Source organism: Rhyacophila brunnea, unplaced genomic scaffold (assembly GCF_057557595.1).
Source record: "Rhyacophila brunnea isolate RB1 unplaced genomic scaffold, BYU_Rbru_1.0 scaffold_21, whole genome shotgun sequence".
NCBI lineage: Eukaryota > Metazoa > Arthropoda > Insecta > Trichoptera > Rhyacophilidae > Rhyacophila > Rhyacophila brunnea.
The window spans coordinates 10,345,423-10,417,511 of NW_028232871.1; the positions used below are offsets into that span (position 1 = coordinate 10,345,423).

A 72,089-nucleotide genomic window follows, 5' to 3' on the forward strand; every position below is an offset into this window, starting at 1 on the left:
TTCCCGACTAGTTAGACATTTGAAACTTTTAGAATATATCAGAACACGGCGGGAATGCATTTTTTTAATACTTTTGGCCATCTTTAAGCAGAATTGAATTCATTTTCAGTTCAATTCCGTTGTGTATGTTTCGGAAAAAAATAGTTGAAAGTAATATTTACTACTCACTATTAATGGTTGCTAAGGGGGTCCTAGCAACTAAATTATTAATATATACGTGCGTTACTATGGAAATCAATATGAAATGTCAACATGACATTTCAGTATTCCATAATATTTATTCAGTATTTCTATCAAGTACAAAAAAAGTATTTATTATTACATAGAATTGTCAAGTTTATATGATTCAACAGAAAATTTAAAAACGTGGTATATAAAAAGTTCTTTTTATCTTGTAATTTATTTTTTATTGAATTAACTAGGTAATAATTATCTCTAATGGCGTTAACTGCAAATTCTTGGTAATTATTTTAATATAATGATTAAAATAAAACACAAAGTGTAGTTGTCTTTCTGCATAATTTCACAATAATCGACGGCTTCTATGGACATTTTTAACCATGGCCCTCACAAGGGGGGGCTGACAGGGCTCTAGCCTGGGAGCCCGGGTTCTGTGGGGGCCCGCATAGCGCGTCTACATTAAAAGTGTATATAACACACATCACAAATTTACTCTAATGGTAGAAAAGTCGCCTGCGGCGCTATTTCATTTTAAGAATATTACCATTTTATAATATGTGATTGTGTGATGCAGATTTTGAATACTGTGTGTCGATATTCAAAAACTTCATAACACAAATGAATTTATTGAAAAATACAAAAAATCGTTAAAGCTGCACTGAATACCCGTAATTTTACCTGGAATACCATTTGGGAAACGTTTCTGTAGAGCCTAGCGATAGGTAGGGGGGGCCGACAATGATCCTGGCCTAGGAGCCCGCTTCTGGATGTGGGGGCCATGTTTTTAACTGAGCTATTTACAATCGACAGCTCTAAATATCGGGGTTAGTATATATTATATTATACGCCTGTTATCTATGGAAGTGTCACCGGGGGGGGGGGGGGGGGTAGTATTCCCAAAAATACGCCAGATAGGGATAAGAAAAAATAAACTAGATGACAGAATACCATGCCAGATTTTTTCAAAATTGAAAAAGTGTCTAGAAACTAGCATTCAAAAAAATATGTAATAATTTAATAAACGTCATTTTTACAAGAATAAAGATCGAAAAAGAATGTAGTATTTTTACAACTAACAGAACAAACAGGTCACATAATTTTAAATTAATGCAGATAAAATATTTGGTAATCATTTTGTAAGTATGTCACATTTAGTATATTATTAATTAAAGATGTATGTATAATATATATTTATCTGTTGTCGGGTGGCACTGCCATCTAATAGTTTCCCTAGTAAGGTAATAGTATAGAGTACGTAAGACCAGAATGTTGATTTTCAATCTGGTGTAAGGTTTATTATGAGAAGTTTTAAGCTGTTTGCGGTGTCGAAAAACGCTATATATAACACTATATAGGTACCAGGTGGAAGTTTTGCAAGTTACTATTATAAAATGCAAGATTTGGCAATAAAAACGCTAAGTGGAAACTCTAATCAGGGGGTATGCGTCAAGGGAGATTTCACAATAAGATCTCGCTATCCGAATGGAAGTAACTATATAATGAGCTTTTGAGAACAGATGCTTTCAGTGGATACTGGATCATAGGAGCTGCATCTAGCAAGGAAATGAAAAGACGGATCATGCAGCATCTCGTCATTGAAAGCGAAGAAACGATTATGGACCTGACTCGACCACGTGCTACAGATGCGTCAGGTGAATTTGAACCTAGCCTGCCAGTGCAGCCTGTTAGCCAACCGGATTCCGACGTCCAAGAAAGCTGCTAAATACTATTCACAGAGTGTATAAGACCTAGGAAGATACAAGACTACTAGCGACCGAGAAGGATTCTTGGAGGTATCGCGTGGTATCAATACATTCCAACAAGCGGACATGGATCGAGAAGAAGAAGAATAAAGCCAATAAACTATTTTTTTTATTCGAGGAATAAATTACAAGATTGAAGAATGTAACCTACTTTATTAAACATACATAATTTGAAAATACCTCAGAGAAATATATAAATATTTTTTTCTCTATCAACTAAGCTATGTACAGTAAAAACAAAACAATGATTCGGTTCGTGGATTATATGCGTATGACTACGTATACCGTTGTCAGCGCTACGGACACACCGACTACCAGGTAATTAGTAGCACTAGAAAGGCTAAACATCCGCACGCACACCATCGATCAACCGAACCATTGTATTGCTTTTACTGTACGTCCTATCTAATTGTGACGAAATTATCTTTAAATTAGTACCTAGTTTTTACAATTCTCTCTGAAGAGCTTTTTAAATTGCGTCATTTTTTGTCGCATTGGTGCGAATTACAGGATTCGAATCGCGCTAGGCGTCGTATTTTTTTCAAAAAGATTTTTACTGATGGTTATTCATTTCTATGGGGTGTTTTCAAGTTAACAATAAAGCCATTCATACAAACTGATTTATTGAAGTTATTTATTGAAGATTTTATGAACAATTATTAAATCAGGCCTCATCTAGATATAAGAAGGTTTTCTCCAATGTGTTTGGTTGTTAATTACCTACAATACAGAACATGACAAAACAGAACAGTGACAAAACAGAACAGCGATAAATATAACTATAACCTTTCAGGAAAAATATAAATTTAATATTGAAATTTTCCTATCTCTATTATGTTGATACGCCATAATACATCAAATTATATACAGTGTTGCCGTACAGTAGGTATATAGGTATAGTGTGCCGGCAAGCTTGGGAATATAATATGTTCAAAATGATTGGGTGACTAGGTAGTTACAACGAAATAATGACCTAACCTAACCTAATGTCATTTCCCTCCATTTTGGAAAGTGAAAACATGCTGTCACTTTTATTTTGTTGTATGGATTTTCGTCTGGATTTAGGACTTGGAGGTGAACAAATAACACACCGGAATTGTATTGGAAACGGCAAGGTATATTTACGTTAATATATTCTAAATGGTTACATTTTTATACAAATTCGTTTCAATTTAATTATGACGGATAGCGAGGTTAACACTGCTTACTACGTTGCTTTCAAAAACGCTTCTCTCGCTAAAACAAACGGTCACTTGCGAGTCGTACAAAATGCGGCGTTGCCATTCGTATTTTTTTTAACGGCATTCAGACAATGTGGCCGGTCATATATTTAACATTATTTAATTATTTTCGCAATCAGCCATTACTATTTGTTGGATTTGATACCGACTCGGGCCTCTCCAGATACACAGAGACATCCCCAAATGGGGACCATTCGGGGGTGTAACACTAACCTAAATAGATTCCACAAAAATTAATGTTTCATTTTTCCCCTGGCTGTTCTGTTTTATCCGGTTACCCAATATACATACCTTACCTAATCATTTTATACTGATGAAAATTTTTGACAGTATTTTAATCGTGATGGCAATTTTTCAGCGACCTTTGAGAAAAAGGCCGCTCAAAATTATTACCGACACACCTTTGGCGACAAGCCTGTAAAATCAAAACATCTTTATTATATTTTTGCATTCCTTCGCGGCGACATTTTAACGTTGTAGGGTTTGCAAGCGACCTGTGACAGTTTTAAAATATTATATAATAAAAGGATATTATTGCTGTAAATAAAACCATTATGAATTATTGACAGTGTATCGGTCCCTGAATCTCATATGTGGCATAATCCTTATTTTTTACAACGTTTTTATTAGCTCGTATTCTTGTTTGTCCGGTGGTTATTTGTCCAGTACAAATCTTGCAATCGATTTTAACTAACTTTCCGACTAGCTAGACATTTGAAACTTTTAGAATATATCAGAATACGATGCCAATGCATTCTTTTAATACTTTTAGCCATCTTTAAGCAAAATTGAATTCATTTTCAATTAATTCTGTTTTGTATGGAAAGTTATTTCAGAAAAATCCGTAAAAAGTAGAAGACTATTATTGGTTGCTAAGGGGATGGTCCTAGCAACTAAATTAATAATATATACGTGCGTTACTATGGAAATCAAAATGAAATGTCAAAATGACATTTCAGTATTCTATATTTTTGTTTGTTTGTTTGTTTTTTATTTACTTCATATCAAGTACAAGTTTGAGCATAATAATTCAACAGAAAATTTAAAAACGTTCTATATAAAAAGTTCTTTTTATCTTGTAATTATTTGATTGTGTGTTTGACGAAGATTATATACTCAATAGATTGCAGGTTTGGCTACCACCTATTTCTCGACAAAACATGTGATTTATATTTTAAACAGAAAATTATATTTCAATTCTGAGCGTCTAGTGCGAGCACTTTGGGCGAGCACTAGCGAAATGGTCTATGGTCTCGAACATTTATAGGCGAATGCGTTCGCTCGCCCACAAACCAAACGCACGGCACGTAGCTTCATTTAGCAATGCAACGGGTGGCGTCTATATGTATCTATAGTCTATGGATTTACTCTTTTTTAAGACGTTAAATTACTATGATCATTCAGAGACAGAATAATATACAGCCCTCCACTAGCATATTATCATGAATAATGATTGTTATACATTCACTTAATCAATGGGGTAGGAAGGAACATGTTCTCGTATCCGGAAACTTGTACGTATGCAGTTCGCCGTATCACACTTCACCGTGAAATGTTGTATCCGAAATATATGGCCGTATATTAAAGACCTTTCAACTTCTTTGGGTCGTATAGTGCTGACATAAAATTCATGTCTAAATAAAGCACGGTTCTTGTCAGTTTAAACTTTGCAGGAAGCCAGCAGTAAACAAATTTTGAAAATAGCCGATATACTGGATTAATTGTTAGGTTAGGTTAGGTTTTCATTCTTGAATTCATGAATTTTGCCAAAATCAACTATGAAAATTGAATTGATGTTCATATTAAATCTAATAAAATTGGAGACCGTATAGTATACGGTCATCTCTTTCCAATAAGAAAGCTCACGGCGAACTGTGCCACAGTGAAACGTTTTACGTACAATTTACATGTAACTACATGTTCTGGGTATTATAATCAATAATGTATAGGTACTTACAGGTTACATTCTCGCAGAAAAATTTTGATACACAACAACGCTTTGATGTTTGACTGAGCTATACACATCTCAAGATTAAGTGGTAATTTTATTGATAATTTTGACTACTTAAAATTTAGCCTTCGTCTTTGACAATCGTAACAACGTGATTTAGGTACCTATAACTTCATTGTCATTTCCGCATTGACATTTAGGATCGTTTACTATACCTAAACGAGCCATGGATGCTGCAAGATTGTAGTGATCACTACAGAGATTAATTGTTACAACTATGTCCGGCACTGGGACAACTGGACGTCATGACAAGTAGGCGCTGCCCTGTCGAATGAAATAAATAGAAGTTCGTTATGATTTGATACAGAAAGTAGATGAGGCATTTTAACAAGTTGCTATCTACCACGTAGAATATTTAATGAATTTCGCTCTTAACGTGATATTAATGTTTTTTATTGCGGATTGAAAATTGTTTATGCCTGACGCTTTATATAAAAAATAAAAGTCTTCTGTATTAAATATATTTTTAAGTACCTGTAATTCACGAACGTCTGTTTATTTATTTTATCCGATTGCGTAGCGCCCAGTTGTCCCGGCGCCGAATAGTCCTAGACCTATTTCCCTATCAAACTCGCTTAGGGATGCTGCAAAATCATCATTTCAGATTATATTCATATTGAAAGAAGTGAACATAATCGATGTTATGTGGTTCAATTCATATGAATCTGGGAAAATCCCGTGTCGAAAGCCCTTACCAATTGGGAAATTTTTGCCCTATAGTACGGTAAATTCAGGGGCCTGATGACAAAATTCGTCGAAATCAAAAGGATTGGTTATCTCTAAAAATAAGCGGAAAGTATTGATAAAATTAATATTTGTGCTTGTTTCCCTACCAACCCTTTGCGCTTGCCCTAACATGGTATGTATTTGATATGCTAAAATAAATATTACCGCCAGAAAGTGAGGTTCCAATCAATTAATTTGCACCTTCAGGCGTGTCAAATTTATCACAGCGTCAGAACTTAATGAAGCTGCACAGGTAACTACTCTATGTACCTGTCCCCTGGCCAACGATTGGTTAGGTCACTGGTGTCCAACAGTTCGATCTTGAAGCAATTTTTATTCATTTACGAAGTAAATAGATACGATTTGATTATATGTGCTACGCCGAATGAGAGAAATTGACTATTACATGAAATGGGAAAAATTTAGACTAATTCATGTAATAGTCAAGCTCGTTGCCTTATTCATGAATTAGGTAAATTATCTGCCGAGTGCGTGAATTCGCCAGGGTATGGAATTCTTAAACTGTCAACATGACAGTAGAAAAGGTAAATTTAATACGGATGGTTTTATTAGTTATAATAAAATTGGATGTAATACAATATTTATTAGGTTAGGTTTTGTAATTCTGAATTCAAACGAATGTCCATTTTGAGGTTAGCTAACAAGTGTCAACAAACTATCACAAACAAACAATCGACCATTGCACGATTGATATCCAAGCACGAATCAAATCGTGAAAATACCTTTTAATAAAATTCTTCCGTTATCGTATTATAGTTCTAGATTTTTTTGGGCATAGTAAATAGATATGAACGTCATTGTAGTTATTGATTGGTATATTTTCAATCAATGACATTTGACACATTTGGTTAGTTTGATTAGTTGCAAAAAACACCACCGTAGCGCTACTATCTACTTTGCCCAATGCATGAACTAGGCAGAAAAATTACTGCCAAATTCACGCACTTGGCAGTTATTTTGCCTAATTCATGAATAAGGCAACGGGCTTGCATTTTTCATAATTTAGGCAAAATTTTTCCCATTTCATGTAATAGTCAATTTCGCACATTCAGCGTAACAATCAGTTTTGAACAACGACATACAGCGAGCGTTTTTACTCACCTAGGGGTCATTTGATTCGCTCCCCAGTATGCGTAACTATCGCTAATGCATTGACATACTTTGTAGAACGAGATTTGTACCGCAGTACCGCGGCGAAGGGATTCGACTGAGTGACCCCGGTCATCAAAAAATAGACGTTATAGGTTTCTTAATTTGTAGATAGGTGTCACCGTGAAATAGGGCGTATTTAATTTAATAAATTATTTAATACCGTGCAATCATCATTATGTCATTACATAATTTACAATCTATATGTCAGTACTATACGATCCAAATAGGTTGGACGGTCTTTAATATACGACCATTATATTTCCGACACAACATTTTTCACGGTGAAGTATGATACGGTGAACTGCATACGTACAAATTCCCCGACACGCACTTGCATAGCATTATAAAATTTCTATCTACAATCTACATACATAAAAGAAGGTTTCTCTTCAACGCATTAATTGATATCTAACTACCGACTGAACCGAAATTTGTGTTTCAATTGAATTCTTTTGAATTCGTTTCTTTTATTTCGGATTCGTAAATATTATGATTAAAAAGAAGCCCCACGTTTCTGTGAGGTATTATTTTAACTTCGCTTGTTAACTTCTGAAGAGATTACAGTGACGAAGTGTAATTTTATTGAACACGGGTTCCTATTAAAAATACTCTTACCCCATTATTATTTCAAGGGATGTTCAGGTATGATGGTTATTTTATTTAAATAATGTTAAGGCTTATACTTTAGCTGAGGCATGGTCTAGAACAGGGTTTCCCAATTCAACAATGGAACACGTCGCAAACCCGGAAATTTTAACTTAGCTTATTTTTTAGGTTGGGTAATTCCTACTAGTAACTACATTTTTTTTTTGTTAAAACAACATTTATTTAGTACTTATTTTTAAACATACAACTCTAATATAATATAAACAAAAAATATGAATAAATAAAGCAGTTAATGACTGATGATTTTGAGTCCTTGAATTGCATTTATCTTCTTGATATCAGGCACACTAATGGTAAGTTGCATTCTAATACATATTATCTGACGTCTTTCTAGCCTGTTCCTGCACTTTGACTGCAGCTTAAAAGCAGTATAGTTGCAGCATAAAAAGAAAATCCCGCTTCGCATAAATAGGTTGTAGAAAACGGAAGTAAAATAATAATAGCTTGTTTTGAAAAATTGGGGTACTCTTCTGACAAACTCGCCCAGAAATTATTTAAAGGCTGATCTTTGTATTTTTGTTTCAAAGCAGTCACAAATTAAATCAATTAGATTTTCACGGAAAGTGGATTCCGAACCCAGGAATCGTCCTTACTAGTTTCTTTACTTATTTTAGTTTTACTTATTTTACTTCTACTTAGTAGAAGATCTTTAAATGTGTTGCAGTGTATAAAAATAAGAAATAAGAAGGCGCACACAAATTGCAAAAAGTGCGATGACACGCCTTACCACTATATGGAAGGATCGGGGAATTTCGATTGCCACAAAAATGATGCTTGTGCAAACATTAGTGTTCTCGATATTCCTATACGGAGTCGAGTCGTGGACCCTGAAGGCAAGAGAACGGAAGGCAATTGATGCCTTTGAGATGTGGTGTTGGCGCCGAATGCTTCGCATTTCTTAGACGGAGCACAGGATGAACCAGTCAATCATCCAGGGACTAAAGATAAAGGAACGGCTCTCGACGATATGTCTGAGAAGAATTCTGCAGTTTTTTGGACATATTTTCAGGCGCGGACTGGACAACCTGGAGAGACTGGTAGTCTTGGGTAGCCTCCAGGGAAAGCGAATCAGAGGAAGAGCGTCTGCGCGATGGAGCGACCAAGTGAAAGAGCTGACTGGGGGCACCATCCATTCTGCCCTGAGAAAAGCGAAAGATCGAGAAGGATGGAAAGTCTTGGTCGCTCAAAGGATGGCGAAATTTAAATGTGGTCACGATCCTCAGCCATGAGTGCACGACCAAGAAGAGAGTATAAAACTTGTATAAAACCTTTCCAAATTGTCGCGGAACACCTATTCAGGTTCGGCGGAACACTGGTGTTCCGCGTACAATGAAAGTCGATTCATTTTTTAGCTGTGTTTATCGGGAAATTTGACAAATTCCGTTCACAATCAAAGCCGTGAGCTTTTTTTTAGCTGTTTCGGCAAATATAACCGAAATATCAAATTTTACTGAGCAGCTTAGTCTAGTGACAATTTTTCGATTTCTCGAGAAATGAAGATTCTTAAAATTACAGAAAATCAATTTCTTGAGATTCGAGATTGGCTTTTTATGATATTTTTTCTAAAATTCTCCAGACGAGATTTCTCGATCACAACCTGTCCGCGCAGTAACACTTCACGGACATCAGCTGTGTCAGGGATGGGATATTAAATTAATGTTTTCTTCGTGGAATGATGTATGTGGAACAGCACTCGAAATGGAAATTTTTGCGAATCGAAGCGCTAGATAATTTTACGATATTATATTTACAATAATATATTATAAATACGTAGATATCTTTATTTTATAAAAAATAAGTATGTTCGATTCTTAGGTAGGTATATGGTTTATCTACCTCAGACGGTCAAGTTAATTTTTCCACAAGGCAGAGCGATAATTTTGGGAATTTTATGAACCGGAACGGCACTCCGGTCCATTTCGAGCCCTTATGTGGAATAATGAACGTGTAAACAGTGTCAATATTCTGAGCGGAAATAGGTACAAAATTCACCCTCTTCGCCATACGAGTCCATATGAGTCGTATAGTATCAAAAGTAGAACTGTCGCAAATATATCGAAATTTAACTAAGACTGCCAAATTATTCTTCTGATCAATAATGTACGACTAGCAATATAATATTCGAATCAAAATCATATTATCTGTGTGGCATAAAATTGTGATGGAAAATAGCGCTTGGTATCAGAATTAGAACTGTTGAATTTGAATTGAATTTCTAATTTTTAATTGTAGAAACATATTTCATGCTATCATAACACTAAAAACCCAACAAAACATTTTTCGCCATTGTCTCGAAATGATGAATAACGCACAGATATACTTTTGATACTATACGACTCATATAGAATTGTTGTATCATGCTATTGACTTTACATGAAGTTATAAGATTGGTATCTTAAAAAATGTTTTTTTAGTCAAACACGGCCATACTATGTATCCGTTTATTTATTGGTACCCGTGAAATATTATTTTTGTTGAGTTGGTAATCAACGTGGAAATTCTTTGGGTCGATTTTGACCGTCCCAAATTTTTATCGCGATGATTTTGATTGGAACCGAAAAATGCGGTTTGCGAGCGCGAAGTGGCGAGTCGACAATAATTTGGCAGGGCTTTCGATTCAAAGATATCACATAATAACTAATAACAACATGGCTTCCAGAAGTTTCATACCTTTAATAATATTATTATCTTCCAGCTTGCTAAACAGAAGGTAGGCATGAACGCGTCCCGCCCATACCTTCAAATCTCACAACCAATCAATTTGCAAAAAAACGGTGTTGCATTTTTGCAGTTGCAACGTGATTATTATTTTCTAAGTAGGTACTAGGTTCGCAGAGTAAAGCTAGGCTGGAGTGCTTTCGGCCGCCTGAATAATATCTTCAAAAGTGACCTTCCACTGTGCCTAAAGCGCAAAGTGTTCAACCCGTGTGTGCTTCCCTTGACCACATATGCGTGTGAAACATAGACCCTAAGTAAAAGAGAGATCCAGAAACTTAGAGTAGCACAACGTGGTATGGAGAAGTGCATGCTGGGCATAACGCGAAAGGACAAAAAGAGGATTGAGTGGATAAGGAAGCAGACAAGGGTTTACGATGTAATAGAGTTTATTAAAAGCCTTAAATGGAGATGGGCTGTGACACGAACAGAAACGCCGACCTTCAGTTAGTGTTTATGGCGGAGTATGGTTTAACGACATAACTATACAAATCTAGCCTTGTAGTCAATTCTACTTCTCAATAGCCGTGCGACAACCTCACGACAAGGTACAAACAGGATATATAAGTCCAATGGTTCTAAACTATGGAAGGAGTAAGAATGAAATGGTCGAAAAAGACCATGAACAGGTAACCAGTAGCGTAATCGTTTAGTAATAGGAAGTAAAATGTATGTTGTTGACCTTTTCTTTTGTAAATGTAATAAAAATTTTACGTAAAAATTTCGCCTCGGAAAATCGAGACTGCTCAAGTGTAATTGGAACACTGTGACCACAGGCCTCGAAATGTCACGTCGTGAAATTTCAACGCGATCTATTTTGAATATAAATTTCCGGGTAATCTCCATAAAACTTAGAAAATAAGTTATGGGGGAGATTGTTTGCGTAAAATTTGAAAGGTACATGCTTGAATAATTTTTATATAAGTAATAGAAATGTATGAAAATTGGAAAAGAAAATTCAACATTTATAAATTATTTATGCATTGTATAATTATGAGCAGCAATTTTTAACACTAATTTTATTGAAGCAAGATAGAGGCGAACTATCATTATAAAAATACTGTAAACGCGTACCTATATTTATAGACGCGTAATTATAATTATAGATTTTGTTAGTACTATAACTCGCTAACTATAATAAATATTATAAAAGTAACAATTGGAAAAACTTGAGATTCTGGTATAGATGGGTTTCTACCCATAAACAATAATAAATCTTAGTCGCATCTTAGGTAAATAAAGGAATTAAGTATCGCAACTAAAAACGCAAATTAACACGCAACCTTGAACTTTAAAGAAAATCTATTTCAATCAAATACGCGGCCCAGCTGTGTTGACTTGCGAGATAAAAATAGATTAAAGGTTGCATTCAAATTACTATGTAAAAGTTACCATGCAAGATTAAATAGGTTAGTAACTGCTCATAATTAACATCTTGTTAAGATCAAACATATATATACTTAAGTGGAAATGTTAAGTATAATATTATAGTATTTTTTCGTAATAATGTTCGTCCGAAAGGTAAATATCGAATGAGAAAGTTTCTGCGGGACCAAATAGTTTTATTAAAACTTAGTAAAATTCTATTGGCCTAAAAAGGCCAAGAGTGGTGGAAAGGACCAGGACGTGGGTGTCAACCTTCCGTTCTGACGTTTTAAATTTAAAGACTGCCATCCCCTTATCTAGTACACGAATACCTATTCCGATACCTCATTGGAAAGCTAAAAACTTTCCCCTTCGTTTGAACACGAAAAATCATATAAAATCAACTATTTTGCTTACGTCATCGTAACTGCGCATTTAAGAAACTTGTTCTAGAGGGTGTTTAAAACACCCCTATTAGGTCTTAATTTTGCAGAAATAAAGTAGAGTAAATTTAACCCGACTAAAGTGGAAGATGTCTCTATTAGAAAGTTGTCAAGAACGGGAGATATACGTAAATTTATCTCATGAGAGAAAGGGATATATCTTCTTTCCCTTACGGACTGTTTCCTGTTAAACCTCTATCCAGAGGGTATAAAAGGTGACATCTTTTTCCGTAAATTCATTAGTTTCTACACTCTTCACCAGCGATCTTCAGCAAGCAGCAGTCCTCCCTGCAAATTTGCGAGACATGGTTCTCAGTACATTCGCGATACATACGTACAAGTAAGTCCCCTTCGGCGGGCGAAACGTAACGCGAATACCACGTATCTGTCGGTAGTGACGTATGCCGCTAAAACTTAGCGCGAATACCACGTATCTGCCGGTAGTGACGCACGTCGCGGAGTAATTTTATTTTTTATTACGCATCATACGAGGTGACGTAATCGGAATAAATTTCGTGATCGGATTTGTTTTATAAAAACAAATTAATAAACTCAGTTTGTAATAATAAATTTTACAAATCATTTCGGAATTATAAAATAAATTTTTGAAACTTTATTAAGTAAACATAATTATAAAAACAAATTTTAGTAAATAAATTTGTAAACATTAACAAACCTTTTGTAAACAAGTTTGTAAGCACAAATAAATATTTGTAAACATGCTGTGAACACAAATAAATTTTATAAACAACAATAAAATAAATTATATTCTTTTTATAAACCCAATACTATGTGACTGAAGAATAATTTATATTTTTTTTTACGGGAAAATATTTCGTGAAATAAAAATATTCAAAGAATATCTGCGTATACATTCTCCGAGTTAGGTGTGACTTTTTTTTGGAAACTTGTGAAAGATTTCACAGAGATCCTATAGTGAACAAATAAATAGTTTACTGATACTTTAATGAGATTTAATTACGGGAACAATGACAGTTAACTTTATTGTGAAACCGTGAACTCTAGAACCTGAATAAATTCGGTACCACACCAGCTGAGAGTTTTATTTGGGAATTCAAAAGTTGTGATACTACAAAGGAGATCCACCCTCCTAGTTCATCACTAGTCTCCTCAGTGACGGCCCGGTAGCATTATTGAGCTAGCCGTGAGCCGGGTCATGTCAGCTGGACACATATCTCGAAGAAGAGACAATCGTTGGACAAATCTAGTCATCCAGTGGTATCCAAGAAGTACAAAACGTCCGCAAGGTAGACCTAGAGGCCGCTGGATCGATGAAATGGTAAAGTTCTGCGGAAGTACGTGGCAACGCAATGCACAGGACCGAGAGAAGTGGAAGCAGCTTGAAGAGGTCTTCATCCAGCAGTGGATAGATTCAGGCTAATGATGATGATGATGAAGTAGGTACTTATTAATGAATATTATTTTATTGGTCCTGAAAACAAGAGAGTGCAAATTATTTAATATGTGTACCCAGGCGGTTACATAAGGGGGGATTTTTGGTCTGAACCTCATTCGGGGTGACGTCCCGTGAGGGTAGGCAGATTGTGCGTCGCTTGGGGGCTAAGGGTTAATAATTAACAATAGCCACGTAATATGATGCAGTACCTGCAGAATCTTCTAACACAAGTGTGGGGCATCAGACGGTCATTGGACTATGGAGCTACGCCGGATATCGTGAACACAAGACGTCGATAAACTAATTAAAATAATATCACCAAAAATGTATAAAAAAGGACACGCACCTCGCGCCCTTCGTCTATTATTTTCAAATCTTTGTAACGCGTATATCTTTTCCGCTGTATATGTACTTGCATTTCCGTTGAATAAACTTTGCTGTTTTAACTTTCGTGAAAGCTTATTGTTTCATCTTCTCGCCATCTAGTCTAAATACATCCTTGAAGGTAAATCACCTGACAATTACCTTCTTTACCTAACTTTAAACGTAACAGCTATGAACACTACTCAGGTGTTGCACAGGAGTCCAGACTTTGGTTTTGGTAAGGAGACGAAGGAAGGATAACACCATCAAACCACATCAGGTTCCTGCAGTGTTTCCATCTTTTCAAAGTAGAATTATAGTACAGAGCCTCCAAAATTATAGTATTTGGAGAAAAATATAGTACGCGTTGTCATCTGTTGAAAATGTATAGGTTTTTTTGTTTCTCAGAAAAAAAAATAACGGAGAATTTGAGAAACTCAAAGATCCTTTTTTATTTACGTACCTAATTCTTCCGACCAAAAGTGCTTACGGAATAATTCAAGAGATTTCATTTTAAGCCAAAGTTTTTCGTTTTTCGATCAATTTTTTTTCCAAGTTCTCCCAAATCTTATATTTCGAAATTATAGTACTTTGCACCAATTTATCGAATGGAAATATCGAAATTTTAGTACTTTTTACATATTTTTTTCCGATATTCAAAATTATAGTATTTTGGGCGTACTGTACCTGTTTTATATCGTACATAGTACGCGGACCAAAATTATAGTACAAATACTATAGTTATAGTGCGGTTGGCAACACTGGGTTCCTGTTAACCCAAGCTACATGTTTCCTTTGCCTCCGTGAGGGACATAACAGTGCCATAAACTAAAATATTAGGTAAACTTATTATCGTTTTTTATCATAAACAATCGGATTTATTATTATACCGCTAGTTTTAGTTCAATGTTTTCCAATGTTAGTGTAAATCTCAGGGTAATAGAGTAAAGCTAGAAATATAATGTTTGTCTATTGGTTCGTTTGAATTTAAATTTATAGACACGACGCGATGCAATAATGGCGCGATTTTAGTGTCATCTGTTACAATAACGTCAAAGCTCAGTCACGACATTATTGTAAAATGTAAAGGATTGAACACCTGTTTAGATCGTTTCAATTTATATCCTAGAAAATGAAAAATATACTGGTTAATCTTTGCCTATGTTTCATTGGTTCTCACTACTCAAGTGTTATAATAATGTCAATTTTAGTATTGCTTGGTACTGTCAAACAAGAACTTCTTGTCCACGTGCTAAAACTGTGAACTGACAAACCCTCCAGTGCAACTAAGAGCACTTTCGTTTTCAAATGAAGAATGACCCCAAATTTTTCATTTCATTTTAAGCTCCCGTGGTGTACTGATCTGACAATTTACGTAATTTCAAGCTTTTTATAATAAAAATATTGCTAAAACTATCAGGAGTGATGTTAGAATTATTATTAGTAAACCTCTGGTTTACTGCGAAGAAGAAAAGGAGTCACATCTAAAAGACGAACCGATACATTATGTAAATACGCCTCTGGCACGCGTTGCCGCCATGATAGGTATGTCACTAGAATTATTCGACATGCGACTACAGTGACTTCCTGTTACCGCCGATTTCTTGTTATCTGACAATATATTAATGAGCTACCATTTTCAAAGAATAAAAACGTGTCGTTGGATAAGGTTAGGGTTGCCAACCTACCCCAGTTTGGCCTGTATAGTCCAAGAAAACAAGTCCCCTCCCCGGATCCTGGGTGAACCTAAGCTGGGGTGCACAATGTCACGCAATTTTAGAAGGCACCAACGCGATTTGAAAAGAGGCAGGTAATGACGATTAGGGTACAGAAAATAGTACCTACTGGAAAATTTTTGATTTGTGCAGTTTTTTTTTTGTTCCAGAGCTTATTAATTTCATTTTTGTCGGAAAGTCGGATAGTAATATTTTACAATACCGGCTGACAGCGACGGATTTAGCAGGACCCTAAAAATATCTTTTTCTTATTGTGCCATCCCCTAGTGTAGGTCGGCCACCGACAGGGCGATCTTAGCTTTGATATCTGCTAGCCGGAACAGTTTAGTGGAGCTGCACTCGTACCAATCACAGAGGTTGTTAAGCCATGAAATGCGGCGTGGTCCTCTGCTATGCTTACCGTTGATCTTTCCTTGGATGACAAGTTGGGGAATGCTGTACTTCTGTCCTCTCATAATGTGGCCGAGGTACTGTAGTTTTATGGTTTTGATACTACGCGGAACTTTTCAGTCCGTTTCCCATTCGATTGAAAACTTTGACCATTTGTCACCCGGTGGTCTAAAAAATTTTGAGGATGCGTCTATACAGCCACATCCCAAAAGCTTCAACTGTTCGTAACATTTCTTAGTTTACCAACCATAGAAAAGAATAATTGAGAGAACCTAACAACGTACCATACGCAGTCTCAGACTTAAGTTAAGGTCTTAATTGCTAAGGAGGCGTCTCATTTTGAGAAAGGCACTCCTTGCGATTACAATTTTAGTTTTTGTTTCCTGAAACTGGTTCAATATCTCATTAACACATGTTCCTTATATATATCATCATCATCAGCCGGGGTCAATCCACTGCTGGATGAAGGCCTCCCAAAGCTTCTTCCAACTCTCTCGGTCCTGTGTCGTTCGCTGCCACGTATTTCCGCCGAACTTTACCAGTTCGTCAATCCGGCGGCTTTTAGTGCGACCATGTGGCCGTTTCGTGCCCCTCGGGTACCACTGGATGACGGCATTTGTCCAGCGGCCGTCCTTTCGGCGAGCAATGTGCCCCGCCCTTCTCCATTTCAGCTGTTTGGCAACGTCTATTACATCGCGTACTCCTGTCTGCTTACTCTTGCTTGTACTCCTGGCTGCTCCTGTCTCTACCTAACCTAACCTAACCCATTCGTTTCTCTTACGGTCCTTTCGCGTGATGCCCAACATACACCTCTCCATGCCTCGCTGTGCGACTCTTAGCCTGTGGACATCTCTCGTGTTGAGGGTCCACGTCTCGCAGCTATACGTGAGCACGGGTAGCACACATTGGTTGAACACCCTACGAGTAAGACATAATAGTAGGTCACTCTTAAAGATACTATTCAGACGTCCGAAAGCACTCCATCCCAGCTTTGTTCTTCGAGCAATTTCATCGTGCATGCTTCCGTCTATAGGCACCTGCTGTCCGAAATAGACGTAGCTGGTGACTTGCTCGAGTTGGGTGCCATTAATACAGATAATCGCAGGGTTCGAAAAACAGTTCCTCATCACTTTTGTCTTTGAGACGTTTATTTTTAGGCCAACCGTTTGACTGATATCTGCGAGTTCTTGCATTCAACCTTGGAGGTCTTTCGGGTTTTGTGAGAGTATAACAATATCATCTGCGAAGCGCAGGTGACTGATGTGCTCCCCATTAATTGGAACACCTTTTTCCTCCCAATCAAGTTTCCTAAATAAGTCCTCAAGAGTAGCGGTGAATAGTTTAGGTGAAATGGTATCACCTTGCCGGATACTTTTGTTAATGGGGAATTTACACGACCGATGGTGGAGTTTCACGCATGCTGTGGCATCACTGTATATACTGTTCAATATGTTTATGTAGCGTCTGGAAATTCCTTGGTTGCTGATACATTGGTTAACGCATTCGCTGCTGAATAGATAATGAGATTTTAATTGCCCCCTTTAAAATGCACGTAATTACATCGATCCGCCGCCTGGTCATTACGCGCCGTGTGCGTCTTCCGCGTCCAAAGTATTAACCGGTTCTATGCCTTCAGTGAGTTATCTCGCTCTATGAGGCCGTGAGGCAGGCCGCATGTACAAATTTTGCGAGTTATTTTGTCCGACTTTAAATTCAAATTACTAGCCACTGTCGACTGATTTGCATAATCTAAAAAATTAGCCACACAGAGACATCTGTTTGAATAATTATGAAATACTTAATCACAAATTTCAGTATTACAGCGATTGTGGTAACGTTTCGCTCTACATTCAATGTGTGTTGTTAAAAATCTGCGGCCTGTCAGATACTGCCATAGTAATATTATCGTGAGGCATAGAAAAGGTTAAGTTTACCTGCCCTAATATCAATGAAGCCTGAAATGTTCAAAATAATAGATTTTGGTAAGATAAAAACTGATTTTGCAACCAAAAAAAAGTAGGTATTATTTAAAAACTACATTTTAATAATAAGTTTTTTAAGGGGCTCCTGATATATATTAGCACAGGGCCTCTTCAAGCGTTAATTCGGCCCTGCCCAATCGCCTATTGAAACGACCTTGCAACTGCCACAACTACCAATTAATTTAAACACTACATAGTTAACCATATTTTCTACCAAATTAACTAAAAGTAATTACCACTAACTTTATAATATTATTTAACACAAAAATAATAAATTTCAGACTCATAGTTTTTAAATGAATGTAGTCATTCAAATCAATATTTACCGGCGACGTTTGCAAAAAATATTTAATTCAGCCGTAGAAATTCTATCTCACTGTCATCTCCCTCCATTTTCGAAAGTGGAAAGCACGCTGTCACTTTTATTCTTTTATGGTTTTCGTCTGGATTCGGGACTTGGAGGTGGACAAATAACACACCGGAATTGTGGTGGAAACGACGAGATTTATTTACGTTAATATATACTAATGGTTATATTGGTACTGTTCGGTTATACGGAATACAGCGGAAAATGCATTTTGAAAATAGCCGATAAACTGGATTATTTGTTAGGTTAACCTAACCAAACCTAACCTAACCTAACCTAACCTAACCCAACCTAACCTAACCTAAACTAACCCAAATTAACAAATAATCCAGTTTATCGGCTTTTTTCAAAATGCGTTTTCTGCTGTATTCCGTATAACCGAACAGTACCGTTATATTTTTATAATTTTTTTTATACGTAGCGCGACTTAACAATGTTTACTGTCTGGCAGTCGGCCGCGTATTGTCCACCATTTTATGTTTCGCGGCAATGGCGACAATGGCGACGTTGCAGATATTTTTAAACGGCCGCAATTTACAGCATTGCCGGCTTTATTATTATTTATTTTCGTAATCAACCCTTACTATTTGTCGGTTGGTTACCGATTTGGGCCTCTCCAGATTCACAGAGACATCCCCAAATGGGGACCATTTGGGAATGTAACATTACCCTAACGCATATTGCTGAGATATAAGCGTGCCGAATGCTTTCTCACTCACACTTATAGTTCGTTTTTGTTCAGGCCTTGGGAGAGATATATTTTTTAAGCCTGTGTGGAAATTAAAAGGACATGTAATAAAAAATACTAGAGAGGAAAGGTAGAATTGTTTTTATTATCATCAGTACATGATACAATATTCTTTTTTCCCTTTACAATATCATAACAAAACATAACATCTTCCTTTAACATTTTCAATAATTATTTAAATAATATTTTAATTGATTATGTACAGATTTCTTTATTGCATTGTGATATCTTTGACTTTTAAAAGTATCGAATATATTGTAATTATTACTCTCTATTAAATTCATGATTTTTTGTTTTATAAACAGCGTACATTTTTTACATAGTATTTTTATAAGTAACTCTTGAGATGCAAGTGTTACCAGTGTAGGTAAACCTTATCGTATGTTTAGATATTGTTCGTATCTACGTTTTGAAATTGATTCAAAATAATTGTAAAGAAAAAATCGAAATAATAATAAAATGAGATACTTAGGCATTTCGTTTATAGCAAATCCCAAAGTGAGACTTTTTTATAACGCCAAAGGCTCAAGAGTCAAGAACATAATATTATTATTGAATAGAGGGAAGATACAATGATGAATTTGTAAGATAGCTACAGTGACGTCCCGTGGGGGTAGGCGGATTGAGCGCCGATTGGGGGCGGCAGTTACTCGAAGGGCGGCAAATCGAGGAGAATAATTTGGAATATATACAAATAGCTACATTAACTTAGGAAAAACGAAAATATCTTTCCATTAAAAAAATCAGCTCACTGGTTATATTGGGTTCGCGATATCTAGTTTACTTCTGTTGCCCTTCGACATCCTTGATCACCAGAAATGACACGTGCAGATTTGCGAATAATTAGTCTGATATTTTGTTAGTAATGTATCCATACAAAACATTTCTTAGATATTGGACTCGTGAAAGGATGATAAAAATACTGTATAAAAAATGAGGTGGCATTTTGGCGCTGGCCAGAGGCGGCATTTTATCTAGGGACGTCACTGGATAGCTATAGTTATAATTTGATCGTATATTATCTTTTCTTATAATAATTGTAGCAGTCATACAGACTTCATATAAAAATGCTTGTAACCAGACCTGCCTTGTCGATATGTGCAAAATGTACATTACGCGAGGGTGGTCAAAAGATCCGTTTTTGTTTTTGTTAAGTATTAAAATTTTCAAAGGTTTGTGACCATCGTCTGTCACAAAGATATCCTTCCAGCGGAACAAAAATCAGCAATAGTTGCCATAATACCAGTGGCGAATGGCTGTGGAGATCCGATAAAAATAGTGCACACTTTGTCAGTCATACTTATTCGTTTTCATTAAACTAAGAATAGTAATTATTGCAAATGGCGTTGGTTAGTACTTAAAATTCAATTAAACCCTGCCTCAACCAAACCATAATAAATAATAAAAATATTATATATTAATGAATTAAAAAAATGAACCAAGAATATGTGTAATATGTATTACTAATTCAACGAAAATAAATAGGTGTGACTGAAAAAGTGTGTACTATTTTTGTCGGATCGCCCATAACATACATAAACTATTATGGTTTGGCAAGGCAGGGTTATTTTGGTTTAAAAAAAAATAACCAGCAACATCTGCAAATTGCTTTCTTAGTTCAATGAAAACAAATAAGTATGATTGACAAAGTTTAATGTGCACTATTTATTTTGAATCTTAAGAGCCTACCTACACCCTTCGCCACTGTTGTACATTTAGACAAGAATATGCGATTACTTTGTACATGTTTGTTATTTTCGTATTTTAATGGTTTTACTTATACACAACTCAAATTACATATTAGACTCCTACTATTTATAGTTCAAATTCTTTGAAGGAATCGGTTTAAATTGTATATTACAAAATCATACTTAACTTATAAATAGAAACTAACATTAGGTACCTACCTACCTATTTATATATGAAAACTATACAATAAAGTTAATATTATAAAAATATTGTTCTCCAATGTTGCTATCACAAGAATTATTTTGTAATAAGCTCTCAATTTTTTATGAGAATATGTCTAATTTAGGAATGTTTAGTTTATGTTTAATTAATAAACAGGAAAACATAGCCGGCTTTAAAATATGCGTTAAATTATAGTAATATCTTCAGAGAATGCCTTGACTATCTTCAAAGGGTGAAGGCAGGCTGTTAAGATCCGACATAAATAGTGCACACTAAACTTTGTCAGTCAAACGATAGTATTTGTTAGTTTTTAAAATTCAATTACACCTGTCTAATTCAAGCGGTAGAAAATAATATTAAAAAAATATTCTTTTATCTAAAAAAATGTTTAAAATTATGCCATTAAACCATAATATATAACTTTAGATATTTTATATAATATAGAAGAATGTTTTATATTGTCAATTATGGTTTGGTAATGCAGGGTTTAATCGAATTCTAAAAACTAACCAGCACCATCTGCTAGTTCAATGAAGACATAAGTATGACTGACGAAGTTTATTGTGCACTATTTATGTTGAATCTCAACATCCTACCTCCACACCTCGCCACTGCTATATTCAGTATACAGGATGTGCTATCTACAAATTAACATATCATTTGTAGTCGGCCCAAAGGCATAGATACAGTGTCAAAAAATTAAGTCAACAAAGACCTGGGTCGCTGTCAATGAGGAATTGACATAATTAAAATATTATACAATGACAACATTTAATCATAATATCTCTGATGTTGTCTGTGTGTATAAACATAAAATAAAAAAAGTAAAGAATGACTAAATATTGTGACACCAGTTATTAATGGAAACATTCAGAGGCATTTACACATCCATTCTTACGGTAACGTGCCAAACACTTTGAATCAATACTTTCATAGGTTCAAATACATTATGATCACATTATGTGCTGTCACTTGTTGTCACAGTAAGCTGCCGCTACAGGAAAAAAATGTGAGTGTGGTTTTTCTTGTTACCTTTAAATCAGTGATCGCCAAACGGTCGCTCGCGAGCTACCGGTAGCTCGCGTAGAATATTTTATCATATTTATAAATTTGAACATTGTCAGTTAAGAAAATCTGCCAAAATCACCAGAACAACAATGTGGTCACCTCACGTGTACTGCGCTACATCGACATCCGCATGACTCAATGAACATTTTTTTATCATTTTCATATGCCTACACATTTTCTATTCATGTCAAAATCGCATGTTCTTTGTTTTTAGTGGTTTTCTCTGTGGATTTTCAATTCAATTATTATCTAATTATCAGGTCTATCTGGACTATGTTCTGCAGGTTGGGTTCTATTCAACATATTATCTATGGATGCAATATAGCAAGTAATTTTAACGTACGCACACGTAGAAACTGTTAAAATTAATTGAAATTATCATGAATAATGAATAATAATTCAAAATACTAATACATTAGAGTTGGCACTCTCCATCATTGAATTTGTAGAGATAGTGACCATTCAAAATATTCTGCAGAATGACAAAACCATAGACTAAATTTGTCACCATACCAGCATGACGTGACAGTATGTGACGTGATCATAATGTATTAGAACCCTTATGTTGTAGAGTTGTAGACGTACCTACTCAAATAAGTTGAATTATTTAATTACAACATTTATTAGGTAGTTACAACCACACCCAACAGTTACCACTCTTACCATTTGTTATTCCACAGTATTAACGGACACTTAGAATAAATTACTTTTACATTATGGAAATTGGTCCAAAATAATTATATCATCATTCGGATGCATCTGCGCAACATGGTCCCTTGTCATGTGAGCTCGCAGTAAAGATATCTTCCTAAACTTAGCGGAGCATAGCTCACAATCGGCTTTCACTTTTCTAATCTGGTGCACCTCCCACTGGTGCTCCCATTTTTGCTTAACTGTCCTAAACCTTCCTCCGCAGAGCTCGCATTTGTAAGTGACACTGGCCTTCCCCTGGTGCGACATCTTCACGTGCTTCCGAAGATTCGATTCAAAGTGAAACACTCGGTTGCAGAATGAACAGGTCTTGGGCTGGTTACTTCTGTGATACTCCATGTGCGAGATGAGCATCCGCTTCGTGTTGAATTTCCTGCGGCAAATGTCGCACTGTAGATATTTGTTACCGTGTACTTTCTTATGTTTGGAGTAGTTGCTGGAGTCGCCGAAGGCTCTACCGCAGAACTTGCACTTGTACAGCGTCAGCTTAGCGTGCTCGCGAAGGTGCGCTTTGTACTTATCGACTTGGTTAAATTCGGCGCTGTCGCAAATACCGCACTCGTACCGCGGGGGGCCGGTCTCGCCGTCCCTTCCGCTCGCTGTGGCGATTTGGACAATGTGCGATATGAGGTGACGCTTTAAGTCGGCCATTCTTTCGAATTTCTTTGAACACCTCTGACACTTCTAGAATTGTTTTACAAAAATATTTTACTGTAGGACAACACTGGCATCAAAATAACTCAACTACATTTGTGTATTTTTAGAAGAAAATTAATACACATTTTCATTCTCAAAGTTTTCATCTTATCTGACAGTTCACACCTTAAATGTCAAAATTTTCTCAAATTAAGATTACTTCATTAATAATCCCTGAAATAATTCAATTAAACAATCAATCAACGATTTTATGCAACTATTTTCTAATTAAAACATTATCAAACGCAAGTACGTTAAAACTAATACTTGAAGAGATCCGGACGCTATCTAGGAATCAAGTTCATATTGTAAATGTAACTTTAGAACTTAAAAAAACACCTGAAACGCCTACTTAGGATATTTTCGAATGATTAGGTAAAGATCCACCAGTATAAGTTGTCTGCTGAGTGAGGCGCCACATGCTAACATTTGACAAATCATTATCATTCAATACTTTTTATACTGTGATGAGCTTAGTTCTAAATTTGAACACCTGACGATTTATAATGGTATATCTACAGTAACTATATCGGTAATTTAATCGATAAAGCTCATCAAGCCCGGATTGCGATAGTTGTGGGTTCAAGTCCTATTCGATATTTTATTTTTATACAATATGTTACGGAGCTCATTGAAAACTATTTTCTATGGTATCCTACAAATATCACAAACTTTACATTGTATGGTTTTCATCTTCATATTATTAAAGTTCTTACAGTATTGAAATTTGGTAAACGCTGCAGTATACAAACTAACGCTTGTTATTGTCAATTAATTGTTAAAAATTTAAGCAGTACTAAAAACTGTTAATACAAACATTTAATGTGTCAAGTAACATACAAACCTTTTCTCTCTTATCCAGGTCAATGATTGATTCATCCGAAATTGTATTTGGCTCCATCAATTCCAATTTAATACTGTCTGGATCTGTTTTCATCCAATCTTCCACTAATGTCATATCGGAAGTGGACTCCTGTGGAATATTATCATCGAGCTTTTCGTTTGTCAAACCGACAAGCTGTGCAAACAGTTCAAAACTGTCTCCCTTCGCTGTGACACTATTTAGTCTCGTCATATTCTTTTGGAGTAAGTGTTTAACCTCGATGCTGTTGTTTTTTTTAGTATTCTTCTGAGAGACGAAGTGCCTTCTGCCTTTTTTCACGTTCAGCATGTGACAGCTGACGTGATCGGATAATTCTGACTTTTTGATGAATGCCAATGAGCAGATGTTGCATTTGAATTTGTTGATTCGCTGATGAATTCGAGCTTGATGCGACTTGAGGACATGTTTAAAAGCGAATTTAGAATCACAAATACTACAACTAAAGGGTTTTTCACCAGTATGAATCCGATGATGAATTTTCAAATGTGAACGACCCGCGTACACTTTGTTGCAAATCGAACACTCAAAATCTGGATCACCGTGTAACCTCACATGCATATTATACTTGGGTAACGATTTAAAGACTTTGGAGCAGACTGCACAGCAAAAGATGGCTTTGGACGGTTGGTTGGGCTTGGTTCCCGGCTTGAAGTCTGCATGTATCGTGCTCATGTGTCTTCGCAGTGAGCTCTTCTCGACAAAGTATTTCTTGCAGATGTCGCATTGATGTTGTTTCTCCATGTGAGTCCACATGTGACGGCGAAGTGTTGGCTGCTCTTTGAAAGCTGAAATATAACGTTTCATCATTAAAATTTAATTTACTGAATAGTTTGAACTGAACCTAAAAGAAGCATAATATGACCTTTTTGGATTATGATATTTCATTATAATCAGTCGAACTTGGTTATTACGAGGAAGATGGGGCCGACTAAATTTGTTCATTATAAGCGTTACACATTATATCAGAGAATAGGTATTTTTAAATGAGCGGTCACATAACACAAAAATCGCAATTCAAACAAAAATACACAATTAGAATTTTTCCCCGAAACAAGCATGGCATTCATAAACTACAAAAGAAGTTGTTTATTGTAATGAACGCTGGTAGATACCTAGTGACTTCACAAACCTTGGCTTTTTACATGCAATTCCAACCATATGCGTGGAAACTTTTTCAATATTGTCGGCGAAAACTCGAATTAGGTAGGTACTTAGACTAGTATCATAAACGTAATCCGATCCCGGCGGCATCCTGTCCGGTCGGATTTTATTGCTTACGGTCGAAATGTTTTTAAAGGATCGATACATTAACAGTTTTAAGAAAAAATTTTACGATTTTTAGCTTGGTATCTCGTTATAAAAGTGAATAAGTATGGAGAAAATCATAAACTAATATGTCAACAAATGTTTCCTCGTCACATCCAAAATCTTGCTATATCTGTGATCATAATAACCGAGTTCGACTTATGTGGATATTGGCCGTCTCACGAAGAGGTTTTTAACTACTTTCCTAACATTTTAGGTTCATGGATCCAAACACATTGAAAACAGCATGTGAATTTGCCAGAACCAGAGTTACAATCCAAAATCCACAACTTAATAAGCAAATACGTTACTACTTGTCCATTGCGAGTACCTAACCTTACCTATGAATGGTGTTTTTATCTGGCAAAAAAGTGAAAATACACAAAACTGTGATGTTTTAAACAACTAATTAATCTGCAATACACTTGTACTATGAGATTTTTTTGGCAATTTGCTAAGGCGACACTGAGGGGGGATAAAAATTCCATGCATTAGTGTTGCAAGCGCAATGAACCATCATGTAAAATCACAATAATACTATGTAGTATGCAAATAAGCAATCAATGCAAAATGTCAAACAGCAAGCTGCCATTTTGATTTTATTTACAAAAATATACCAACTTGGAGAATAATAATTAATCTATAGTTAGCAATATCGTCACCGTTCAGGCAAAAGTCACCAACCCTGAAAATGGCAGTTTTGAGTTGAGTATGTCACCCGAAGCGTAAAATTATGTTCTTTAAGATGCAAAACTCACCTCGGTACATTAGTTAGTAAAATTTTGCTTAAATCCGAATTATTTGTTTTTCACTAAATGACGTTCGATAAAATCTTAACAAGCAAAAGTCATTATAGGTGAATAGACATTATTGACTCTATAAAAAAAAATCCTTCGTTATAAATATACAAGCAAAAGTCACTATACTATGGATGGTGAGTTTTACTGATGCTTCTTTTGGCTAACATTGTTCAGATTATTAACAAGCAAAAGTCACCAAACCATAATTTGAGCTACCTTGCCTCCTTTAAAACCTTCCAGATGTTTTAATTAGCATCAAAAAGTAAAAGTACCTTAAAGAAATTATTAAGAAGACATGAGAAAATAATTTAATATAGATAAAACCTTAAAAACATTAAAATCTGATTTTTCCTGCATTTTCAAACTTTCAAATTGCGATATCTCAAAACTATGTTTTTAGGGTTGGTGACTTTTGCCTGAACGGTGACGATATATACCATACTAAAATCTTTCACGATGCTGTCAAATCTTGTAGCACAAAAAATTTGTAAGAATTCATCCAAAGTACAAAATTACCTTTTTTGCAGACCTTACAGACATAAGGTCGTTCTTCGCTGTGCACCAACATGTGATGGTTCAATGCGTTGATTGATCTGCAGTTCCTTTCGCAAATGGGACAGACAGTCTCCCTCCGATTGATGCACTCCCTGCTAGTGTTCAAATCATCGAATTCATCATGACCATTCATAGAGAATGAATGACTCAAACTCTCTTCGTTTTCAAATATGCCATCGCCTGTGTCGTCATGGTACAGATCGTCCAATAATTTATCATCAGATTTATAATAGGGAGTGCTGATGACAGAATTTTGAATCACAAAATCATTTTGTTCCGGCGTTATGTTGATTGCATCCACGTAATGATTTTGATCAGTGTAATCATCGAAATCTTTGTCCGGTTGTATGTTGGTGAATGAGATGTCCTGAGTTATCGGTACCGACTCCAGGAGTGACTCGTAGTCTATATCCTTGCAGATGTTCACATCGCTGCTTAAATTCACCGACATATTTATGCCACTTTCGCTAATACGCTCACTCTCATAAGCAGTGTTCACCTGGAAAAATTCAACTTAACATTATTGTTCAACGAATTACGAATTACAGTTTATATTGTAACCATACTGAAGCTCAACTCGATATAAAGAAAAAATATTTCAAATTATATACACCCGATCCTCTTTTTTCATGGGAGATACCATAGAGGTATTAAATATAGTATTATATATAATTAAATATATATGTATAGATAAGGGGGATACGTACCAAAGACTACCATGCAAAACAAAACCGTGTAAAAAAAGGTTTGGTGCCCATACAAAAATGGTAGATAGGTTCCATTACTTAAAATCAACTCAAAATACGAAATTCTTGAACTCAAAAATAAATCGAATTTATTTATAATTAATATAATAAAATTTTTATACGTAAAAATCATTGATATACTACTGGATGAATCATATGCTTCTTAAAATGACGCCCGATTTTCAGCGAGTCGGCCTTTGTTAAAACTTACTGGGTAAGCCCGATCTAGCTTGCATCTTACTCTAACTAATAGTCAGCGCATGACGACTTGCTCTGTCTGCTTTGCGTTGCAGCCACCCTTAGGTTCACTATTCCAAGAACGCAAATTTAGTTTTACAGCCAGGGCAATACGGGTGAAATTCGGGAACCCATGTTATCGGTCTTAACGCATTATACCTACAAGGAAATATTATAAGACGATATTCATAATATCTTTTGTGGTACACTTTTAAAATGACACTTGTATGGGAACTGCTCATCTAGTAGTATATCAATGGTAAAAATACATAGTTTTCGATTGAAATTAAATTTAGCATAGAAAAAGTTTACTGCTGTTTTTCGCTGGCGAAAAATCACTCTCATCGCTGGAAATATTTAATGACGCTGACACCGAAGCACGCGGTGCGTCTCTCGTATTGAACCCGAAGTGACTGACCAGTGGCGCCATGTATGTACGTATGTATGACTGGGTGGCATCCGATGACAACATATGTATAGACCAGTGGCGTGCGGTCCATTGCAACGCAATTTTTTGATAAATATGTACATACATAAGTATTTTTATTCTTTTTAGTTTTTTTAAACCGTGATAAAGCAAGAAAATCAGTGTAAATAAAAAATTATCGATACTTTTTTTAAACCGTGCAAAAAAAAGCCGTGCAAAAAGAGGTTCGGGTGTACATTTTTATTTGTTAGAAGAATGTTTTTTAACTTAAATATAAATACCATTAAAATATTGATAATTTTAAAATCTTTATGTGAACTTCGCAAGAACTAATGAAAGCATGTTTTAATAATAAAAATATGCATAAAATATCATCTATTCTTATAAGTGGGATGCGAAAAGTTTGTAAGTCTCGAAATCATATTATGGAGCAATTGTAATTTGAAAGTTTGACACGCCATCTAAAATCAGGCATAATGCTGTTCCAGGGTACAGCATAAAAATTCACAAAGCGAAATAGGGAAAATGTTTTGAATCAATTAACGAATACTCATGACTTCACTGTATCAATTATTTTACATGCCAAATAGGAATTGAAAACATTACCGACTCCAGCATGACATCGATAGCGGAAGAATTGTTGTTGAAAATATCCACACTGGTATAATCAATGTGTTCCTCCAAAGTGTTTTCCTTTTCTTTTTGTTCCTTATGCTTATTGTAAATGTTACCGAATGATTCCAAATCATTGGGCAAACCTTTTTCCAAATGATTATCCACGGCAGTCGCTGAGATGACCAACTTCGGTGAACTACTCCCGGATTTGTCACCGTTCCGCTCCCCTGAACACGAATCTTCGTTGTCGAGTGCATCTTGAGAAATACCATTGGTTTCATGTTCAATTGTGAATTTGAGAAGACCACTCGAAATGGGGACCTTCCTCTGGAAATGATCGTATACGTAGACGCTGGAGTACACTTCAAATTGCTGATTGCTGTCTATCTCGAACTGTATCTTCTTCGAAATGTTTGATAGCTTTATCGATTCTTGTTCATTGCATTGGGCCATTTTTTTATAAATTTACTTATTATGTGACCAATTATTAATTATATTAATTTGTAATAAAATTAACTGTCCTTATGTACCACGATATCACTCAAATAACTGTAAAAACAAAGATATACATACAAATTTATATTAGTATAATCTCATCAAATAAACCATGCAATATTGGCATTATTAGTAACTGTGTAGGGGTTTGCGTGTCCGGAAACTTGTATGTATGCAGTTCGCCGTATCACACTTCACCGTGAAATGTTGATTGGAAATATATGGCCGTATATTAAAGACTGTCCAACCTCTTTGGGTCATATAGTACTGACATAAAATTCGTGTCTAAACAAAACACGGTTCTTGTCAGTTTACACTTTACAGGAAGTCAGCAGCAAAGAAATTCTGAAAATAGCCGATATACTGGATTATTTGTTAGATTAGATTAGGTTAGGTTAGGTTTTCATTCTTGAATTCATGAATTTTGCCAAAATCAGCTATAAAAATTGAATTAATGTTCATATAATTGAATCTAATAAAATTGGAGACCGTATAGAATACGGTCATCTCTTTCCGATAAGAAAGCTCACAGCGAACTGTGCCACGGTGAAATGTTTTACGTACAATTTACATGTAACCAGGGGTTTGTTGGAACAAAGGCTCCAACCTAGGGGTACAATCTTCTCCCTGCGAGCTTATTTAGCTTACGACATAGAACTTTCAGTCAAGCCAACAAACCATGAAATAGGTTCAGTAGTTTTGACATAATCTCAATTACAGTATGAAATTATATCTAGAAGAACAATAATTGAGCTCACCTCTGGAAAATGAGCTTTATTATGTTAATGTCAGTTTTCGTTAAATCAATTAAAATGATACGTCATCCATATATATAATAATATGTATCAATTAAAAAACATATTTTTAAGCACAGTAGAACCTCTATCATCTGGACATGAGAATGAAAATAGTCCAGATTACGATAAATCATTTCAAAGATTAATTATATTAAGTTAATTATATTAGTTAAGTGATTTATATTAAGTTAATTATATTAATTATATTATTTAAGTTATTTATATTAAGTTAATTATATTATTTATTAATTATATTACGATTAATTAAGATTAATCAAAGATTAAGAAAAATCGAAAAAATTATGAAACATCAATTTTATTTCGCATCCAGAATAAACGTTTATAAATTTAAATTGTACCGGTTTCCTGTAATCAAACGAAACTGATGATCAAAAAGAAGTCTGTATAACTTATAATCCAGATAATCGATGTCAGAATAATCGAGGTTCCACCCCTAATTAAGTATTTATCATGTTGTTTCTAAATGGAAAACTAAAAAGATGGCATATTGTACAAACTAGTGCAAGCATTTCACAATTATGAAGCATCTATTTTCTAATATACATACATTATTATGGACCTATAATAAAATGTAAACGTAATTTCTATACAATATTATGTAATTATCTATAACTTTCAAAAACCCATCAAAACGACAGGGAAAAGGGAATGAAAACCAATACATTAAATAAATTAAAAAGATATAATATTATATACAGCCGATATTATGTTCAATTTATTTTGCTTATATTTATTGCAACTACGCATTTATCGGTTAAAAATATGAATATTCTAATGTAAAAATTTAATATGATGCAGAAAAGAAAGTAACATCAAAACCAATCATTTAAGCTTGAAATACAAAAGCGTTGTTTACCACAAATATTAAATTGTGGACATATCGGTATTTGGAAATAAACGCCACATACAAAGTCAACAGAAATGGTGAAATTCTACAATAATTATATTCCTACATAATATTATTTTTAAAAAAATACCACATTGATAAAATATGTACAAACTGTTTAAGTTATAATATGTAAAAACTGTTTTGTTTAAGTACAAACTGTTTAAGTTAATTACACATCCAAACAAAAGGAATTATTCATTAATCATAAATAAAGTAATGATTACGTTTTACATTAACTTGATATCTATTAACCCTTAATCGAACTGATCTCAGCTCAGATATTCATTGCTGTTTTATTGAACAATGATCAATGTCAAAAATGGCTTCACCCTAATATTATTTTCAAACAATAAATAATTATTAAAACTGGAATAATACACCTTTATAAAACTTACTAAATTCATAACATTAAATTTATTTATCACTCACAGGTTTTGGTGCACAAAAATATTAATAATGATTCCAGTAAAACTTGTTAAAACAGAAAACAGTGGCTCCAGCCATCTTCCACACTCAGTGACTTGATAATCATAATTAATAAAAGATTTATACCCACATTTTTGATTGGATTTAGCTTTCTTTCTTATTGTCACAAGACAATTAACATTATTGTCACTGATTGCTTACATATTTGAATTCAAAAGTGGTATCTACTTACTATAACTAGCAACACCAAGAATAAAAATAGTATTTACAGACATCAAAAAAGTATATTCCACATAAAAATGGTAAACACGTAAATTGTACAGCGATTTTTTTTATTATCTACATTAGGATTTATCGACCTTCTGTGGAACATAAAATTAAATTATATCAATAACGCCTAAATCTGCATTATATATGAATCCCAAATAATAATGGTAGCTATGCCTATTTCCCGCAAAAAAAATATATGGAGGAAAATAAATGCATACAAGATTACTAAATAGATATATTATATTTTTTAATTAATATAAAATCATTTTTGCAATATCTAAGCTAATGTGGCACATAATAATGATTATGTACGATTTATGCTTTTACATGGCGTAATAATTGAAATCATATCATTCGAATAAAAAAAAACATAAAAGTATTTCAAAATTGAGAGCCAGTGGTTAAATGCTGGTAGGTACTTGTGTTTTTATATAAATTTATCTTTGTTTAGTATATCAAAATTAAACATTGAAAATCTGCAGTGTTTTTTCTTTTAAAATGCATATTATTATTTGTTATTTAACAAAGAGATTGAAAGGGGAGGAGTCCAATCTCTTTGGTAGGTAATGATAATTTTTAAAAAATACGACACTGAAAAATGAGAAATATTTAGAAAATAAATTGTTGTCTATGGTTAAATAAGTTTCCAGTTTCGTCTGACAGCTCCGAACTTTTCCGTGTTACCGGTTATTATTTATAGATTGTTATGTATTTTCAACGGGCGTGAAAGCGTTTTCAATAATTAAAAATGGATTGCGAAAGTGTTATCGGAGACTGGATTAAACACAGACTCCTCGGATCGGGCAGTTTCGGTATCGTATCCCTGTGGCGTAATATTAAATCGAATGAAGAACTCGCCATCAAGATGTGCAAGTGGGGAGACGAAGTTATGCTGACAGCCAAACACAAGGAGCGATGGACCAAAGAAGTAGAAATGATGAACATTATCAAGAATAACAACATCGTACGCACGATTGAACTGCCGGCGGAACTTAAAATCGGATTGACGCCTCTCAACATATCTAAACTTCCTATTCTTTGTATGGAATACTGCAGCAGAGGAGATTTACGACAAGTCCTTAACCAACCAGAAAACAGCAACGGATTATCAGAACTGGAGGTCCGTTGCATCCTCAGCGACATGAAAAATGCCATTAGCTATCTGCACGATTTAAAAATTACTCACAGAGATCTCAAACCTGAAAACATCGTTTTGCAAATTGTAAAAGATGATCCAGATTCTTCTTTAAGACCCCGCAATGTTTTATACAAACTCATCGACTTAGGGTATGCGAAAGAGATTGACTCAAATTCGGTTTGTGCTAGTTTTGTTGGAACTCTGCAATACCTCGCTCCGGAATTGCTTTATAGTAAGACGTACAGTAACACCGTAGATTACTGGTCGTTTGGATTGGTAGCGTTTGAAATAATCTGCGGAATCCGTCCATTTCTGCCGAATATGGCCCCCGTACAATGGATGACTCACGTAAAACGGAAGAGTTCGGAACAAATCTGCGCGTGCGAATTGCTAAACGGCGAAGTTGAATTTTTTACAGAAATATTCAAAGAAAATTATATCTCCAATTGTTTGAAAGCATTATTAGAGAAGTGGTTACGGATGGCTTTAGAATGGGATCCTAAGAAACGAGGTCATTCAGAAGAAGTCTTGTGTAAATCCGTCAAGTTTTCTTTACCTGATGAAGTCTTAAATGAAAATTCATCGCCGACTAAAAATGACACTATTGAAATATTTAACTATCTTGAAGTAATACTCTCTAAGAAAATATTGGTAATATTTTCAGTACGCACATACGAGTTTCTCAGTTATGAAATCAATGAAAGTACGCTGTTTACGACTGTACAAGGGTGGATCGAACGTGATACTAGAGTCGAAGCAAGCAAACAAGTCTTTATATCAAAAAATTTACCGGGCGAAGTCGATTTAAAAGGTCTGGCTTATGTTCACTGGAATGATAAATTATCCGTAATGCTATATTTATATCCCATTGATTGTCTGATATATGACAACATTAAGCCGAAACTACCGCAGCGTGTTCGATACTGTTTGGAAAACGTTAAACTGAAGTATCCGTATTCGCAGATGCTGGCCGTGTATTCAAACAGTTTACATTTTATAACTACTGAAAAACGACTGTATGAGACATTGATCAAAGCGTACATGCTACGTATCGAGTACTTAAAGGTAGAAATACGAAAATTATACCGTAACCACAGTGAATCCGAGAAAAGCATGTATAAGTTGTCGGAAAAGACTGAATTGTTAAAAAGTATTTTGCAGATAGACGAAAAACGGGTTAAGGAATTCGAATCAGATAATAATCTACCGCAATATATAGCAGAATATAAATCGTGGTCGATGAAAATCAAACCGCTTTTTGACAACGTCGATAAATTAAATGAAGCGTGGTCACAGTTGACCGTACGGCTTCATTCCGTAGCGAGACGTTCCAACGAAATTCATGACACCGAAACCTCTCTTAAGTTGTGCTCTACGGAATTCACCGAGATCTACAATATAACCTTCGCTCTAGTTGCTAAAGTCCGTAATACTCCCAAAGAAAATAGAGCCACGCCGCAACCGTGCATAGATGCGGTAAAAGTTGTATACAAGTGCCTTAAGTTACGAGACAAACTGCTGTATAATCCAAAAACGCAACAGCTCGTCCAAAAAATCATGGATATTCACGTGGAGACAGAAAAAATGAGCAGCCTAATCGTAAGCGCCGGAATAAACGCCCAAGATCTATCTCAAAACCTTTCAAAGCTCTTGCTCGAAAAGGAAGAGCTGATGTGGAATTTTTTGAAAAATGCCACGTCGTTATATGCGGATCCCAATACTCTACCGTGTACACTTAATCAAGTAGATAAAAGAGGCCCACCATCGTCAATTACCAATTTCCGAATCGGAGACGCCGTTCGTAGTCCGAAATCCCCCAAAGAATCAATTGCTCACGTCAGGGATGTGGCGACATTGGAGTCCTTGATCAACGATAATATGAGTTTGCGTTTGACGTCGGAGAACTTCTTGAAGAAGTCGTACCTCAACAGTAAAGTCATGCAAGAGGAATTTTTATCTAGTTTAAAATTCTAGTTGTTATATTAATGTGTCCATGTTTTTGTTAATGTTATTTAACCCTAGTCTGTTGTTTATATATTTTTATCTAGAGTATAGATACTAACTTTCATCAGTGTATCGTGTTGACCATAGTATAGAATTATTGAATACATAACATTTTCTATTTCTTTTTAATACTTCTCTTTTGACCATGTCTGATCCTAATAAGATCATATGGGCCTCCACAATATAATACAGTTATAAAATATATTATATAATATACTAGATATAGTTAAGTAAAATGATATATTATGGAAAGTTTGATACAATCATCAATTGTATGCATTGTACAGTGATGGTTCTATCACAATATCTTAAAATAGGAAGACTCCATCGGTTATGCCTTGATTACACGTGGCGAGACAGCAAATTGTCACTAGGCCAAGAAGAGTGTTTATACGTATTTTTCTCTTTTCGACTTTTGTGGCAAGTCAGTTCACTTTCGATCAAAAAGTAAGTAGGTTAGTTTTGTGTACCGAAACATGGATTGTAAAACGTACATTGAAAAATATACTAAGCTGCTCATACCACTCTTGATTGATGAATTGAATGAATTATTGCGCGAAGAAGATAAACGTCTTTGGACAAGACAATGGATCCAGATCCACTTTTTAGTGAATTGGAGTTAGAAGACCCTGATGAATTTAGAGCGCTTCTAAGAATGGATGTAGAACGTTTTAATAAATTGTTAAAAAATATTACTCCAAAGATACGAATGGCGAGTACGCACCGAGTGTGTGTTTAAACGTGCCGAGCAGGCTAGCAAGTCAGTGCCAGTAGGGTCGGGGGTCGGGCACTCGGTCTAGTAAATAGAAACGGGTCCGAGTGACTGTCTCCCCATCCTACTAGTAACTAGGCCGAACGCTCAGTAATATGTTTTACCAACCGAGCACTCGTCCGAGAACACTGCCTCGCCACGTGTAATCAAGGCATTAGGCTCCATCTCAAGGATGGAAGAGACCTATCCAAGAATCTCCTCATTCATAGACCGAAAGGTAAAGGGAGAGATGATATGAAATTGACGACTTAATAAGTAATGGAGGGAATTCGTCACATATGGCAATGCCTTTCTCTTACAAGATCGAAATGTTAAAACTTGTTTTCATATGATTAATACACTTGATATTTGGTTAAGGTGACGCATCAGTGAAACGCCAAATAATTTCCAACTGTAGGCGCGACGAAATTTTGGACTCGCTGCCATTCACTGAGAGAATCTCGAGCCAGAAGCACGTCACTTTGCTGCGTGATGGCGACGGGTCAATTAATTCTAAAATCGTGTAAAGATGACTAAAAACGTTACCCATTTACTTCAAAAAGAAAACATGTCAATGAATATATTATTATTGTTACTAATAGAATAATAAACAGAACATAAAATGGACGTATGTTGGATTTATATGAGAAATAATATTTCGTTTGACAGGCGTCTTTTGCACCCGCAACCAACGCCTAGCAACGATCTTTTTAGACCGTGCCTCAACTAATGCATGGCCTTAAAAACCTACTCTTATATAGGTCAATACGGTACATAATATTTACTGTTAGCTTTTAAATATCAAAGATATCTTATAGAATTTAATTATTATCTAACAAAAAATGTAAAATGTGTATCATAAAATTATTTACTAATCGACTCAATTTATTTTTATTGTAAATAAATTATTTTAATAATCAAAACGACTACCTACTTAATTACCACACACATATTTTCAATATTAACTATCTATTATCTCAAATCTGCGGCAAAGATGTATTATCATTTTCGTGGATTTTTTTTTTCATTCCTAATCATATTTCTTATTAAAATTTGTACTTATTTCAATTCCTTGAAAAATGTTATCAGTACAATTTAACGTATTAATTGGAACATACTTAAATTTCAATCGATTAAAGTCTTTTACCACACCGCGCCGTATGAATGTTTCAGTCAGAGCTGTTAGAACCGGTTCGGTACAGCAGAAAAATTAAATGCAGCTCGATTCCACCTAACTGAACTTTGCAAATCTGGTTTCCGTTCTTTAAAAACTGATAAAATTAACTTCACATACCTAATTAAAAGTATATTATGGATATTTTATATTTAGGACAGAATATTTTTTGATGTCAATCAAAGGCATTGAAAAAAACTTTTTCTATATTGATATTAAGGTTTTTTTTTGCCCCATCTCCACCCGCCATGTATATGCAGCTGCGGATTGTGCATGGCCACTTTCCATGACGTTGTAAACGTGTCGGAATGAAAAGATTTTAGTGTCACACTTCCTTGTCCTAAAGCGATGCTGCACAGGACTGATGTAGCAACCATGCACCTTAGTGCTTAAAGAAAGAATTTTAGAAAATAAAAAGAATCTTGACTTACTCTGCCGTCATTTATTTATATTATATACATGAAGTGTACCCGTGTACTGAAACTCTGCTGAAACAGAGGAGTCAGGAGTTGAAGATGATGAATCTAAGGAGGAATCAGAATTATTCCGTCCTCCATATGACGCAGCAAATTTTTCAAATATGTACCTCAAAGTTGGCCTTGGTTGATATCAAGTCGGCGTGGCCAATCGGCCCGTGTGTGGATGGACCCTGGCAAGCAACTCCGCTCGGACGGATCCCATCAACGGGCGTCATATCGATACCTGCGCAGCTATTCTTAACATTTAGCACGTTTCCGTTATTTTCATTGGTCAAAAACAAATACTTATGTTACTACTAGCCACTCGATATTTGATAGCTCGCAGGGAACGCTGCGGCCGTGACATAATTATTTTTCAACAGTCGTATCTTGCATCTCAATTCTAAATAATGTAAAACTTACATACTCTATCTCGCTCTAAAAGTTATCACAGCCAAGAGACAGGCTGTTAAAAAATAGCACTTTTTGACAATTCAGACAGTTAACTTATTGTAATAATTAACCGTCTGAATACATAAAGTGATATATTTATCACATGTAGCTCTTTTTGGATGTTACGTAATATGTTAGAATAGCCTCGCTGGTATCGTATCAGCGTCAAATGTTGTTTGACCGCAAATGTTTTTTTTTTCCAAAAAAAATGGATATCAATATATTTTATCAGCCCTAATTGAAATTGTTAAGCCGTGAGGGCAAAGGTACATGACAATTTGCAGCATTACAGGAGAGAAATTTGAACTAAGAATTTTAATGATTTCCTTGTATATTTTTACCAACTACATACAACACTTACTTACCAAAAAAATAGTTGAAACTTCATCGAGGAACAACTCTTGAACGCTGAAGATGACATTTCAAACAATCTAACTTCAAAATAAATAACTCATTTACGCCAAGATGTCCCAACATCCTCGATATACTAAAGCGATATATTGACGGATCATTAAAATTGCATTCTTAAGTACAGGAACTACCCAGCCTTAGTGTACATCCTGAGTGGTAGTGTTCGGCGCAGCATTGAGCAGCGCGCGGATTTCAAACGTAGAAATGTATAACAAAAAAAAGACATTGGCTACAAACATTTTCACACGGTTATACGTTTGAGTTGCACACAACGCTCAACGCTGCCACTCAGGACGTACACTTAAGTGGCAGAAAATTGTAGAGCACGAACGTAGTAAACTTTATTGATTAACATGATTTTATTATTGCTATGATTGGATAACTTTTTTGCTCTCCAATTCACTTGGAGTAAAATTGTTGTGTATAAAAAGTAAGAAACGTGGGTTGGTGTGCCAAAAGTTGGTAAGTTGACATTTTAGGAATTTTGAGTTAATGATCAATTATGTATGCTTAAAAAAAATTAAATTTCGTCCATAGTACCTATTGATATTATTGATAAAACTTTGTAACTACTGACTTTTCAATATGTGATCAAGGAAAAGTTTGTAAGTTGACACTTACCAATATCGTCAGGTTCAATAATAATTGTTGAACCTTTAATAAACATCTTTACAGCAAAAGGTTTGTAAGACCAATTACTGTGTTCTTTAATTAAGGCAGTCAGAGCAGAAGTGGCGTAATCTACAAAAATGTCTAAACGGAGTTAACCATTGGAAGAGGTTCCTTATTACCTCTGGAACCTCTTCCCATGGTTAACCCCGTTTAGACACTTTTGTGGGTTACGCCACTTCTGCTCTGACCGCCTAAATTATACAACTCAGTGTCAAAATATGGCATTCTGACCCAAAAAAACTTTGCCAAAAGTTTGTAACTATACCTTACAAAGTGTTTTTCTATGGTAAATGTTATTTTTCAATGTGTTTTACCATCTCTTAAAGACATAAATTACAAATTCCATTATATTAAATAGTTTGAAACATGATAACACAGTTAATCTAACTTTTTTTGGATTAACTACATTGACAATGGGACCACAGAGATAAGACTTTCAACAATTTTTATCCGTTTCTTAATAAATAGCCTTGTGTATACTTCTTAAATAATAATATGGATTATTTAACATACTGACTTAATAGCAGTAGCGAAGGGTGGAGGTAGGCTGGTAGACCCGCCATTAATAGTGCATATTAAACTTTGTTAGTCGTACGTATGTTTTTATTGAACTAAGACTACAATTTACAGATGGTGTTAGTTTTTAAAAATCAATTAAACCCTGTCTAAAGCGTCAATTACATTGAGCTTCTTTACAAGCTGTTTGTTGGCGAATTTATAATCTGCCTATATAGTCGCCCAGTGTAATCATCGAACAAGCTAACAAGCAGGTTGTAAACACTCTACCGAGAAAAGTTGAAAGCCGGTCAACATTACATGCTACACGCCGGCGTGTGGGCCTACTGCGTCTGCGCAGTAGAGCGCAGTAGCAACCTCCCAGTAAAAAAACAAACTACATTCTGTCAAAATAGTCGCTGGCTTGTGGCTTCTCAGCGAATGGAAAGTTTTGTGTGTATTCATCAAATCGCAGTAGCTGAATCGCCGGCTTTTAAATTCGCCAACAAACAGCTCATAAAGAAGCTCAATGTAATTGACGCTTAACAAAACCATAAGAATTTTGGTATGCTTTGGGCGATACTACAAAATTGTGCACACATTTTTATTCATGCTTGTTTGGTTTCGTTGGATTAAGAATACATATTACACATATTGTTGATTCATTTTTTTAAATTCATTAAGCCCTGCTTAACCAAACTATAATAGATATAAAATATTCAAAGTTATGTATGATTTAATTGCATAATTTTAGATATTTTCTAGATAGATGAGTATTTTTGACTATTACGGCCTGGTTTTCGCAGTGTAATTAAATTTTAAAAACTAACCAACACCATCTGTAAATTGTGGTCTTATTTCAATGAAAACAAATACCTCCACTACTACTACCTCTACTATCTCCACCTTTCGCCACTGATATAAGTAGTAAATACCTGTAGATTAGAAGTATGTAGTAGTTGTAGAATTAGATTCCAAATTCCATCAAGTTCCCCCAGTCGATAATATTAATAAAACACATATAAATTAAAAATAAACACGCTTCATAAAAAATGTTTTATTTTAAATTCACCTAAAATTTACAAATAGTCTTGGATAACAATTATACAAAACGAAGAATCCAATTGGAATACAAAAAAAAAAACAAATATAAATGCAAGCCGAAATAACTTGCGATCCTCAATATTTGCATTCCGATAAAAAAATACTGATTAAAATACAATTTATAGTTTCATAGACAATATGAAAAATAACATTATTTTCTGTCATTAAAATTAATCTAAAATCTAATAAATTATTCATTAACCGCGTAGATTTACTTGGTAGTGCTATCGAGAAGCATCCGACTATACTAGCCATCTAATTCAAAATGGTGACGCTTTACAACACCACCTGATTCCCAATTTTACAACTATACATAGATTACCTTTGAGGTGCTGCAGATTGAACAAATACAAGCAAACCGGAGACCAAGTCGAATAGATCAACTACAAAATTAAATATTTTTAAGGTCACATTTAAAGATCTTTCCACTATTTATTCCATGAAAAAATATTAATATTTATTTACATTACATATTGTTTGTTTTTAGTGTTTGAAAGACAGGTTAAAGCGTCAAATATATTACGATGCACATCGCATACTATCACGTGAACTCACAGTAAGCCGCCGCTATGGAAAAAAGTGTGTCATGTCATTTTTCTTGGGTGTTTAAAATGATATCAGACTGATGCTCCCATCCCGTAGCACATTTTGAACGGTTAAACGAACATTATCAGTTTGCAAAATCTGCCACAATCAGCAGAACAATGAGGTCATTTCACGCATACCGCAATGCATTGACACCCGCAAGACTCAATGAATTTTTATCATTTTCTCCATGCCTACACATTTTCTACCAATGTCAAAATCGACAATAATGTCACGGCCACAAATTTAGTCTACGGTTTCGTCATTCCGCAAATTTTTTGAATGATTTTGAATGATCACTATCTCTATAAATTCAATTATAGAAAGTGCCAACTCTGATTTATTAGAATTTTGAATTATTCATGATAATTTCAATTAATTTTAAAAGTTTTTACGTCTGTGTTCGTTAAAATTATTTGCGATATTGCATCTATAGACAATATTCCGAACAGAATCCAATCAGCAGACTATAGATAATAGACGTAAATGGCACACACAGATAATAATTTAATAGAAAACCACTAAAAACAAAGAACACGCTATTGTGACGTGAGTCGAAAATGTGTAGGCATTCAGAACATAATAAAAAATATTCATTGAGTCATGGGTTTGAGTTGAGGTGTTGAGTGACCTCATTGTTGTTCTGGAAGTTACGGCAGATTTTGCCAACTGACAATGTTCGTTTAAAGGTTCAAGCTACAGGATGGGAGCATCAGTCTGATGTTCTTATTGTGCCATCCCCTAGCGGAGGTGCGCCACCATCAAGGCGATCTTTGATTTATCGTCTGCTACCCGCAACAGTTCAGTGGAGCTGCACTCGTACCAATCACGGAGGTTCTTAAGCCACGAAATGCGGCGCCGTCCTCTGCTACGCTTCCCATTGATCTTTCCTTGAATGACAAGTTGGGGAATGCTGTATTTTTGTCCTCTCATAATGTGGCCGAGGTAGTGTAGTTTCCTGGTTTTGATACTACGTAGAACTTCTCGGTCCTTTCCCATTCGATTGAGAACTTCAACATTTGTCACCCAGTTAGTCCAAGGATTTTTGAGGATGCGCCTATACAGCCACATCTCAAAAGCTTCAAGTCTCCGTGACATCTCTTGGTTTAGTCTGATAACATTTTAAATACCAAGAAAAATGACTTTACACAGTTTTTCCCGTTGCGGCAGCTTACTGTGACAACACATAACGTGATGATAATGTATTCGAATCTCAATACACACTACTATGACCATGAGATTTACTCCAATGTCGTGAATAAAGTGCTTATATCTTTCATAAAAACCAGGTACAAGTTTGAATCCTGTTTCACGTATGAATAGACATGTGGTGATATGATAACTGCTCCTAAAGATGTAACTTGTATTCATTTAATCCTCAACACCTCAATCGATTTAAGCCGCGTTGACACGGTCCAAGTACGATCCAAGTAGACTTGGATAGGAATAATTAGTATGAAGATATCTCATCCAAGTGACAGCTCCATACTATTTATTCCTATCCAAGTTAACTTGGATGAGTAGGACGCGGTCCAAGTAGCTTGGATAGGAATAATAAGTATAAAGATGTCTCATACGAGTGCACTTGGATAGGAATAAATAGTATGAAGCTGTCACTTGGATGGCACTCGATCCAAGTGTACTTGGATGGTACTTGGACCGTGTCAACGCGGCTTTAAGTAGAAACTTATAATTCAAACATTTCAATAAACAGAATCAAAATAACATTTTGCTGATTCAATGTTTATTGCAATGCTATATTATGTAACATTTTTTTAAGAAAACATTACCAATGGTATCCTAGTGTTGAATCGTTAACAATAAAGCATTTTGAGTACAGATTTTCACAACGTTGCGCATACAACCATGTCAATATAATGAATTAGTAATTTATCGATAGTGGACACATTACGATAATAATAGAGTTTATATAATGTGTATATATTATGGAACAGAACCGTCCCCTGTTTAGGCTCAATAAGTGTAAGACTAAGTATGGAGTGTCCTCAGGAGGTTATGAGGATGACAATAAAAATAATCGAGCAGATTGATTCACAAACATATTAATAACATTGCCGAGATGCATAGAATATTACTAAATACCGATAAGCAGTTATTCTGCTAATTAGTATTAAATGGAGAATGACGTTTACTGGTTTCCGATGAAGGAAAATAATTTGGAGTATTGATTATATTCAGAAACACAAAAGATCATCTGTATTAAATGTTTATTATTGAAACTGTTAACATATACTATGTAAACAGACGTCATCTTAATAATATAAGAATTTCATTGCCATGTCAATAAAAAAATATACGAATGAACGACACCGCAAACACTGCATCCGCGATGCGTTCATTCATTCAATTAAGGTTATACTTCAGCTGGGGCACGGTCTTAAACGATTGTGACTACGCGACGCGAATATTGTGCAAATGACGCGTGCAGAACAAAACATAATTTGTCATAAAAGGTCAACATGCGTCCATTTAATGTTATGTTTATTGTTCTATTACTAATAATAATAATATATTCATTGACATGTTTTCTTTTTCAAGTAAATGACGTGTTCACTGCTCGACTTTCGCTCTCCGATTGCCAGCCAGTCCGAAATTTCATCGCACCTATAGTTGAAAATTATTTGCCGTTTCACTGAAGTACTGTCTTAACCACTGGTACCGCTTCCAATTTACCAGCTACTATTCAATTTATATTGGGCAATTTTCAAACATTCACCATTGCAATATCGATTAAAAAATGTTGTAACGATTATCAGCCAATTGAAATTTAAAAAAAATTGCAACAATTTTCATTATGACATCAATGTTGCCTTGCTACTTAAGATCTTTGAATCTGTCATTCTATTTGATAAACGATTTTGATTTAACAAAACGTCAGTATTCTGTGCATCTTGGCCTTAAAACATTATTTTTCTTTTGACTATGTCCGATCCTAATAAGATTATAATATGAGCCTCCACAGGGTGGAGGTTTATGTCCGATCCTAATAAGATTATAATATGAGCCTCCACAGGGTGGAGGTTTGTATTAACAGATTTTTGTATTTACGAGAAATGGATGTTGGCCACTTCCTCAACCTATTAGGTCCATACTCTTGACTCCAAACACAAATTGAAAAACAATATGTATATTTTCCAGACCCAGGATTCGAACCTAGGATCCACGACATTATAGCACATAAGCTATCGTGGGCATCGACTTGAAACATTACAAAGCAATAATAATTGTGCACTGATAACTTCACTTCACCACAGATAATATACTATATTAATACGGATTAGAGTACGTCTGTTAATTTTTTTTTAAATGATTAATGTCATCCATTCCTCAATATTGCAGCAACTATAAAGTAAACAGTCTAACGGTAAGAAAAACACCCTGGTATTAAAATTCAAAGTTTACAGCGGTTAAATTCATGTAAACCGTCGCAGAAACCTCTACGTAACATTATATAACGGCCAGTTCATGAGAGCCGTCTAAATGCTTTTTCCCACTGTCGCTTTGCTTCACTACAGCAGTAATAGCGCCTGTACATGTGCATGGATTTACTGGCGGCAATAGTGCGTATTGTACATTATCATGACAATAACTGTTTTCACTAAAAAGTGCCGACTCTCTCACCAATCTCATTCTTCAAGAGTAAGCGAGACGCGATGTTGTCATTTTATGGTACTATTTGACAGGCAGTGAAAATCGGTTAACGTTCGTTTGTCGGCAGGTTCGCCACTATCGTTCTACTGCGCAGGCGCAGATCAAAGAAATCCCCTACTGTCGCACGAAAATTCAGAAGCTTCCAAACTATTTTGATTCATGCATGCGAGCTTGCAACTGCAGGATATTACATATTTACCCATACATGTTGGCCGCGATAATACTTGCTGTCAACAGTAAATCCATGCACGTGTAAATGGGGTATTATGGTGAATATTTTGCCACAGGCGTATCAGTAAGTACATTATGTCAAAATAAACACTCCTATTATATTATCATCACTCGACGAAATAACGTTAAAGTACGAATAAAAAATGTATATAAATATTGTTTGCTGTAAAATAACTAAAAAATAAAATTGACAAAAACTAACATAAAATTATGAAGGCAGATTAGCCATTCCTTGTACGATTGATTTAGCATTTACTTGGTATAACTCGATTACCAAATAGAACAATATGATCGAGGTGGTCAGGATTCAACATATTAAAATGTGTCGATATATGTATGTAAAAATGTGATAAATTCCACATATCTATTTTCAACATTCTGTAAACGAGGTCTCACTCTCAAAAATGATCATTTATTACTAATCTACTAAAAAATATTGATATTGTTTTTAGTGTTTAAATTAGGACAGGTCTCGCATAACATTCAAATTATATACAATTTCTATAAAAATAATGGCAACATTGCATATATTACCATGTCGAAAGGATATACTCCAATTTTGGGGGAAAAAATGCTTACAATATCTTTTCAAATAAAGCAGTTACAATACATTTAAATCCAGTTTCAAGGCAATACTGCTTAAAACTGAAGCCAACTATTTATTTAAAATATGTCATTTGTACTTATTTAATCCTCGGCACCTCAATTTTAGAAAATATTTCATTTTACATAATATCGACACCTTCTACGATTTCGGCCATTTTGAGTTAATTGCTATTTATTAAATAATTTTAAAGATTCACGTTTTTATAAAATCAAACGTAAAACATTAATATTTTATTTCGAAGATATTAAAAGTCATAACTTCGAATTTATAAAATATTCCAAAAAATTTGTTTGTTTAAATCGTCACTCTTGATTTGACCGAGTTTAATTAATAAAAAGAGTGCGTTGCGAGCACACACATGTTTGTATGTTTTGCTCTCCAGTCACGGAATCGTAGTTTAGAAGTACCACCCATAGAGTATTGCATATTATATGTTGAACATATTAAAGTTTATAAATTTGTTTGCTTAAATTGTCAATCTTCCAACTGCTGGAATTGCGCTATCGGCATCATGCGCATTTGCTAATCAATAGGTCTCAAGTTCATTCCCATTCGCTGTGCTTGATTTTTGTGTAGTTTGTAAAATAAAACAAAATTTTTATATTGCCATGTATTAATACTAAAACAAACCTACTTTTAGTAAAATTTATCGGTTAGCGTTTATGATAGTAGATTTCTTCTTTCTCGTTACAGATCAGCGTAAATTTCAAACCCCTCCTGCTCTATTTCGTCACCTGCCCTAACTATCAAACCTTATTTATTATACTGTACATTTGTAATACACTTAATGAACACTCTTCAATAACCATATTTAAAAATAACTTTTCAGGATCAAAAATTTCAGTTAAACGAGAATCAGGCGTACTATTGTCTTAAGAGCGTAATGCAGAGTTGTCGACATTAAGCAGCCGTTCTAACAAGAAAAACACGGCACATGTTCTTTCTCTCCTCCACTTCTTTGTTACAGTTCTTACAGGCATTCTAATAAGAATAATATATATTTTTCTCACTGAACTTAGGTCATCGAAATTGGCCTCTTAAAGTTAAGCGCATATCTTAGGGACTTATGCACCTAAGTATGGTTCTGCATCGCGCTCTTAATTATAAAATTTTAGCTACAGGGTGCCATAAAAACATAGTTTTAATAACTACTATAAATTTACCAGTTGTAAAACAGAAACGGCCATTTTGAATTACACATAAAGCAACATCCACCACTTCTCGATAGCATCACCATATGTTTATACACTTTTATTAAGCGCGGGGTCCCCGTACGAGCTTTCATCGACTAATATTTTAACATCGGGAGAGATATCTTCCATAATAGGGACACCATCTTTGGGCTCGATTTTAGTTTGTACCTTCGGATACCTATTGTCTAAATTATTCACTAGTTGGCTGAACAAACTTTTATCTAATGTCTTGTCGAACGATATTAAGGTTTTGTGGTCGTCGGGCAGCGGCGGAACGATGTCTGGATTCTTGTCGAAGTCGTTCTGGCCGTTGACATCCTTGATGTAGTGGATGGGGTAGTGGTTCTTCAATTCGCTGAGGAGCCGGAAACTATCTTGGCAAACCGTGCATCTGTGGGGGAAATAATACGTAAATAAACTATGTTTACATGATTTTAATGCCACGTTGGGAAAATGACAATAGCAATGAACAGAATCACTGATGTGACTCCTTCGATTAGCTGTAAACTCGACTTATTATATAATGAACTAAACGAAACACTCCAATCTACATTACAGTATAACCTCGATAATTCAAAGTCTTAAGGGACCCTCAAAATTTTATTTCGAATTAGTAAAAATCACCATAAATCAAATTCAAAAACCGAAAAACAGCAAAATTCGATTTAGCGAATTACGAATTATTGAGGTTCTACTGTATTAAACTTGTGATGTAACAAAGTGGTAGATATTACGTGGTTAGATATTACGAAACAGTTTTGAGTTGCCTAGATATGAAAAAAATTAATACTATCAACCACAGGTTCGTTTCTTTCAACCTGAACGAAACAAATCAAATTAAACCATAAACAATATACATACAAATTGTATGAGTAGAAAGTTGACCGGAAATGGTTTGAGATTTGACGTTTGGTTCAGTGTATCATTGAAAATCAAACCGTTCTCGGACCATCAGAAATGGTTTGACATGAAACATCAAACCAATTCGGACGATCCATAGACTAATGGCAATCTGTCAAAGTGTTGATAAGCATTATTCGGCATTTATATATCGTGAGGTGTTCATATTAATATGTTAGACATTTACACCATAGGAGTTCACTTGAATTATGTATATTATAGATTAATAATCAATACATATTATTCATAAGTAACCATACGCGAACATGACGCCGCTTTTGGTCTTATTATCTCAAAATCCAGCACATATTTTCTATGCAAAGAGTTCGATTTAATATCATTACTATAATTATTATGTCAGACAAAGAATTTATTTTCATTTTGCAAACTGTGTTAAATCAACCCGGAATGATCTTTATATTACCTAACGAATTTTATCAATTTAATATGTTCGATTGTCGTCTAAGTCACAATATCATACTGTCGACATGAACAATACGGTCAATTATTATGAAAAGCTTTAATGAAAAGTAATTTTTAAAACTCGCCATACCTATAAATCTTTTAAATTAACTAAATGGCTACCTATTCATGAGGCATTCTTTATATTTTGTACACTTAAAATGAATGAATACGACAGTTTGTTAAATTTGTATTATTGTAGATCACGATAGGAGGTTAGAATTTCATAACAAGTTGACGTTTCAATAAATATGTTTCTGTTTTAGAGATTGATATGTTATGAATTAATTTTAAGTACTGGCAACACTAATAATCAGTTGTCAGAAAAGCGTTTCCGTGGACATTCTACCAAACGGTTCCAAATCAAATAAATCAAACGGTGCCATTTGATTCGTTCAATTCAGGTTGAATGATACGAACTTCTAGTGTACTAGATGAGAATTTACTCAATATTCAAAATAATATTAATCGTAAACACACTATCGTTTATAATAAGATACTGCATGACCAGAAACATAAAAAGAGTGTTGGGCTTATTTGAGCGAAGTGTGCCGCGTAGTATCTTCGAACTCATCAATTACACAATGGAAATACAACAATTAGCTGTACACTTTATACGACAGCCCACATGTCGTACAATCTGTCGAAGTGACCACCTTAGATGTCTACATAGCAGTAGCGAAGGGCGGAGGTAGGCTGTTAAGATCCGCCATAAATAGTAAACTTTGTTAGTCATATGTATTTGTTTTTATTGAACTGAGACTACAATTTACAGATGGTGTTAGTTAGTTTCTAAAAATCAATTAAACCCTGCTTAAACCAAACCAAAATTGTTTTGGTATACCCTTCGCTACTGCTATATTATAGAATGAACAAGTCACATATGACAATTCGTGAAGCCGGAAAGTAGAAGAAGACCTATTCGATTCATACAAGATGAAGGAATGGTGTCGAGTCAGATTTAAAGATGTTGGACATACAAAACTATATGAACGCGGATACGATTGACGTATGAGTTATTCACATTGCATCGTTGTAGTAAAAATAATTTCAGCCAGCCGCCGGATTCAAACCTATGACGTTCTCCAGTTAGCACCATAGTTTTGAGATCCCCGGGGTTCCAGCGGCTAGCTCAGGTGTCCATCGAACCCCGGATTCACAAAAAAAAGAAATTCAAACGGTTGGAGTGTAAATAAAACACAGTCCTTCGTGCTCGTAACGTGATATTGTTTATATTTTACATTTTCTTAATTTTTAGTTTTACAAATTATATTTGGGATTTTTACAGTTGTAGTCGTCAGGTCCGTACCTATCGGAAAGGGGACGCTTACTAACATCCTTTTTTCTTTCTTTTTAAATTCCTCGTACCGACGCCATCCAGCAAAAAAAAAGGACTCTCGTGATTGGCCAAATTTTATCGCGTGATCTTTGATTCGGCGAATCACGAGCCTGACCCTGGCGCCGGCGCGCGAGGATTTCACGCACAATGCGCGGCAAAATTTATTATATTTAAATCCTTATATTTAGTCTTAAAATTATCTCTTTCATCCATCATCATTTTTACTTTTTAAATTAAAAAGAAATACTTACGTGGTTGAGCAAGGAATCAGATTAGATGTTTTATGAAGCCGTTTCTAGAGGTCAGGGTTACGTTTCGACTTAAGCTACTAAATGATTATTTTACACCGGGAGAAGCCCGCCTGTAACAGGGGTGTATCAGTTTCCACTAGATTGTAATATAATCTTACTTGTATATATTATCTCCGATGTGCGATCTGGTGTGCTTGACAAGGTCATTGCTCTGCGTGAAGGCCCTCTCGCAGTAAGTGCATTTGTACGGTTTTTCCCCTGTGTGTATTCTGTAATGCCGCTTCAAATGGTCCTTACAAGAGAATCTGCAAATACAAAAAGGTTACAGTGTAAATATTTAAATTGAGTTTGGGACAATTCGGTACTGTCAATTAGACCAGTGCTCCGCAACCTTTTCCAACCCATGACACACCAAAGGTCTTCCCAGAATTCCGCGGCACACTACACGTAAAACAATTTATACACCAAAACATGGACTCCACATCCTGAATGGGGACCCCAGACCAAGATCTTTGGCGGCCCCCCCTACCTATCGCTAAGGTTAAAGACAGTGTGATACTCTAAAATAGCGTTTTTCAAATAGTGTTCCAGGTAAAATTAATGGTATTGATTTTAGGTTTAGCGATTTTTTGTATGGTTATATTCTAGTCTTAGTATATAATTATGGTTAGTTGTCGGGTTAGGAATATTTATTTGTCGAGTAATAATAATAATAATAATAAATTGTGTCCTACAATCACATGTTTAAAAATATTAATACTTACTAGCGTAGTAAAATAGCGCCGCAGGCGACTTTTTTTGACTCGAAAATGGGAGCTGAACTGCGATAGCTTTGTCGGAAATCCGAGCATATTTTTTATTAACGAAATCCAGAAAATAGCCAATAGAACATCGGCGAACTTTTTTAGCGTCCCGTCGTTTATCAATTCAACAAATTCCTCTCGAATTTATAGGAAAAGCGCTTCTATAGAATTTTCGCCATTGGTTGCAAAAGGGTTTCGTATCCTGTCGCATTTATTGTATGAAAGTACTGATGAAATTTCTTTTGCAGCAAAGTTAAATGTTTTTGAGACGGATCTAAAATTAATTGCTTGTTTTCAATGGTGGTTTGGTAGTTCCTTTGGAACATTTGTAGAGATTCTTGTCTCAACTCCTTCTGCCAAAGTTCTATTTTATTTTTGACTTCTTCTAATTTATCAGAGCTCGTCAATATATTTTCATTCTGACCTTGCATTGTTTTATTAAGTTCATGCAAATGCTCAAATATATTACCAGCCATGTACGAAAATTTGGATATTGCACCGCGGCACACCCAGCATCGTCTCGCGGCATACCAGTGTGCCACGGCACACCGGTTGCGGAGTACTGAATTAGACGACGGACATCTGGATGCAGCACAGATGAATTAAATGCGCCAAGTACATTAGAATTTTAATCAGCGAGACATGCAATTCTAATATCCCTATATTTGTTGCAAAGACTTTCAATACATTTCAATGAATATTTGATTGTCACAATACATCAAACAAACTATCGATATTACCCCCTTAACACGTGCATGGATTTACTGCTGACCGTAAGTATTATCACGACCATAATAAGAAAATGTACATATAAACATGTATTATGCTGCAGTTGCAAGAATGCATGCATGAATCAAAAAAGTTCGGAAGCTTCTGAATTTTCATGCGGCAGTAGGAACTATTTCGATCTGCGCCTGCGCAATAACTATAGTGACGAACCACACCGCAGTTGATTTTTACATGTCAAATAGTACCATAAAATGACAACATCATGTCTCGCTTACTCTTGAAGAATGAGATTTGAGAGACAGTCAACACTTTTACATGTAAATAGTTATTATCATGATAGTTTAAAATACGCACTATTGCTGCCAGTAAATCCATGCTACATTATTCCAGTACAAATCGAATGTACAATTGTTTTGAAATGCTTTTGGCTTTTGACAGAATATGCAAGCGGTAATATGTAGTTATGAAGTTTGCTACAAATGAATCCGCAATGCGAAATGATTTACAGCTAATTTAAATGTGTCACATTCGTATATTCATGCCTCTGGTCGATAAGGTTTTCTTCAACGTCTTTGCTACTACATACAATATATAAGAAATTGAAATTCTTTCTAACTCACCTCATGCTACATACGTCGCACTCATGCGGCTTCACGCCGAGATGAATGAGCTTGTGTTTCTTAAGGGAATTGGGTTTGGTGAAGGCGTGCCCACAGGTATCACACACGTACGGGTGAGCGCCAGTGTGGGTGCCCACGTGACACGTCATTTGCCCTGAAATACAATTTATAATTCATTTGATTAGACTAGCAATTATTACTTAAAATGTTTGTCTGCACCATCGTTTCACAGCACCCTTAAGCATCTGGCCACAAAGAAACCCTGACTAGTTGGTGATTGAAATGACAAACAGGTCAGTAGTTAATATTTCGTACACGGCACTACCCTTTATTGATTAAAATCAAAAACTGTCAAATTGGTACATTCTGCAGAAAAATTCGAGCAGCCAATAATCATACAGGTAGGGGTATATCTTCATTTCTGTAACTTTGTAAGTCTTCAATGTTTTACTTTGACGTTTTGAATAACTTTCAGTGCAATGTTACGATATCTATCTACGATACTGAAAATTTGGTAAAATAAAGAAAATCAGTTCATAGGTGAAAGGCATTAGTGCAGAGATTCACAAACTCTTCTATACCTCACACCTCAATTTTTAACTAGAATCTTTTCTAATATATATTTTTAGTTTTTAAAATTATGTTTTTATCTCCGGTAATATACGGGATGCATGTGAGATCACCTTTGGTGGAGAAGCGCTTTGGACAGAGGTTGCAGGAGAAGGGCTTGAGGCCCGTATGTCGCATCATGTGCTGACGGAGGTTAGAACCGTTGTTAAAGCCCTTCCCGCACTGCGAGCACAGGTACGGCGTCTCGCCCGTGTGCGTCCGCATGTGGTCTTTCAAGTTGCACAGCTGGGAGAACGCTGAAAATAAATACACACAATATTATTCACCGGTAAATCCGCCATCTGCCAATATTCGATGGAAGACCGCTCAGAAAACATTGACATTTGAAGCGTTTATTTCCGAAAACCGTCGTTTCCATTGTACCATATTTTCGAATTGGAACGATATGTCCCTTTTTATTAACCAACCAATCCTTAATTGCAATGAGTATAACCAAAATAAAATTGTAAATATCGGTATTTATTAGTACCTTTTAATCTAATCTTTAAGTCATAACATTATTTTTATTAATTATTGAAGTGGCAACACGCTCTTCGTGTTCAATAATGCAACCAAAATATTAAATTTTGATCTATCCGAAACAACAGTCAATGTGTAGCATATTTACTTGATTTCTGTACAACACATTTATTTGACAGCTGTCACTTTTGTTTAAGTTTCAATCGCCACTAACGAAGCCACATGCATGATTCATTACGTGTTACATTTTATGCGCCCTAGTTTTAGTATACTTCTAACGGCTTTTGGAAGTTATCAATCATTACATATTGTGTGAAACGATAGAATAGGTACGTTAATATTTTTTGTTTGGTGTCTCGTATAGGATAATAATGTAACTATAATACCTTTGCTACAGAATGGACAAACATTCGGTTTGACACCGTTATGCTTATTGATGTGATCGAGCAGTTGATCCTGACGGGAGTAACGCTTATCACACATGGTGCACTTATGCGGCTTGTCCTCCAGATGCAGCTTCATGTGACGGTTCAACGGGTTCTTGGAGGAGAACTTCTTATGGCACTCCTTGCAGGCGAAGCTCTTCTGCTTGGCCTTCTCCTTGTGAATCCGCATGTGGCTGGAGAGGGAGTGACGCGACTCGAACACCATCTCGCAATCCTCGCAGTCGTACGACACCGGAATTATCGAATCCTTATTCTCGAGAACCTGACAATCGATGCCTGTCGTATGTATCGCGACATGTCTCAAAAGCAATCCCTCTCTCTTGAATCTCTGCAAACATTGCGAGCATTCAAACGGCTTAGCTTCGGCATCATGAATAGCCATGTGACGATTCAGGCCTGACAATTTAAGGAATGTTTTTTTGCATACGTCACAACTGTGAGACGTTTCTTTTTTTATTTTAATATGTATTTTTAAATGTCTCTCGAGTCGAGACGCCTTATAAAACTGCTTCCCGCACTCATTGCAGCTATGTGACGCGTTTTTAGGTCTGCCCTTTTTGGTTTTTTTCTTCTTTTTAACGTCAGGTTTAGGCGACGGGGAAGAATCGGGTTCATTAGCGTAATCGTCATCATCTTCGTAGTTATCATACTCTTGTTTCACGTCGAGGATCGAGTCAACGTCGGGCTCCTGTTTAATCTTCACGGGAGTCTCGATGTCAACGATCGACTGGGACTTAATGAAACCTCGCAGTACGGAGTCATTCCTTTCGGACTGGTTCCGGAAGGCATACGCAGCTGTCAGACTCTCGATGCAGACTTCGCATAACTTCTGTGGCAAGCCATCTTCTCGTATTACCTATAAACAACAATAAAATTCAATAATCTAAGCAACAAACAAACAAAGAATTGAACATTTGTTCCGACTCCAAAGATAAGCAGATTACATGTAACATTAGAAGATCAGCATGAACTTATTAATTGAGTTATCACACACTTAGTAGCATCGACATAGTAATTACAAGCAGATCCAAACAGAGGATGATCGACCATGGTGGCACTATGAAAATAATTGCCGATGCAACATATTAATTTATTTTGCGCGGTGACTTTCGTGTGTTCTAAATGCTGGAGGTTTGTAATTTTCAGCTGTGATATTGAGGGCTGTGGCTTGGGCTGGTTGGCTAAAGACTGATTTGTGCAACTTTTATTGATGAGTGAAATTATATATCAATAAATAAATAAATTTTGCGAATGTTGAGTTGGTAAATAGTTCAAACAATGGTATGTTGTAAATTTACAATATTTAGACACTTCATAATATACAAAAATACATATTTTTACAGTTTAGGATAATATTTGTCGTATATCCCATATCAATTTAATAATTAATTATTATGTTTCATCACAAAAGCCAATGTCAGGTTTCAGTTAAACCATTAAATAGGGTAAGGGCTATGTTTTACTTTCAATTTGTAATAAATTATTATTGCTAACGAAAATAGTTGTACAGTCATCTGTTTAAGCAAAGATGGTCAAAATAGCGGTTTGCTAAATTTTTCAAACACAGGTTTTGAGATTTTTTTCTTCCAAAGTAGGTACTTTCTGCAATTTAATGTGTAAACAAACATCTTATGTGACACCACCATCCAAAAATGATGGGATGAAAATCTCAGTATAAATACTTACATTTTAATGGGCAGCAAATCAGGTACGTTAGCTAGGTCATGGAAGGGTCAGATGAATTTTTCCAAAGAATAATTGCATGGAAACAATGAACACAATGAATAGAACTCTCAAACAGTGTACAGCATGCGTATGCTTGAATCAAGACACCTTTTCATGTTGTTGCTTTTTACTACATACCTATCTAGACAGCGTCATTTTGGTGCTATGTTATGGACTACTTGTGAAAAATGGTGCCGGAACGCCGTTCCACCGCATTACATTACAAAAAAGCCCTGGTTAAAACTGTGAACCAACAAGCCCCTCCTGTGCAGTTAATCGCACTTCCGTTTTCAAAAGAGGAACGCCCTTAAATTTATCATTTCATTTTACGCTTCCATGGTGTACGAATCTAGCAATTTATGTAATTTGATGCTTTCTATAATAAAAATACATCTAAAACGATCAGGACTGATATTAAAATTATTATTAGAAAACTTTTGGTTTATTGCGAAGGAGACGCATCTAAAAAGACAGCCGATACATTATTTAAACACGCATTTCCGCCATGACTGGTACGTCACTGAGAAGTCTTCTATATGCGACTACAGCGACTTCCAGTTATCGATGAGATCTTGTTCTCGGACAGTAGTTGTCTACGTGGGATAAACCGTTTCCACCAAAAAAAAATGATAAATGGTCATCTGCAACACTATAACTGTTTCTTTTTATAGTTTACATAATGGTATCTGCAAAACCCCAAAAAATTATCGATTCAATAACCAATTTTTACAATTATTATTCAACATTTTTGATCACTATTTTCAAATGAAGACGAGATATACTTTTTGTCATTCCTTGTCCCTGAATTCAATTCTATTGAGGATTTCGGAAGCTATTATGTATGTTTAGTAAGATTAAGGCCCAAAAATATCGTTTACACATAAAAACCTCACGGTAAAACCGCTGAAGCTGAAATGATCATACACAAAATAAAATTCTATCGCATGGCGGCAAGTTGTCAGAGCACATTGATGAAGCCTGATGTAATATACATGTAGCAACACAGAAAAATTCTCATTATTTATGGCATTACAAACACTACAATATATTTTGGTAATTGTGCCGCAGATGCCGTCATGAGCTTTTATAATTTCATGTAGACAATAATTATAATAAATATCTTTTTCTGTCGGCGCATAGGCTTTTCTATCCAATAATTGTTGGTAATTTAAAATTTGAAATTTTCATACATTTTGATGCATCATTATCACAAACTAAGATTATATTAGGTAATATTAGGTTGGGGTAGGTTAGGTTATGCCGGCGCTCCATTGGCACGCAAGTCAGACGATTTACAGTCTTCAGACTTTTTTTTCGCGTGGAGCACCCCAGATCTGCTGACTTTTTAATCCGCAGACCAGGCTCGTTGGATTTCAAACATGTTTGCTATATTACTCTCCGAGTTGCCAGACTTCGTCCGTCGATCAATATGCAAATTCGATTTGACATTAATACGCAATCATTCAGACCGAAAAAAAATCTGTAATTGTTTTAAGCATTTTCATTGATTAATTTGTTAATTTACACATTAGAAAATGAGAGATTTATCAATTATTTTTTTATTTGTATTTATGAAATTCATTAAAGAAAACGTAAAACTTGTGTTGTTTTCACTGCCATATTATTTTATGCAAGTCTACATATAAATAACACACAATTATAGGATTATATCTGAAGACATTACGATAATCGCAACTTTTGACAACTCGACTTTTTTATTCGTTCGTTGATCAGTAGCAGAGCATAGACAAGTCGGACGATTTATTGTCCTCGGACTTTTGGCTCGCCAATGGAGCGCTGGCATTAGGTTAGGTTATGTTAGGGTAGGTTAGGTTAGGTTTGGTCTAAAAAGAAAGTTATAAAATCTCATGACGGCATCTGCGGCACATTTACCCATATTATTTCCATCCTGGACAATCCAGCACCAATGCTTTCCAGATTAATTCAATGTATATAAATTGTTGTTTTATTCGCTACCTAACTTACATTACGAGGTTTGGTTTACAATGTAGATTAATAGTCGAATTTATATTATATTCGATTATCTGTTCAATGCATGTCAGAAAATTTAGAGATTTTTCATTGCACCATAAAACAGCAGGAGTTTAGGGTATTTTTAAATAATGGTATTAAAGATTTAATATAAAAGTATTGTTTACCTGAACTGGTGTGCAAATCATAAAAATATCTGCCAACGTCGTGTTGGGCTTCATTTGTTCTGATTCGTCCATGGAATGGAATAAATCGACGAGCAACGTATCATTCTTCATGCAAGACCTACATATCTGACTTATTTCAAAAAATTCCCTCGAATTTGCCGCTTCCTCATTCATCTTGGCAAATTTGTGCAATTATCTGCTTCTTCAATACAATAAGGCACGGTACAAACGTCTAAAATGTTATTATTGCATTCAACAAAATATCATTGACTGCTTAAAGTGCACTCATTCTGTATTCGTAAACGTCATTAGACCAACACAAAACTGCATTCCGACGCCGGATTATTCAATCGGACGTGTTATATTGCTCTCGTGACTAGCTATATTAAAGGATATCCATTATTCTAATGTACAAAAAAGAATATAATCTTATTAAACCATGACATCGAAAGCAACATCACTAACATTATACTATACTACCGCACATAATACCAACGCAACAATGACATATCGTTCGCCATTGTTATGCCAACTAAAAAGTAGATTTATTTATATTAATTGGTAGGTACCTATTAATATCTTGATTTTATCTCAATATCTAAATTAATAAACTCTCGCCGAGATAATAATATTATATAGTATGCATTATGAGTTAATACCATAATTAATATTCTTAAATTATATGGGTAATATTGTATTTTAAAATAGCGGCCTGCACACACACAATCTTCTCTGCGTGAAAGCCTCGTCTGCGCGATATCGCACGGGAATGATCGTGTGTCTAAAGTCGCGTAGCGAACAGCAGAAAGAGTGAGGTTGGTCGCGTCCAAACTTTCACGCGTGCCGTACCTACGTGAAGTCGTTGTTTTATACGTTTTACCACGTTTAAAATCTTTCACGCGTTCCGTACGTCAAATAGTTTTTCATACCATAGATAAGGATAATTTAATATAAAAGTACATTAGTCCATGATATAATACCTTTTACCACGATCTGTCATGGACGTTCGCAATTTCTCTCGCCAATTTATTACAGAGCTCATGGAGATGTACAAAACATTCCCATGTTTGTGGAGAATCAAATCGGCGGGATATAAAAATAAAAATTTAAGCGATGTGGCATATACAACAATAATTCATTTCTGCGAGGAGAGAGGATTTCCCGAGGCTAATAGAGACTTTGTAGTAAAAAAAAATTCAAGGGTTCTTTTCGGAAAGAGTTAAAAAAAAAAAGTAGAGGAAAGTAGACGTAGCGGTAGTGGAAGAGATTAAGCATATGAGCCATCATTGTGTATTACGATTTGCTGTTCTTCACGAAGATCAAGAGCTTCCAACAACAAGCATGTCAAATATGGATGCGGTGATAGAAATTGATATTGACGGGAGTGAAGAGATCGGGGATATTGAGGATGAATAGGATTTTCCGACCGTGAGCCAGGAAATAAACACAGTAGAAGTGAGTAATAATTAATTTTATTACTATAATAGTATTAATATGTAAAGTTATATTAAGATTATGGTCACAAAATCTGATAATCTTCCATTTTTACCTACATCAACATAATATATAAACTCATAATTAGGACCCACTAAAGCCATTAAGACAATGCTGTAGAAGTTCTTATAGTTGTAATATTATGTTGCTCCAGAATGCGGTGGTGGCACTATTCGAATATGTTTTCCGTCCATCGCACCTCCACAGTTAATAAATTGCCACTTATTTTGAAACTCGTCCACCTTCTTGGTCCATTCTGCTTTTGTAATTGGAAACTGAAAATAAAATATTTAACGTGTTATAATTATATTTCTTCCAGGTTGACGCCAATGAGACCACTCCTAAGCCAACCGCACAAACTAGAAAAAGGAAGGCAACTAATTCCCAGGCTGAATTTTATAATGTTTACACGGCAACATTAAAGGCAAACGCCCGACAAATTGGCGAATATGATGCTACTAGAATATGTGTGGCTAAGAAACTACAAAAAATGAAATCCGTGCAAGCCATTTATGCGGAAGCACTTTTAAACATAGTTTTAGAAATGGGTCTATTAGAAAAAAACTGAACGAAGAAACTGACATATTCAACGGCGAATGTAATACCAGACCGGGAACATCTTCTTCGTTTTATACAAATGAATTTTCGTCCTCCCAGACCGAAAAACTTGGGCGAGAAAATGAAGGTTTGCAATTTAAAGATATTATGAATTTGTCGATATTACTTAATTAGTATTTTTTTTTATATAATTTAATCATATTACTTAACTATATAATATTAAGTCTTTTTATTTTCAATTTTATCAATTTTTGCACTATAAATACCTAGTTATAATTTTGTATTTTATAACAAATAAAGTTTACCGACCCATCATGTGTAATTTAAATTCCTTATCTACATATTATATGACGATTTAAGTACTTCATAGATGGCTTTGCACGTTTCTGGTATCAGTATAAATACTAAGATATGGAGCTGATATTCCTGTACTGAACTTTAAATCTTCAAATGATCGTCCTGTGGCCAAAAATTTAAGTGTAGCTATAAGACGCTCTTCCGCTTTTTTCATATGAGTGTCTTGCTTGCTAATTTTGATTTTTAGTTTATTTAGTAAAAATTCAAATAATGATGCACTGTTCATTCGTAAATAATTTTTAAAGTCATCGGGATAGTTTTCACGTAATTCACGAATTAAGGATAGGTGACCAAAACACCGTCTATAGGCTTTAACCCAGACTTTTTGTTTTGACAACTCATACTTGCGCCTGCACAAGCTACAGCTAGTATAATATTTCTTCTTTGTACATATATCCATTTATAATGTAAATAAAAATAAAGCTAAACGTGTTCACACGTTATATTTTGGTTATGTTGTGTGCGGAAGGATTCGATTGAATTGTTTTATCTCAAGAATGGTTTGTTTACGAAACTGTGTTTGAGCTAAATGTCCAAAAGCAGTGTGTCAAAATGACACACACACTCTTATTAAAACCCATAGACTAATATACTATATTATACTAAAACCGTTGAATTGTTCTACGCTCAAACGACTTCCACGATCACGCCGTAATGAACGCGCGATATGCCTTTAGACGCTCAATCATGACATGCGCAAAACGTTGTCGCAGGATATAGTTGACATGTAAATTGTAGCAGCAGACATCTGACACGTGTGATATTACGCGCTCAATAACGAGTTCCGGCGCGTACGCTCCTGAGCATGCGGTAAAGAATGTGTGTGTAAAGGCCGCTAAATCATAGGTAGGTAGGTACCTACCTAAGATATCGATTTCACCCAAATCCATTCAGTTATTATTAATATGGTATTGGAGTATTTAATCAATGATTTATTATCAATTAAATATGTCTTTTTCTGCCTTCTCTGAATATTTTTATTTTGTCGACTGATTTTTGTGACCTTTGTGATTTTTCCATGGTTCTTGTCTATTGCCATTTACAAATTGGTAAACATAATAATAAAATATATACAAACGTCAAAAAAACAACAGAAGTTATAATATTGGAATCATATTGGAATGTAATCATAAAGCTATATTAAATATACCAAGAACATTAAATTTTATCAGTAACGATTCATTGTAAATAAGCAATGTATCGTAGAATATACGACAAAAATCGAGATAATCAAGATTCGCGGTGATACTTCTAATTTATTTTACAATTCAACATGAAGACTGTTCTACCAATACCATCTGAATAATTATATATCGCCAACTGATATAAATAATGATGTTGAGTTGATTTCGAAACTTGGTATAGCTCTCGTTTTCCATACATCATACGCCACACAGTTACTACTATTTCTGAGAGGAGTCCAATGCAATCATGGAATCAGTAGCCACGGATGCATCAAATGAAATGTGCAGAGCTTGTATGAATAAAAGTTATCTGGTTGTTGACCTGTTTAATACTGTAGAAAAGGATGTGGCCTCTGAAAACAAAACTACATTTGCAGATATGTTTAGAGTGATATGCGCACCTATACAGGTAAGACAAATAATAGCATATTATGCATTCATGCAGGGTTTCTTCGCAAACAAAATTCTGATGGGATTTCCTAGTTGGCTGGAAAACTTGATCATATGTTATGCCGGGTCCACACTGGCAACATGTCGCGCGACAACCTCGTTAAATTTTACGATAATTATCATACTTATCGTAAAACTTAACGAGGTTGTCGTGCGACATGTTGCCAGTGTGGACCCGGCATTAGATTCACCCCAGACTGTTTTAATCCGAACATTGAAATTTCGAGGAAATAAAAATACATTTTATATTGACAACATTTTAAGCTAGGTATCCCTTTTGTTGCCTTCAGTGACGTCCCGTGGGGGTAGGCAGATTGAGCATCGCTTGGGGGCGGCAGTTACTTGAAGGGCGGCAAATCGAGGAGAATCATTTGATATATATAGAAATAGGTACCTACCTAAACTCAATAATAATAGAAATATCTTTCCATGAAAAAATCAGATCACTGGTTGGAAACAAAATGTATTAAAATAAAATAAAAGGTTTAACAGGACTGTGATTTTTTTTTGTCTGGTTCGCGATGTCTAGTTGACTTACGTGCAAATTTGCAAATTATATTTGAATTATAGGTAGGTACATAAGTACTTAAGTACCTAATTAATTTATCCAAATATTCTTGCCAGTCATTCGCGAGTTTTGAATATTGTCAGGTGTATTTTTAAATGTATCTGAAACCGTGAATGGTATTTAAATTAGATTTAGTGGTATATATTTTGTCAGTAATGTATCCATACACTATATTTCTTAGATATTGGAGTCATGAAAGGATGATAAAAAATACTGTATAAAAATGTGTGGTGCAGATTTGGTGCAGCCTAGGGGCGGCATTTTGTCTAGGGACGTCACTGGTTGCCTTTTTCAACATGTCAATTAATGGATCACAATTCAATCAACAGAGTCTATCTCAATATACAATAATATTTCCTGACTAATCCAAAAACATTAATTAAACTACATCATTCAATATCTTAAATTTATTTTATTTACATACAGTGAAACGCCGATTCTACGAATTTCAAGGGACCCTAAAGAAAAAATGATAAATGCAGGATATATAAAAACATTTTTATTAAAAAACTCGTTTTTCTCCTGGAATTTTTTCCACGTCTTGAATTATTTTCAGTTTCTCAGCTAGAGTTCTAGTTTTTTTCATGGGGGGCATTTTAGTTGGGAATTCGTGATACAAGATGCAAGGCAAGCCTGTCATCTGTATCTATCATAAACAATTCTTTGAAAGCGAAATGAAAAATATTCAACAAAAACGATCGATCGGGATAATATTTGTGACGGGACCATAATATTTAGACGATAGATCGAGGAAAACGATAAATCGGGGAACGGTTAATGCCGGATTATTTAACATTGTTCTTCTTCAGTTGTTTATTCTCCCAAGGTGCAGAACCAACCTGTCACTGGTAATGCCAATTGGGAGGGCGATAACTATGTTCAACGAAATTGCTTCGGGTGTTGATATATTCCACCTACATGAGGATGAGTATAGGTGGACGTTGTTTTATAAATTCTTAAAATAGGGTCTGCTTAACTCATCCGGTGTACTTCCTTGTACCTATCTAATTAATATTTTTGTATGTACTTATTTCTACTGTTTAATAACATACTATCTATCTCTTTTTTTATGTAATACTGGGACTTTCAAAAATGAACGATCCGTGCGGGAAAACGATTTATGCGAGAACCATAGATCGGGGTTCCACTGTATTTTAAATTATGTCTCTTTTTTAACTTTGAAAAATGCTTGTGATTAACGGTAAAATTTTTTATTGACAGGTTTCCAGAGACGATGGCTTACCGCTGAAACTTTGCTATCGATGCACAGCGGCTCTTAAAAACGCTTTTGAGTTTCGTAATAAATGTCAGAAGATAGACAGTACATTCCGGACCGCTTTTATATCGTGCACAAGTTATTCGCCAAACACAGAAGACAATGAATATATGTCAGTACACATTAAAAAAGAAATTGATGACAAGAGCTCAATAAATCTTGAAGTTTTACCGGAAGATGTCAACACAAAGACAAATCCAAACCAAACACCGAAACTTGTCGCACGATACGTTTGCATGCAGTGTACAAAAGAATACCTCACGTCAATATCATTAAAAAATCATTTAAAATCTGTCCATAATTTAACATTCCATTGTAAAGTAACGAAATGTAAAAGATCATTTCTTAATAACGATCAACTACTGAGACATCAAAGATTGCATGAAAAGGATACAGGATTTTTTAAATGCACTCAATGTACGAAAACGTTTTCTCACTGTTATATTCTACGACGACACATGATGGTGGCTCATTCGCTCGAATTGTCATCTGCCGCAGTAAAGAATGGAAAAGAGGGTGTAAACAATTCTCAAGATACTGATAATATATTATCGACCACTGTTATAGCATCCAAATCTACAGAAGAAAATAAGGAAATATCGACTAATACTGTTGATGATAAAAGCTTTTTATATAAAATTCTGAGTTCTGAGCCAACGGTAATTGAAAAAAATGATGAGAAATATCCAAAAGTACGATATCTTTGCTTGCAATGTAAACACGAATACCAAACAGCCTTATTGTTAAAAAAACATTTAAAAACTGCACATAAATTGTCATTTAAATGCAAGAAATGTCGTAAGTCGTTTCTTAATAATGATCAACTCATGAGACACAATGTGATTCATGATGAGCGGAAAAGTATCTTTAAATGCTCACGGTGTCCGAAAACGTTTACTAGAGGTTATCTCCTACAGCAGCATATGGCTACAGTACATTTACGTGTGTGTACCGCTCACAAATATCGTTGCAAAAAATGTAGCGTGGAATTTAAATGGAAGACGTCGCTTGTTCAGCATAATCGTAAAGTTCACAAAAAGAAGACTACAGTGAAAAATGCTCAGGCTCATCTCTCGGAGTCGAGAGTCTCGTCTTGAAAAGCACGTAGAAATATTTAGTGATAAAATTTTCAGTTGATGGCACATTGACAAGCAAAGATGTTGAAAAACCTTTTTCTACAGAGATGGAGCTTAAATGTATTAAATTTAAGCAAAAAATAGGACCACTGGTCCACAAATGACTTTGCATGGCAGGAGCATTTGCAGAGAACTTCATACTACTCCTATGACATTTTTTTGCCGATTTGCAGGGCGTATGAAAATACAATCCGTCACCATGATTATATAACCAGCCACTAACACTACATTTAGCATTATTATTCAAAATAATTTCAAATATCAACAGAAATAACATAATATAAGAGTTTTTCTATTTATAGTCCACATTCTTTGTTGATCAGTAACTAGTGACGTCCCTAGGCAAAGTGCCGCCCGTGAGCAAACTTAGAATGTCGTCCCTTTTCATTTTAATTATAAATTATCTGCCAATCCGTTCAGTACCTACTTACTTATTTTATTATTAATTTTCATCTATTTTAAACTGTCAAAAAATATTGAAGATAAATACTGAGAATTAGCGACTGAAATAGTGGTAGTTTTAAGTATGTGGCGGTCTGTTGCACTGACAGTTTTCGAGGCACACTTGTAAAAAATATATATATCAATTAACCTCCATTACAATATATATTGCAATGGGTATTACAATACAACAATAGTTATGATTTTGTATGTTTCAATTATTTTTAAACTGAGATGTCGTTACTTTCTAATGAAGCGACCACGTCGTCTGCTTCATTTGAATTCGCCACTGTTCTCATAATTTGTGATATTTGTATTTATTCCTTCATTCGCCACCCCTATGCAACGCATGACCTGCCGACACCCACGGGACGTCAGTGATTACAATTACATAGATTATCATTAGCCATTAATACATTCTGCGCTTTTCAAAATGAATACATCTGTCTATTTTTATTTTGAATAAATATTTAATTGATCATTTGATTGTATTTATTATTGACGTACATTACCCAATTCTTTTCATCTTGGAAACTCTGGTTCGCCACAGATGAATTTTATATAGGAAGTCTTTAAAGCGTTATCAGGATTGTTACAAAAGGCAAAACTTGGATAATATAAATACTTGTATTAATTAAGGCGGTAAGTACCAAAAATTTCAAAACTCATTTTTATAGAAAACTGTTCTACCTACCAATGCCAATAATGTTAACTATGGTCTAAGTGCCTCAAGCAAGTCAAAAAAAATACAATAAAATATTTAAATCTGACGACGATGTAAGTCCATTGGCGTGTTTTATTTGTAATGGTGTAAGTACCACTGCAGTGGTCAACGGCATTCCATATAAAATGGCTGACCACGGTGTATTCACTCACAAGTTCTGTCAAAAAACGTCACCAAAAAGGTGATGGAAGTGTCCAATATGTAAAAAAAAACTAAAAACTAGTGGCCAGGAGTACTCCACAATTAATAGTGAAGTGATTCCCGCCAAAAAACCTACAAATTCTGATGAAAGTACATTTTTATAATTGTTTCACACAATCCGCTAATTAGTCAGGAAAGCGCTAGTGATGTCAATGCATATCGTTATAAATGTTATAATATCGATATTAAACAATACTTTTTTCTTCTTGGTTTGAAATTCAGAATATTAATTAGTATATTATAGCCTAGGCCCTAGTCCTTTGCACTCCTTATAAAAACACATTGTACCTACTCCTTCATTAATTTACAGATTATAATAATAATTAATCATGCCTTATTGAATTAAATGGGAAATATACATCCTATAATTAATTAAGAACATATTTTATATTTATTTCATGATTGCTAAGTTGTGCGGTATCAAATAAAAAAAAATGTGTAAGGTGAATCGGGGTACCTAAGTGTAATTTTGGGGTAAGTGTAGCTACTAAGATATCTCAGTATCTACTACAAATTGGATGTTGCCATCTATGGAAAGATGATAGCAAAGTCACTGATTTATCAAAATAATCAGAAATGGTGTCGATACCATGTTTTTTGAGGTGACTACATGGATTATTCTCCAAACGACATTTTGAAGTCGACGAGTGAGATGGTAGCTGTTACTAAACTATTTTTTAAAACACGGAAATCTGCACATTAAGTTTTAATCGAGTAGACACACTTTCTTCACGAAAGTAAACGCGTGGGGTAAGTGCACCTTGTTTTGTGTCACACTTCCCCCATATATTTTCTATGAATTCGTATAGTTATTATTTTAACTAGTGATGGGACACGACGCATTATTTATATTGATCGAAAAAATTTAAATAAAATGTTTATAATTTTATTATTATAGTTTTATGTTAGCTAAGTAGGTACTCGGACGAGTGCATGTGTTTCAATTTAATACATAATATTTTAAAATAAGTGCTTACTTATCTAACATGTGATAATAATTATATAAACGAAAGAGAGATAAAAGAGCTTACGTCCAAGGAAAATTACAAAAAACAGTTGAATGTGTAAAAAAACAATCTATTGACAGGATATGAAGCTGCGAAAAAATACGGGATCAACGATCTACAATTATTGCTCATGTTTACGAAAGAAGAGAAGATAGTTTTAACAGAAGTGCAATATTACCCAAAGAGATTGAAACATCATTGGCAGAAAATTTGCAACGTTGGAAAAGCATGTCTCACAAAAAAGTAGTCCTTGTAATTAATTGGACAGTATATTAAAGGAAATAATATTAACACACCGTTTAAAAACGAAGTACCCGGACACAATAATTGGTTTATAGGTTTTATTAACAGAAATAAGTTATCATTAATAAGTATTCAATGAGATGAATTTCAACCTGGTTCATGATGAATAGGTGTGTTTTAAACAGTTGAAAACTTTACCGTAGGATCTACAAAAGCATTACAATTAATATGTACAACTGTGGGTCTATTCTATGCTTATCGACCGCTAAAGTGATAAAGTGAAAAATATTATCAAACTTAGGGTAGGTTTGTATCAAAATATTAGCACTTATTGTAACAATTACACGAAGCCGGTTTTTATTGTTGCAATAAGTGCTATATTTTAACAGCACCTATCTTGCTGCTGTTAAAATATCGCACTTATTGCAACAATAAAAACCGGCTTCGTGTAATTGTTACAATAAGTGCTAATATTTTGATACAAACCTACCCTAAGTTTGATACTATTTATCAATTTAGTGTTCGATAAGTATAGAATAGACCCACTGGTGTGTAAAACTCCCACCTCCGCACCCGTTATGTATATGCAGCCACGTCATACGCGGCCAGCTAACATAACCCTTACGTGTGCCAGATCAAAGATTTTAAGCCCTCATTTTGTCCCGAGCAAAGCCGCACGGGACTGGTGATGCAACCTTGCACCGAAGTGCGAATGCATGATGTTAATTTATATGGCAACTATCAGAGTGACTTTAATTTGAAGAGTCGCAAGGGGAGTCGAGAGTGTCCCGCTCCCCGTACGCTCTAGCGAATTTAGTAAAGGCCGCAAAATTGGCCTCGGTTGCCACCATGTCTGCGTGTCCTATTGGGCCCGAATGGGGTCGGACCAGGGCAAACAATTACTCTCGTTCGGGGCCCATAAGTGGACAGTCCCACAGGACGTGCTCTGCGTCCTGCTGGTCGTGTCTACATGAGCAACCCGACCCATGTCTTGCCTAACCAAACCCCTGCAGTTTGGCCGCAAAGTTTCCATGGCCAGTCATGAATTGACTAATCCAGTGGGTCGGCACCAGTCTCCTCGTCATGTGTGTCACTGAGACATCTGAAAAGTATAGAAAAGTCTGGCGGCCCTTAGGGGAGGCCACCCTTCTCGCCTGCCATGCCGCATATGCGGTCTTGTAGACCAGCTCAGATACAGTTTTTCTGTAGCTCACGCCCTCCACTCTCGATGGCGGTGACAGATGGACACCGGCGAGAGTTGTATTGATCCTCCTCATAAGGAGAGTGATCGATCCTCTAATTTGAACGTGCAAGTCGAGGGGAAAGACCCCCGCAAGGACCGCCAGGGCATCCGTAGATGTGGTCCTATAGGCCTTAGTAAGGCCAATCAGAGCAGCCCTCTGTCCGCTAAGCAGAGCCCTCTTCACAATTGTCAGCGAGGCTTTGGTGTGCCACACGCTGGAGGCATAGCCAGCGATGCCCATGAATATAGCCTCGTAGGCGATTCTCAGGGCCCGAGGCTTTAGGCCCTAATTGTTGCCCGCCAGGCGAGCAACCTTCTGATAGACAGAGTTGGCCTTAGCCTAGCTTACCCCAGTTTAAGATTCTCGATAATGCGTCCTTAGCTACGCCCCTGAGTGTCGGACGGCTCGACGAGCCAACTAATAAAAAAAGGTCGTCAGCGTACGCGACGAGCGCGCAGCCCGGTGGCAGAGGTAACGTCAAAAAGTATATTCCATAGCAAGGGGCCAAGCACGGAACCCTGCGGACACCGCACGGTGGTCTCCTTGTTAATCAATTCAGTGCTAGAGTCGTATATAACTTCCCTTTTATCAAAATAGCTTTGTACTAGGGCAAAGAGGTCCCCCGGGATCTGTCGGAGCCAAAGCTTAGACAGAATTAATGGCCACCATGCGGTGTCGAAGGCACCGGCTATGTCCAAAAAGAAGCGTGCCACAATGACTCCTCTGAGTCCTCAACAAATTTCTGTGCAAATCTGATGGCGTCCTCAGTAGACTTGCCGGGTCTGAAGCCAAATTGCCTATCCGAGATAGGGTAGATTCTCTCAAGGTGGTCCTCCAGCCTTCTGCTGATTAACCGCTCCAATATCTTACCCAGCACTGGCAGAAGAGTGATTGGACGGTACGCTTTTGGGTCATGCGGTGGTCGTGTGCACATCTTAGGTATAATCCTAAGGAGACCCTTCTTCCAACAGTTCGGGAAGACGCCCCTGCTCATGCAGTCAGCATACAGCCCGACTATCTCATGAGGCGCTCAAAGCCACGCCCTTCTGGCAATCACATTGCTGATCCCATCAGGTCCGGAGGCTTTGCCCGCCCTGAGGCCATCAAAAATTAATCCCACCTCCGACTGGGTAAGCTCAGGAGAATGCTGAGTCTCCAACGGCAAGATTGCAGATAGTCTTAGTTGACAGGTCCTGTCATCCTCATGTGCCGTAGGTATGTCCTGTGGAATTAGAGCTTCCAGCAGTATGGATGCAGACTCTGCGCTGTCCATCGCAAAGGTGCCATCGCGGTGCCGCATAGCCGTCATGACTTTATCAGGCCTTGAGCCCAGCTTTAACACGCGGAAAGGCGGTCCCCACGGATTATAGCCTCCCATTTCAGAGACAAAATCCCGCCAGTGCTTTTTCTTGGCTTTATTTAACTCTTTTTTGAATTTTGCCCTTGCGGATTTGTAAGCAATCTCCGTAGGTTCGTCATTCCTGGATAAGTCGTTCTGAGATCTTCTAGCTCTTTGCAATTTTAATTGGGCAAGTCTCATGGTCATTCTCAAAGACGTCAATTTTGGTATCCACCATGGCGCAAGGTTGGGTGGCCTCAAAGTTGTTCTACCTAGCGTGGACTCCGCAGTTTGAGTAATGAACGCAGTCAAGTCATTGGCTCTTTGGTGGAGATCGTCAGCCGACATGGCAGAGGCCAGTCCACCAATTTTGACGTCAAAAGCATCCCAATTGACACCGCTCGTCTGAAAGCGCCTGGGAAGCAGTACACTCTCGGTTTGGCTCAATGGGGCAGCATCTCCCGCAACTCTGAACAAAAATGTGATCAGACGGTGATCGTTACCACCGCGTCCATGTGGACCTGCCAGTCCACGGCGCGTCTGGCAACGCCACTGGATGTCAGGGTGACATCAATATGTGACTCACCATTTCTGGTGGAGAAAGTGGCCGGCCTGTCTGGGTCATTTAGCACCGTCAAATCAAAGGCGGCCAAGAGCTCCTCGAGTGGCTCAGGACTGTCCTTGTTAGGTCTGGGTCCAGAGGGGGCGCAGAGCAAGGACTGGACGTTAACGTCCGCCCCAACAATTATCTGCTTGCCTCTGCAAGCATATAGGATTTTCTCCAGTTGTTTTGTGCAATACAGGGTAGAAGAACTGTACTGAAAATACGCAGATATAACTACAATGGAGAGCCCCCTGTTATTAACAATCTCCGCCACCGCGAAGAGCTCATTGGATAGATGCGAAGATGCAACACAGTCAGTGCGGTGTCAATTACAAATATGCAAGCTAGAGATTTCGGGGTAGCTTGTATGATACGGCCACCGATTGGGACCAAAGGCGTATGGCTCTTGTATCATAATTATGTCCGTATTCTGATCCCAAGCAACCTCAAGCAGCTCGGCAGATGTGGCTCAACCTCTGCCCACGTTGATCTGAGCGAAGGAGATCATTGCGGACAGTAATCAGTGCGGCTTCTTTCCTCCTCAATAGCGTGTAAGCACGCGGGACAGTCGGGGTCGGTGGCCAAGTGGCCGTTCGGCTTCTTGTAGCGCGTTCACGCAGGGCACTTGCCCGGTTCGTCAGCGGTGGGGCAGTCATGCCTCGGCTCTGTCATGCCCTTCTCTAGTGCAGTGGCCGCACGTTGTAACCTTAGCGTTGCAACCCTTCGCCATGTGTCCGTATAAGTGGCACTTTGCACACTTGACAACTCCGCAAAAGTCACGCACAGGGAACGAATTCCACCCCATGAAAAGTCTGCCATCATTAAGCAGCGCCTCTCGAGCCTTTCTCGGGATCGACATTATCATATGACAACGTTCGGTCTTCGGTCCCGCCTTGTGGCTCAGTTTGGTTCCAGCGTAACCCTCAGATGCAAGGCCAGACGCCTCCTGGGTATTGTTTATGATTGCCTCCTTGAGCTGCTCTTCTGTCGTCTCAATGGGTGCATTAAAAATTATGACGCGGGGAAGCTTTCTCCCCGCGACTTGGGCCTTTAAGCCAGCCTCAGTCAGCCCAGGGGCAGCCATGAGCCGCTTAGCCTCGTCGTCACTTTTGGGATGCACGATGATCCCGCCTCCCCGGATCTTGCGTACCCCGGTGATGTGCACTCCCAAAGTTTCTGGCACTATAGTTTTCATGACCGCTTCCTTTGTGGCAGTCGATTTATGACCCTCCTTAGTCGGATAAAACATCACCCCCGGCCTGACGACAGTTTTCGGAGGAACTGGTGGCCATTCGGAGGCTCTAGTTGGTTGAGCCTCTCTACGGGTTACGTCACTCCAAAGAGCCCTGGGAGGAGCATTAGAAGGAGCCTGAATGATGGATCTCGTTAAGGAGGCACGATCCTTCACAATTGCCTTGTGCGCCTCCAGCTCTATCGCCATGGCCCACGTTTCAGTGATTGCCATCTCAAGATCCGCGGCTACTACATTCACGATAGCTCTGGAAATACGACTGTCCTTCTCGAGGGTGGCAAGCGCCCTCTTGATGGCAATCGTCGCCCTGGACGCACTTTCCTGAGACTCAGAGAGAATACTCAAAGCCACGGGACTGATCTCCTCGCAAGATGCGTAGGCTGAACCAGCCCTTGACTTAAC

General features: G+C 36.0%; 3 protein-coding genes across 3 annotated transcripts; 1 reads left to right on the top strand and 2 right to left on the bottom strand.

The window, feature by feature from the left end:
- Nucleotides 1–22,979: 22,979 nt before the first annotated feature.
- Nucleotides 22,980–29,693, bottom strand: LOC147070698 (uncharacterized). Its single transcript, XM_085949231.1, has 4 exons — nucleotides 29,232–29,693; nucleotides 27,177–27,714; nucleotides 24,517–25,340; nucleotides 22,980–23,660 (listed from the first exon to the last, which is right to left on the bottom strand). The coding sequence occupies exons 1-4, from the start codon at nucleotides 29,691–29,693 to the stop codon at nucleotides 22,980–22,982; spliced, it is 2,505 nt and encodes an 834-aa protein (XP_085805357.1).
- Nucleotides 29,694–32,784: 3,091 nt separating this feature from the next.
- Nucleotides 32,785–35,403, top strand: IKKbeta (inhibitor of nuclear factor kappa B kinase subunit beta). The gene has a single exon (XM_085948794.1). It carries the CDS (start codon nucleotides 32,887–32,889, stop codon nucleotides 35,248–35,250), a length of 2,364 nt encoding a protein of 787 aa, XP_085804920.1. The 5' UTR covers nucleotides 32,785–32,886; the 3' UTR covers nucleotides 35,251–35,403.
- An 8,919-nt stretch (nucleotides 35,404–44,322) lies between these two features.
- Nucleotides 44,323–58,090, bottom strand: LOC147070700 (uncharacterized). Its single transcript, XM_085948890.1, has 6 exons — nucleotides 57,610–58,090; nucleotides 53,666–54,581; nucleotides 52,874–53,056; nucleotides 52,191–52,344; nucleotides 50,197–50,343; nucleotides 44,323–47,477 (listed from the first exon to the last, which is right to left on the bottom strand). Exons 1-6 carry the CDS (start codon nucleotides 57,781–57,783, stop codon nucleotides 47,135–47,137), a joined length of 1,917 nt encoding a protein of 638 aa, XP_085805016.1. The 5' UTR covers nucleotides 57,784–58,090; the 3' UTR covers nucleotides 44,323–47,134.
- Between the last annotated feature and the right edge of the window lie 13,999 nt (nucleotides 58,091–72,089).

Coding starts and splice junctions, on each gene's coding strand:
- LOC147070700 (XM_085948890.1), bottom strand. CDS start 57,783: ATGAATGAGGAAGCGGCAAATTCGAGGGAATTTTTTGAAATAAGTCAG. Junction 50,344..52,190: donor TGCGACGTATGTAGCATGAG/GTGAGTTAGAAA, acceptor TTGTATTTGCAG/ATTCTCTTGTAAGGACCATT. Junction 47,478..50,196: donor ATCGGAGATAATATATACAA/GTAAGATTATAT, acceptor TTTCCCCCACAG/ATGCACGGTTTGCCAAGATA.
- IKKbeta (XM_085948794.1), top strand. CDS start 32,887: ATGGATTGCGAAAGTGTTATCGGAGACTGGATTAAACACAGACTCCTC.
- LOC147070698 (XM_085949231.1), bottom strand. CDS start 29,693: ATGGCCCAATGCAATGAACAAGAATCGATAAAGCTATCAAACATTTCG. Junction 25,341..27,176: donor CTGTAAGGTCTGCAAAAAAG/GTAATTTTGTAC, acceptor GTTATATTTCAG/CTTTCAAAGAGCAGCCAACA. Junction 23,661..24,516: donor ACCTGGATAAGAGAGAAAAG/GTTTGTATGTTA, acceptor AAACAATTCTAG/AAGTGTCAGAGGTGTTCAAA.